Below are 72,089 nucleotides of genomic sequence, written 5' to 3'. Positions count from 1 at the left end.
CTAATTGTGGCACCAGGAAACAAGGTTTCACTCCATACTGATAAGAATATGGGAACTATACTATCATAAGGTAACAAAAACAGGGAACTTAAACTCAATTGGACATGTCCAAAGTTGTACTAGATCTCAAATTTTAAACGGCTTTTTTATTAAAAAATCAGATCTCTATCCACTAGACTAGTATCTTCCCAGTAAAACTTAAATCATTGATTAACATAGAATTTCAGTGGTGTGATTCAAAGAATAAAAGGTATAATTGCAATGTGCTCCTGCTATAGTATCTGTTTAATCAGGGGGCCATTGGCTACTCAAAAAACATAGTATCTACTGTTAGAAGAAAGATGGACCTCTTTTATTACAGTTAAAATATAATTAACTAAATATTTTCAATTGTTTAGAAACCATCAACATTTTGCACCATAATAGAGAAGTTTTTGATTTTCATGTAAAATAATCTGTTTCCATGCAAAATAATGTATACTCTTGGACACCAAACCCTACTTATTGAATCACTTTCTCCTGTTTATGACTGTTTGCTGTAGAAGAGTTACATTATAACTGCTAGCCAGTTTATTTCTTTAGAATAATAGAATTCCTGCAATTGCTTTTAGAATAAACTTGTTTTCAAACTGTGCTCTAAAGAGTTCTAGTGATTCTATGAGGACCATGAGGGACTGGTGAACAAACAGGTAGCTGCCCTGCCCCAGTCTGTACTGAGCTGCTAAATCAGACTGTATTCAAAGAGAGAGCTAAAAAGTCAAAACATTTAAATCCCTTGAATTAGAATAACAAGTAGAAAAAAAGTAAAAAAAGGATAAGAAATAACAAGTCTTGGAGAAAATGTGGAGAAAAGGGAATTGTTGTACACTGGTGATGGAAATGTAAATTGGTGCAGCCGCTGTGGAAAACAGTATGAAGTTTTTAAAAAAAATTAAAGACAGAACTACCATATGATCCAGTAACTCCACTTCTGGGTTTTTACTTGAAGATAACAAAAACATTAACTCAAAAAGATGCATGTACCCCCATGTTCATTGAAGCATTATTTACAATAGTCAAGATATGGAAACAACCTAAGTGTCTATCCATTGATGGATGAATGGATAAAGAAATTTGGTATATATACACAAACACTTGGCAGCCATAAAAAAGAAATCAAATCTTTCTATTTGTGACAATGTAGATGGCCCTAAAGGGCATTATGCTAAGTGAAATAAGTTACACAGAGAAAGACAAATACCATATGACCTCATTTATATGTAGAATCTGAAAACAAAAACAGCAAAGCTCATAAATACAGAGAATAGATTGGTGGTTGCCAGAGGGGGAGATTGAGTGTGTGTGGGTGAAAAAGTAAAAAGGTACAAACTTCTAGTTATAAAATAAGTCATGGAGATATAATGTACACCATAGTGACTGTAGTTAATAATACAGTATTCATATTTGAAAGTTGGTAAGAGTAGATCTTTTTAAAGTTCTTATCACAAGAAAAAAATGTTGCAATTATGTAGGATGATGAATATTAACTACGCTTATTATAGTGCTCATTTAGGAATATACAAGTGTCCAAATCTTTATGTGGTATACCTGAAGTTCATATAATGTTATATGTCAATTATACCTCCATTAAAAAAAAAAAGAAAATTCAGTAGATATCTGTTAAGATGAATCACTTGGGGAAAAACAAGGCATGCTATATGTAACACGTTTATTTTAGTATCCAAAAACATTTATCTTTGAAAGCATTTGTGTGTATTGGACAAGGTTAGAAGACATGAGTGAAACAGCTGATTTTGTATTTATCTCATGTCTGCTAACTTTTGAGTGTAAGGCTCCACATATGTGAAAATAAAAAGGTTGGGTCACTCCAATAACTTCTAGTTTTGTAATAAAATTTTTTTAATGAAATTAACACCAATGATCACAAACAAACAAACTGCCTTTGTTTTTTAAGGAATATATTATAGCTCAATTTTCTTATAGTATTAATACATAATTTACCTGACATGATACTTACTATTAGTCAATATGACATCAAATATCTGTATGCAAAATTAAACTTTCAATCATTCAGATATTTATAAATACCCTCATGTTTGTTTCCAGGGATCAGTATTTGTGATTAGGATTATTTCAATCTAAACTACGATATGTTCAAGCCCAGTGAACCATCAATAATATCTTAAATCGTATTAGCTTCTGTAGAAGCCTGAAAGAATTTAGAGAACTCATAAACCTTTCGAAGGTGTCCAATTATCTTTCCCATATTGCTCTACAATTAAAAAACACATTTGGTTCTTCATAGTTTATAATTTAGCTACGTACCAAATTTGCAATTGTCTCTGACAAAGCTCATTGCACACGTTTTATGCAAAACATGGAGTATGTTTTCTTTTCTCAAAATATATCACTCTCCATATTTGATTTGTGAATTTTTATAATTATAAAACTTAGCATTCTTTAGGTCCTATTTTATCTTTTAGGACTTTAGATAATGAAATTTGGCCATAAGTATGCTAAATCATGAAAACTATAAATTTAGTACATTTTCCTTTTAAAGTCCGACAATGCTAGTTTGCCAAAAATTTCCGGAAACATTCAGCTTTTGCTTCTCTCTCTCTCTCTCTCTCTCTCTCGTTCTCTCTTTTTTCTGAAAATGGCACAAATCATATGTATACACTTTGATAAATCTCACAAAGGAAATGCACCCCTACAACCATATCAGAAAATGGAATATTACTAGGACCCTAGAAAACCCTGTCAGCTTCCCCCTACCCCTCATAACTATCTCCCTCTAAGGGTAATATCCATCTTAACATTTAGTATCATGGAAGCCTGCCTGATTTTAAACTATAAAAATAGAAGCAAGCCCTCTGTTGTATCTGGTTTCTCTTGTTCAACTGTTTGTTTTTAATTTGTCCATAAATTTACAATTAAATGTGAATTGTTATTGTAGATATTTTGATAGTCAATAGTCACAAAATAGTAGTTGAATTGTTGAGGGAAAAAGCTTCTTACAAGTGATGTACAAATGTCTGTTCTTCATAATAACATTATCTTCACCTTATGCAGGGTATTCTATGCTAATATAATAAAGCCTAGCTGAAAGTAAATGATGTGTAATCTGAGAATAATCTAACCGCAACCAAATGTAACAAGCCTTCTCTTCCCACAGCTTTGAGTTTCTCTTCCCACAATTCAAACATTATCTTAGAGACTCCTCAGGACATAGTTCCTCTCTTAGAGTGAATAATAAGACATACTGCATATTGGGGCAAACAATAAAATAATTTCATACAGGTGACTGTTGAATTGTAAGAGAAAGTTAATCAAATAGACTGTGTCATACGGTAATTCCAGGTAAGCATTTACACATTCTCCTCCTTTTCTACCTTGCATTTGAATGTATACCAATTTCATTTCCACTGCTTGACTGTGACTACATTCTTTAAATGGGAAGGCATCTGTGTCTGATTTATTTTTTTTTACTCTCTCAAACCTAGAGTAACTTCGTAAACCAAAGTTAAGTGCTTGCTAAATGTTTGTGGTCTAAATGAATAAAATGCAAACATTTCCATTTTTCCAAATCATGCAATAGTAGTCAGAATTTCTGTTTTTGCATTTAATTTATTAAATTATACCTAATATTGATTTTTGTCTTGATTACATTAAAAACCATTATTTCTGAGGTGTGGGACTATTTTTTGTTCTGTGTACTATAAGTACCTGTGTTATTCCCTTTAGAATAAATAAACATTTTTGAAATATTCTTGAATTTTCAAATAATACCACCAAAGAACATTTCCAAAGCCCATGAATGTTTCTCCTTTGCCAATGGGGTAAAAAAATGTATATATATATGAGGAAATGGTAATTCTACCTTAATCTCTGAATCAAAATATAATCATAGCCCACAATTACTGAATTCTAATGGGTTGATAGGTACTACTCTATAATGCATCAATGGCTGGCAACCTTTGCCATGGAAACAATCACACAACAGGCCACTGGGCTAGAAAACTGTTTTAAAAAAAGAAAAACAAGATAATCAATTGGCTAAGTAATTCCACCTCATGAGAGAAAATGATGAGACATATTAAATTCAATCTTCAGGTATCATATTGCTAATTCTCCGAAAGTCAATATAACAAACTAAATACATTTTCTAAGTTTTCTTTTTCTTCCTTTCTTCTTTTTTTTCTTTCTTTTCTTTTTTTGTTTGTTTGTTTGTTTGTTTGTTTGTTTGGTGTACTTCAGTCTATAAAATAAAAATAAGTTGGAGGAGAAAATAGAAGGAGTTATCTTTCTGTTTCTTCCTGTCACAGTTGGTTTGAAATTGTTCCACGAGGCAGAAAGACATTTCGTCAGTAGAATTGAATCTAAGTGACTCAGGAGTTTTTGTCCTATCAGAAGAATCTTTATTTGAATTTGCAGCCTAGGGTTTTTCTATGCCTGTCAACTTCTTTAGACATATTTAACATATTAAGCATTAGTAATTTAGCAAAGAATACCATGTGCAAATCTTTCCTTTTCTGCTTGGGAAGTTATTATTTAAAATCATCCAGGAAATATGGTAGAGATTAGTCTCCTCATCCAATCTTCCTCCTAAATGGCAGCTATGCTTGAGCTGTGCAGCAAACAGAGGAAGAAGCAAGCAGATGGCTTAATTGTCAAGTCCAACCTATCCATCACGGGTCCATGTGCTATTTTGGCAGTCCAGGAAACATTATTTCTAGGAACAGCATGAACTGCTGCTAAAGCCAGCAGATACACTGTTGCGGTTGCACCCTTGGCCAGTAATATTTAATGCCGCAACTAGAGATAACAAGAATTTTATATCACAGGTAGTGGTAGTAAGTGTTGAATATCACAGGTAATGGTATTAAATACTTAAAACCATATGTATTGATACAGATACCTTTCCTTCTTACTCCATCCTAAAGAAATAGGGAATACCAAGGTAATCCTATGTGCCTCTAAAACAGCTTTCAAAATGTAACACATACTTCTGAGTTTGTTAAACATCACTATAACATTTACACACATGCTTAATTCTATTGGTAATTTTTACTTTTAATTTGAAAGCTTTTACTACCGTCTATTTTTTCCAGGATGATGAAAATTTATAATGCAGGACTATATTTTGTCATAATTTGGTAATGTTTAAAATATTTATGAACAAGACCAGCTCACACAAAATGATGAACGATAATCAGGTTGAAACGAAACTTTTATTTTTGTTAGTAATTGGATTGATAATGAGTAATAGTAAAGAAATATATTGAAAAGAGGAATATTACATCACTCAAAGATTCTATATTTATAGGTTCATGGTGCCTATAAAGAAAGTGAAAGAGAGGGTGGGGGGAGGGAGCTGATATATAATTTCAAAATTCAGCTTTGCAAAGTAATTAATATGAGCACATTTGTTAAAAAAACAAGTAAGGTTTACACATATAATTACTGCTTACAGATATTCAAAACAATTAACATAATAGACAGTCATTTTTTGGCAGACAGGGAGAAAAAAATGTCTGTATTTAGTGTAAAATGGTATACAGACTGTTGTGTCTATTTACTTGGCAAACATCATATTTGCTTTCCTTGAAATAACAACTTCATGTCTAGATGTTCAGATAGTCATCCTACAGAGAAAGGCCATCACGATTAAAAATACAACTAATATAAATACCATGAAAAAGAGAGCCTTTGAAGTTTTAATTTTTTTTTAAATTTTGAAAAACATTCTTCCAATTCCTATTTCTGAAATATTGTCATATCTACTATCTACTTCAATACGATGTAAATATTTGCATCTGTAAATTTCTTTATTTTTAAAAAAGTAGCACATAAAAAGCTTTTGCAGATACAGAGTCTTTTTGTTCCCATAAAACAGTAACTCAGTCCAAAACCTATGACCATTTTACTGAGGGAGAACAAGGAATTGACTTATTTAAGATTCCACACAGGAACTTGAAGTGGAGGATGTATGTGAAAGAAGAGGTGAGTAGCAGTTTTCAACTGAACATTAGGCATCTTTATATGATTAAACCCAAGGTCTATAAGTTCTCTGGGTGATGAGGGTCTAACTCCCTTCACTCTCTGAGTCTGGGAACAAGCTGAGCAGAGCCTGGTCTTCCATTATTCCTCCCAGAAGCAGTCCCTGAAGCAAGGATTCAGGTATAAGTGATTTATTAAGAACATTACTCCAGGAGAAAGCAGGAGAAGCAGAGAGGGCCAAACCACTGTGTGATTTCAGTTGAATCCTGAGGCCTCCAGGAGCTTTGCAGTACAATAACAGCTTGGGATAGTCCAGACTGAGGCAAAGGAAATGAGTTTGTATGTTCTCATCTATTGTTAGGGATCATGGGATGGCTGGGGGCAAAAATTCCTCCAAACTCCTGTCTCTCTAGAAGGATGCCAGTCCTCTGGGAGTGGCAGGTATGAGCTGTCAGCTGCAAAGTGCACTGAAGCTGGGAAGTGGTTGCACAGAGACTGTCCACCATTCCGAGGGGACGCAGAGGGCACCACCAGTGTCAGCTCTGGCACCATCTTGCGTGAGCACAGAAGGTCTGGTTCCCTCTTAGTTATATCTCAGGAATCCCACCCAGCAAGGGTCTGTATTTTCCTGGCTGCTGCTTGTTTTCTGTCCTTTCCCTTAGACTCCTATCATTCTGTCAGTGTGCTCCCCTGACCATCTGGTGACTGCTCCTCCAAGCTGTAACACTGCTTCTCTAGTTAGCTTTGCCCTAAGGGTGAACACAGGCCTTTCTCTTTAACCATAATAACACACAGAGCACAAGGCTGTACAGTGAGTAGACTTAAGCTAGTCTTTAAGATAACATACAATAGAATTACAAAGCAGAAAAGGAAAACGTAATGGTCTCCTAAGTGCCACGCCTCTGTCATTTCTTAGAGCGATCCCCCTCAGCTTTCTCCTTATTCCTCCTCTATGTTCTTGAACTGACCCCTACCCCCAAATAAGATAGGAATTCTCCTCTTACTTGGCACATTTAACAAACTCTATTTAAATCACTAGAAGAAGTTATAAAGAGTTATAATTACCTTTTCAGAGGAAAAGAAACACTGTTATAGCATCTTATTTATTAAATAGAATCCCTCGAGTCCAGTCTCAAGTGTATACCTGTGAGTTACTCTCAGTCTTCATAATTTCTAAAAGAAGGGTGGCTAGGTCCTTGCCTTCCCTCTGCATCACTGAAAATTCACATGGAAGGCTTACTCAAGACAGATTTCAGCTTAGACACTAGAATGCAGAAACTGTTGCTTTTTAAAAAAAAAGCAGCACTGATTTTTTTCCTTCCCTATCTATCCAACACATCTAGTCCACATGTCATTGTAAATCATTTTGTAGAGGAGGAAGTTAAGCCTTAAATATTTAAGTAACTTTTAGAAATCACATGGTTACTACATGGCTGAACTAGGATACTACCTTGGATCATCTGAATTCAAATATACATTTTTTATACCATTTTATAAGAAAGTGGCATGCTTTCTTATAAAATAAAGGTATTACAATGCCAAACTTTGTCTTATGTTCGTGTACCACCTTTTGGGGTTTTAGAGACCAGTTGCCACATAGTGCGGCCTCTCAGAATATTCTGAAAAACTCTCCTCTATTTGGAGACTGTCTGTCATTATGAATCCCACCTTCCTAAGACAGGACCTACACCTGGCTTTTCTGATCTTCCTAATTGATACCTTCGGCACAAGATTACAGTCCATGAACCGGAAGCTCAAATGTGAGACTTTGCTGCAGAAGGAACCAATGTAAAGAAGCAGGCAGTGTCCCACAGGACCCATCTTTAAGAGGGAATGGTGGTAAAGGTGGCTGGCTTTTTGAGGCAGTATTGGTGATTATTGGGCATTAAGTTCCAAGCATCAACTCTGTGAGCAATAGACGCATTTCCAAATAACTAACTTGGGGATAAAATTCAAACTTACACGTGTGGGTGGTTAAAAGGATTACATGAGGTAATGCACAGTGCTTAAAAGTGTGCATGGCACAGAATAAGCCCTTAATATAAATTAGCTTTTATAGAGCTGATGATGATGGTGCTGATGACGTCATTCTTCTGAAATCTTTCAGTTATTCCCCAGATTTTTCAAGGTAGAGGTCAAACACCATAGCACATGCCAGAGGCCTGCATTAACAAGGTTTTGCCTCCTTTATTTCCAAACTCTTCCTTTCTTCACATCAGGTACAGGTATTTGTGTGAGATACATCTACGTACTTCCAGTTTCTAAATATATAATATTTTTTAAAGTCTTGGTGCCTTCATGCATACAATTATCCCCCCCTGAGAATTGCGCTATTCTTGGTTATGAAATTTACTTGTCAAAAAAAACAAACAAACAAACAAAAAGAAATTTACTTGTCTTTCACACAAAAATATCCTAGGACTCTTATGTTGACCCAACTTGAATTGATGTTCCTTCCTTTTTGCTCTCATAGGTGATATCTATTTCTCCATCTCAGCATGTAATACACTATGAAGTCATTTAGACCTACGGATTTTTCTTCCTACTACTTTCCTTAACACTATGGAATATGTTTAATTTGAATGGTCCTGCCTACCCCCTTAATTTCAGACAACGCTATTAAATCAAAACCATGTAACCAGAGACTTTTGGTAGAAAAATAGGGATACACTGAATCAAAATGACTAAATTGATGAGGGCAGAATTCATTCTCTCTCAAAAGTGTAAAAAGAACAACTTATTATTTATTTTTAAATATGTGAAAATCTTCCATGTTTAAACACAACCGCAAAACAAATACACATACATCAACATATCCCCACACAGCCACTGTTCTCTCCTTCCCTTGTGCATGAGTTTTCTATACTCAACATGTCTCCTTGTTCATCTCCTATTACTCCCTAGCACATTTCAATCTGGATTCTCCACCATTTCCATCACATCACCTGACCGTTCTCATCAAAGCCATTGATAATCTCCAGGTCAATAATGCACATTTTCTATTTCTTTACTTGCTAGACTTTTTAACTACATTAAAAACTGTTGAGCGTTCTCTTCCCTTTGTCTCAATGACATACAAATATACTCTTCTGGTATTCCTCTCGCCTCTTTGTACACTCCATTTCAAGTTTAGCCTCTTCCATTGCCTTTAAATCTGAGAATTCTTCATGGCATAATCTGAAACCTATATCTCTTGTTTGATATCTAAAGATATTTCTTCTAAGACTGTGGCATTAATATGCTCTAGGTACTGTTGCCACTCAGAGCCTAGAAAAGTGTCTGAGACACAGTAGGCGGTCAATTTCTGTTTGTCCAAAGTATGATCAAGCAAAGCACCAGAAAGCTAGAGTGAGTACCTTTTTTTATGGTGTACTGGGCCTTAAGATGAATACGAAAGAGCCCAAAAGGCTTTGTACAATAATGAAGGACCACCGAAACAACAGAGGATGCCAAAGAAACGTATACACAATTTAAGAAAGGAAAAAAACTATATTAAAATTGTAATACTCAATATATACCTAACAAAAGATGAATACAAGTCACGTGTATATATATATATTTTTTGGAAACCCTAGTATATTATGTGACAACAATCTCGTATCTGAGCCTATACTTTTTGGTCTTGAAAAATATGTATCTATAGTAGGTATGTTATTTAATAATTCATCCCATCAGGAAGTTCTGCTCATAATTTGAAGCCCATGCTCCACTCTGGGCAGAATCGACAATGCATGCCTGTTCAGCTGAAGCCCTGAGTTCAAATTCAGACCTAAGGAGCAGGAAACAGGAGAGGCTTCCTATTGTTAACAGGAGGTTGAATTTTCCCCCACGGAAGCGGTAGGGTTTGTGGAGCACAGCAACTCATAGAAGGGTATAGCACTTTGTTGAAATGGACAATGTGCAAACCTGTGATGGGAGGATCAGGGGCAAAATGAGTAAAGGCACCTTCTTACCATGTTTTCCCGAAAATAAGACTGGGTCTTACATTAATTTTTACTCCAAAAGACACATTAGGGCATATTTTCAGGGGGTGTCTTATTTTTTCATGTACAACAACTTACATTTATTCAAATACAGTCATGTCATCTTCTGGCACATCGGCATAATATATTAAATGTGTCTGGCTGACGGTCTTAATTGGGGCTTATTTTCGGGGTAGGTCTTATTTTCGAGGAAACACACTATAATGTTTGTTGTTTATTTTAACACATAGATACTATGGTATCTTTTGTGCTAGATAGCTCACACTTCAAAGCTAGGGCAGTGAATTGTCCTAAATGAGAATATACACTTTAGGAAACGTCACTGGCAAGATATGAGAAAGCACACACTCCAAAAGTATAGTATGTGAGGTAAGTTCACGAACTTATCCTAGAAAAAGTGCTATAATACATACCTCATTGCTGAATATCACCACAGTCACCTTTGAAATACTCCCCTTGGGAAGCTATACACCAATGCCAGTACTTAGTCCATCCTTCAAAGCAATTTTGGAGCTCTTTTTCTGAAATGGCCATCAGAGCAGTTGTCGTATTACCCTTAATATCCTGAATGTCATCAAAACATTTTCCTTTCAATATCTCCTTTATCTTCGGGTAAAGAAGTCATTGGGGGCCAGATCAGAAGAGTAAGTAGGGTGTTCCAATACAGTTATTTGTTTACTGGCTAAAAACTCCCTCACAGACAATGCCATGTGAGCTGGTACATTGTCATGATGCAAGAGCCATGAATTGTTGGAGAAAAGTTCAGGCAGTCTAACTTTTTCACACAAACTTTTCAGCACTTCTAAATAGTAAACTTGGTTAACTCTTTGTCCTTGGTACAAATTCATAATGAATAATCCCTCTGATATTTAAAAAAAGTTAGCAACATCATTGCAACAAGTTCACGAACTTAATTGTCAGACCTTGTATGTAAGTACTATATAAATATTATATATACTATGTACAATATAATATAATGCCAGAGACTAGACACATGCAAGAAACCAAATCTTCTGATTTCCCTGGAAATAACCAGAATCTGCCATTTGTTGAGGAAATAGAAGTGGGTATAGAAATACCTAGATTACATGACCCTAACATTTAGAACATGTCTTAGACCTAGAACACAGCTTCTAAGACTTGTGAGTACTCAACAAATGCTTTTGGATGAAGAAATGAATATGTGTAGCCTTTTTTGAAAGGTCGTTATTTCTTTTGTGAACTCCGTCAGAGAAAGAAGTCCTCACCAGAAGTTTGACTCAGTACTCAGGACCTGGCATTCTGGTAAGTGTTTAAATATGTTTACTGGATAAATGAATGTTTACTGGAAGAAAAAAATCAATAAATGAGTAAATAAAAAAGTAGCCACTAGATTCTAAATATTTAAGTGAAACATGATGGGACAAGAAAATTACACTATGCTGAACAGATGAAACATACATTCTTTATAGTATTTAAGAAGCACACTAATAATTTTTTTCTATTGCTAGATAAATAGAATGATAATAAAATAGTGCATCTAAAGACTTTATATATGTTGCACAAGGGTTACATAAATTAAGACTAGGATAAATTTGAAAATGTCGGCAAACAGGTAATAGTATATTGCTAATGTAAAGGTAAGAGAGAAAAGGAATGGTTTCCTCTTGAAAAGTTTCATTTTATTATTAGTGATGTCTTAGCATGGGGACCCATGCAGCAGTTTTTTCAAGCTGTTGGTTTTGATTTTTTACAGTTAAAGGCTGTTACCAATAAGGTGTTTACCAATATCTTGAGCAGTGGAAGAGATAATGAATTTAAAAAGGGAAGATATAGTGATGTCATATAGAGATACTAAGTGAACAGTGTAAATCATTCCTGAACTGTGTATTTCTTGGGCCATCAGTTGGACTTGACATTCTAGACTAGAAGTCTAGAAACATAATTATTGTCCAGTTGTTGGAAGTTCATTCAATGTAATGAAATTAATACAAACTAATCTCACAGAAAATTTATATATAAAACAATACCAATGAGTAGTTTTACATTAGATCACTACACAGACTTGCCCAGTATCAGAGAATTTAGTAAATTTGAATTTGTAACTGTGGAGTTACTTGGTATGGATGAAATCAGAACAAAAAAATGCAGAAATTTCAGGGGAGTTCTTTTTTCTATCTAGAATGAATTACTCAATGCTATATCAGAACATGTATCTCCAACTGACTAGAAAGTTCTTGTCTACCAGGTATGGGGAGGAAGGAGTAGAAGGGTTATTAATGGATGATGCTAAACATATACGTGTATTTTCAGCTTTCATAGATAATTGAAAAAAGAATGATCTCAAATTACATGCATTGGTTATATCCCTGTAATTAATTAAATATTCATATTTTAATTGGCTTAAGTCCCTCCCTAGGAATTTAGGAAACATACCACACTACGCAGAGTTCATAGAAGCATCCCTTACCTTGTAAAACTTAGGGAGCACTCTATAATTCTCATCGTTCTAATGTGAAGACCCATTCTTAGACTTACGTATCGCTTGCCCCTTATGGCTCTGTTGACGTTCTAATCTGCTCTGCCAAACAATGCTAATTACCCTTCTCTACAGAGATAACTCACCTGGAGACTTTGTGTCTAAATGCTTGTATTAACTTGATCCATACATACAGTACACTGGTTCTCTAACTTTAGTGAACATCAACATCATCCAAAATGTGGAGTAAAATTTCCAATGCCTTGAAGAAACTCCACAGCTTCACATTCTAAAGTCCTGGCTGAGACTCGGAAATCTGCACTTTTAACAAGCATCCTTGTTCAGGAACCAGGAGTTGGAAAAACACTCACGTAGTGATTTCATCGTGTTCCGGAGTGTCCATCAATTCCACTTCCCTTTGATGTTGTCTGGGCTGGTGTCTCTTCCCATCCAGATGACTGACTAAGTTATTCTGGAGCTAATGATCTGGCCTGAAGGTCAACTGGTGCCGACTGGTACAGTCACTGGTGTGTTTAGCCAGCACATATTCTGACAAGGAAGGCATCTATACTGATCAGTGCTTGTGATATACTGAGTGTTTAGCATTTAAAATTACCCCTACTAACAGCAGATCTTGGTCCTTTTATTTCCTGAGGGAGAATCCTTTCTGACTTGCCTCTGAAACAATCTTGTTTTTATCTTTCACTGGGGAAATATTTCTACTCAGATTTCCTGAGAAGCAAGGCAATTTTATTTTCCAAGTCACTAACAAAAGTACAGTCTTATGACTTCTTTATAAGAAGGGTTGAACTACCCACACATCTGTGGCCAAAGTTTAGCAATCAAATAACCTAGTTTCTTCCAAAGGTGCCATGGTTATTTTTGGCCCATCATGCAAACCTTGACACAAAAATTTCTCTACAATTAACTGGATTGCATAATAGAAAAAAAAAAATTGAATTTAGTTTTAAGACTCTTCCTCAATACGAGTTGTCAAAAGCCAGGAAATAGGATTAGGAGAGGCAACAGATTGCTGTGTTCACTTTGGTAGCATATCATATAGTTTAAAGGAAAAGTTACCCGTTTACCAGCCTGGTGGGAGTGCAGCTGGGTGAGAGTGAAGCATGGTGGGAGTACCTGGGCTAGGATGACCCCTTCCAGCCCAGTGAATCTATTTATTTGTTTGTTTTCCTGTGTTGAGATGTGGCAGTGATGGATGCTAGTTCCACACAGTACAATGCCTGTAGCTGGCACTGGGACGATGTTTTTTAATGAGCTAGGTGTAGCCCTTCGCTTTTCACACCTTGGCTACTGGTTTATTTAATAGAGAATTTGAAAAAAACACATTTAGTTAATAAGTGTTTAATCATATTTTATAAATACAGTTTTCAGAAAACTGTGCTTGGAAAAGTCTGATTTAGACTATAAATTATGTGTATTTAACCCGATTTCAACAGTCTATAGTGTTTTATAATATCTGTTTCTTAATACATAATGCTCCCATTTTCTTTCCTGGCCTTTTAGACTTTAGCTTTAATTTAAATTATTACTTTAACCTGCTCCATCTGCTAACTTGATGTAATTAATTTTATGTTATACTTAGAAGTAGTTGCATATTTAAACGCTAATGAGGCTTATATTTATCTCTGTATTTTGTTGTTTTAAATTTCATCTAATTAACAAAGGGACACAATGTAGGGCTATATATCAAGCACTCACCTACTAGTGTATTTTTTTCCAGTGGGGGTGTACTCATATAACATTTTGAAGAGAGAGAACTGTTAAAAAGTGAAAAAACAAACAAAAGAAACCTACAGCATTTTTTGTTGAATTTAAAAATAAAACATTTAATAGTGTAAAAGAGCTAAACATAAGAACAAAATTAAACATTGTTTTCTAGAAAAACATTTTTTTCCCCAGAAGCTTCTTCTTTTATCTGCTACTTTAACAATTCCTTGGAGCACTGCATTTAGTCTCTGTTCATTGGTTTGAAGCTGACAGCAATATTTGAACTCTTATTAGTCTGCTACATACTTTTTTCTTTTCCATATATTCATCATCACCATCATCATCATCAATATTTTGAAGTCTAGGTATTGAAACTGTTTTAGGGCATAATTGGATAGGTGTCTTAAAATTTCCCTGTGGTCAATGTTGTTATGATGGGGCCAATTTGAACTAGAGCTGATTGATATAATGCTTTCTGCATTGGGCAGTAACAATGACTTTTTTCAAGATTCTAAATGTTCTTCAGATTAAATTGCTGTCCAGAGCTTTCTGATTTTATAGAGTTGGAATGATTGCTTCTGTTTCTCTTTTGTGGTTTTATTGCCCTAGATGCTGATTTCTGTTAAATTTCAAAGCTGCAAAAGTAACTAAGACAAAAATCTTGCTATTTACCTAGTGATTACTTTTTGTTATGCAATCTGAAGCATATAGATGTAACAGTAGAAATAGAGGAAATAAATGTTCCCTATTTTTTCCTTTTCATGATCATTTCCTTTGAACCTACAGGAGGAATATTGCACAAAAGCCAAGTTATGTTGCTAGTCACGTGAAAACTTATCTAAACAAATTAAGTGTCGGTTGCTTAAATGCTGTCACCTTACAAGGCTATGCTCTCATTTCACTGGTGTTGCAATTACCCTGCAAAGCTTGATCCAAAATGTTAGAATTGGTGTCAGAATCAGAAACAGATTTATTTTTAAGTTTTCTTTTTATGTTTTCCCTTCTGTTCTCTCTTTCCTCTTTACCATCCTTTCTTCCCTTTCTTTTTCTTCCTCCGATCTCTTTCCTCCCTTCCTTCTGTTTTCTTCCTGCTAGGGTTCTTGGAGGCAAAACTCACAAAAGCGTAGTGCTTCCCTAAGATGGCGACCCCTTGGAGTTTTTAACTCGCATACTTGTCCATACTGAGCCTCCAGCAATTTGTCAATTGAAGTTTGTTTCCCTACCCAGGTGTGGGTTTCAGGGGAAGTTTCACTCCTATAAGTTGTAAATTTCTGTATCACTTGTCCCTTTCTCCAATTCTGAGGGCAGCAGTTTGCCCCGTGACCTCAATTCTCTGACAAACCTAAGAAGAGTAGTTGATTTTTTAGTTCAGCTTTTTGCTTGTTGAAAATGGGAGTGACAACATCTCAGTTCCTTCAGACCCAGGAAGTTTCTGAAGCTTGCTTTGAATGAATAAGAAGTTCAGAGCTTTTCAGAGAGTCTTGCGCGTATGTTCTTCTATCATTTTAAACTATCATTATGATTGTATTTACTACCCCGTACCTTATTGATTATGGAGCTGTTCTTTTTTCAGATTTCAACAGCCCTGAAATTGTGATATGGGATCTTACAGTTGGTTTGCATGTGATTTCTGCTGCTTCTGATCCTGATTCCACCGAGGAAGAAGCCTCGCTGCTGTAAAAATCACATCATATCTCAGCAATTGCCCCCCTCACCACAGCATGCCTTCCAGTCAGGCTCTGTCTCTGTGTTCCTATTGTGCCAACTTCTCTATGTCAGTCATGCATGAGCCTTAACATCGCTAGACTGACTTTTACACCTGGCAAGCACACTGCAAAGCAATTTAGATTTCTTTGGGCCAAAACTCAGTTCCAGTATGTCTCTCTGTGTCTCTGTCCCTGTCTCTGTCTCTGTTTCTGTCTCTGTCTGTACCTGTATCTTTCGCTCTCATTTTCTCAAGTTGAATAGAGGATAGGGAACACTTCTGGGGCCAGAGTATCTTTGAAAGAGTTTTTCCAATAAGGACTAAATAAATAAAAAGATAAGAAAACCTCTGTTATAATTTAATTGGCAGCATTACTTTTCTTCTTACTGATATCTAAAATGAGGTACAATTAACAAGTTATAGTTGATCAAATCATCCGGTGATGTGCTGAAACCAGCTCCTCCTGGCTCAAGAAATAGAGTGTATGCATCTCTTCCTAACTCCATGTCCAGTGATGTTAAGTTGGTGGCATCAAATTAACCATGGTATTAATTGCATAAGCCAGCAAACATGAGAAAATCAGCATCCCTCCCCTGGCAGCTTGCCATTAAATATTTACCAGAACACCACGGGTTTTATCTCTGGGTTACAAATTTCATTCTGGAGAAGCATCGTCTATATGTTAGCATAAAACACAAACTTGTAAAAATAAAACATATTCCAGAAATTTACAAAAATCACCATTTATTGGCATGAACTAGTTAATAATGAAGTCAGAAGAGTTTACCATGGATTTTTTTTTAATCTTAATTTTATTTGAGTTGATAATAAAGCCAGAGATAAAACTCTTATTCCTTCCTTCCTTCCTTCCTTCCTTCCTTCCTTCCTTCCTTCCTTCCTTCCTTCCTTCCTTCCTTCCTGTATCTTTCCTTGCTGAACATTAAGCTGAAAGCTTTTTAAAGTATGCTTTTCATAACAAAATACAGTTGAGGTTATCTGTTTGTATAAAGAAGAACTACTATTACTTCTCTGAACTGTCCATATTTATAGTAATTGGACATTCTTAGTCTTTTTTAAAATTGTGTTTCAGATTTAGCTAGTAGTTAAAATATTTTTTTTAAAAAAGAAACTTTGTAAAATGGAAAAACTTTTTACAAAAGCAGCAATTTTTTTAGCTAATATGTTTCTCTTTGACTATTACTAAACCATGACCTTAGAAAGATCAGTTTCTCTTTCCTTTGAGATCTAGCAATAAAGAAGCAATCATCTGTTTATGTTATAAAAGAAACAATGTCCTCTGGTGAACAGTAGGTGAGGGAATATAATTTTCTGTAGAATCCAGGACAAATGAGGCATTAAGATGGAAGATTTTATTACGGTATTTATACCTTTGACTGAAAGAGCAAGTAGAAATTAAATAATAAAAAGTTATATACATAAATCACTCCCTAAGTCTGCATATTGCTTTAAAATTTTTGTCTAGGTCAAGAGGATATCCTTGCAATAGTTATCACTCGTTTCCTCTACACATTTTCAGATTTTTATTGTTCATCTAATTTAATTAGTTATTGATTTCATCTAATATATCTCCAGTCTTAGGACAATGTCTTATGCATGTCTTATGCATAATAGGAGCTCAAAAATATTTGTTAAGAATATGAATATATGTGCATGCCTCTCTCTCTCTCTCTCTCTCTCTCTCTCTCTCTCTCTTTCTCTCTCTCTCTCTTCCTATTTATAGATCCATCTTAACAAATTAATGACAGGATTCAGATGTAGTATATGACAAGAGGAGAGTTTCCAGAAATTAAGTCTTTAATCAGGACTAAATGAACCTCTGCTTCTGCTCAAGTTTAACTTTAACTTTGTTCTCTTTCACTATAGGCATTTTACAATTCTATTTCTTGAATCATTTCATTCTCCCCTTTGCTGTTTTATTCACTAGATTCTGAAATTACTTTTTTTATTCATGCCACCTCTTTTTATAAAAATTGCTGAATCATACAGGCACGTGAAATATTGACTCCGATTCCTTGCCTTCCTTCATATTAAAATGTATTACCACATTACAAGTCACAAAAATGATTGGTGAATAGAAGCTCTGTGCAGTTACATTTCTATGCATCAAAAGGTAAATACAGCACATAGTGCCAGAAAGCAGGAAAATATAATCAAGAATTTCATCCACTGCCATTACTATTCAAGTGGAAAACCATTTTTGAAATATCTAAAATGCTACTCTGGCTCAATCATTGATAAATAAATAATACATGAACTCTTCTTTTCTCCAAATGGTTTATAAATCAATATTTTATTAAGTATAAATAATATTCCCATAATTTACAGACAGATATTTATTGAAATAGCTAACAAACATTTAGTTTCTTATTTTTAAAGGTGTATTTCTTTAACCTATTGATTCAAATGCTACTTATAGAAAGGTTTCATTCATTCTGTTTAGTCTTTTAATGTAAGCTTATTAGTGTTTTACATTTTAGATAACGATTAATTATTACTCATGTGGTATATATTAGGAAAACTTACCTTCAAATGAGTAAGATAAAACATTTAACATTTAACTATGATGAAACTACAATATCAATATTAAGAATATCAACACTAATGAGTAAAAATAATTTGTTTAGAAAGAAAAATATTGATTGTTTAAAAAAATAAATGCTTTTAAATATATAACACATACCAATTGATAACATATTTTGTTTGTAAGCACTCTGGTGTCTGCATAGGAAAGTTAATATATAGAGATTTTTATTAATTTAAAAGGCAAGTAGAACTAAGATTTAAATGTAATTAATCACATATTAACAAATGCATCAGACTCAAACCTCAGAGTTCATATAGCCTTCAGGTAAAAGATTATGGGAGTAATAAACATGGTGAAAAGAGGGGGAAATATCTGCTGTTCATCTTACTTTTTGTTTTCTAGGGCGAAACTCTGAGCTTGGAGCTCCTTATCTAATTAGGAAATTCCACACCTGAGAGGGCACTCACTGTATGGTGGTTTTTAATGTGAGAACTGAACCCATTTACTCCTTTCATTGGTTCTACTTAAATTATACTGACCCAAGAAATATGTGATTTGATTAGGTTGTGATTATTTTTTTAAATATTCATTCTAAAATTATGTGGTTATTCCTTGTGGAAAATATAAAGTGTTTATATCTGTTTTAGTACTTTAGAGATAAGCCTGAAGTTACTGTCTAAAGAAGAGTGCTCAAGAGGCGTTGGAGAATCTTTTTTTTTTTTTTTTAATTTCTAACTCTTCACTCGAAGTCTTGGAAGACAGATTTCTGAAACATTTTTTAATACTCTGAGATGATTAGCAGAAACAAAAATAAATGACTATAAATCAGCAGTGTTTCTGATCTGCTGTGATCAAGGTCATGGTGAACCTTATGAGCATTTCATTTTGGAGGTTGGGAGTGGGAGTTTTGCTACTTATCACTTGATTAAATGAATACAAGAAAAAAATAGAAAAGTTAGTATAACTCAAAGATGTTTGTTTACTCAAAATGCAATACAATACACCAATTTATTTGGAAAGTCATTCTCACTTATATATGATACTGCTTATATTCGAAATTCATATGCTCCTAGAGAGCTTTAAAACTCTCTAACTTGAACGTGTATTTTTCCTCCTTGACAGACAATTCTTCACAGGAATTTGAAGGAGGTCACATTTGCCAAATGAGGCTAATTTTAATTTAGTAGAGGTAAAAACTCATCTTAAAAGGCTCTTCAGAAATAATTGAGGAGTTTTTAAGCAGCAGCAAAAAACACTCACCATTAATGCTGAAGGACCCATCCTTTCTTCGGACCACCTGGAATCAGCAGCCTTATTATAAAAAGAAATAGACCCTGGGTGAATACGCATTGAGAGCTGGGAAAAAAGAAAATAATTTCTCTTGTCTGGCTCAAAATATGAATTCTAAAGATAAAAGTAATCAGAGAGGGATAACTGGTTCCAACATTCTGAACTGACTATAAAATTAGTACAAATAAATTTGTCTTAGATTGTGCTTTGCTTACACACAATTGAGGTGAGGAGTTTGCATTGAATCTGACATATCTGTTCCCAGAGAAAGCAATCTTTCCATTCCTCAGCAGCTTCCATATAATCCTCACCAAACATTGACTTCAGGTTTCCAAAGTTAATTATTTTTATTGAATTAGTTCAGAACTACATGGACTCTATAAAGCTTAAACAATTATGAAATATCACAATATATTGAGTCAAATCAAGTCCAATTAATTCGGTCTAGAATACAATACATATAAAAACCAAATGAGAGTCCTATTATCTGAGCTAATGATTGCTAATTTAGTTCAACCTAGAAGAGAAAAAAAAATGCACCACAAAAACCAGTTAATGTAATGATTATCAAACAAAATATTACAAGATAGTCATAATAGGTAAAGAGCATTTGGTTGGAAATAAAAAAAATCATATTTTAAATTCAAACCATTTCCCTATTCATGATGTAATTTTTGAAATGCTTCTTATTCTTTCAAGTGCTCACTTTCTTCATCTGTGAAATAGGATAAAACCTCTGAACATTCAAGTAGTTGAATCATATAGAAATGGCTTAGTTTATAAGAGTTACTCAGAAAAAGTAGCTCTTATTACAGATTTTATGATGGACTATTTCAAAGAACTAAAGTACCATAGTTACAACTATATGAAGATTTTATCATCTATTTAATTCTATAAGCTAGCAAATGACTCACATTTTTATTTGAGGGATACAGATACTAGTGTTTTTTTTATACTTTTTGGATAAATCTTTCCTTAGAATTGCCACATATACACATAAACCCATGTAGGTGCACAAACACATGTACACACATACACAGTTGTTCTGTAATGTAATTGTTTTTACAATAACTTCAGGAAATGACACATCGTAATTTTTAAATAATTTTATAATGTTGCTTTGATTTATTCAGGAATTATTCCTAATGAGAAAATGTGTTAACATTCAAATCTATGACATATATGCTTTTGGAGCAAATCACAAAATGACTCTTATAAAACATTTTTTATATTTATTTATTTTTCTATATTTTCTTTAACTTTTTTGTGTGTCTGTGAGAAAATGACTGCATTTTTCATTATTATTTTCATATCACAATCTGACAGATCTTATTCCTTCTTCTACTTTTTAATAAGCACATTTTTTAAAAAAGGATTTATGCTTTTAAAATAGATAACACTGTTTTATCTACTTGATTTTCCTGCTTATTTTTGATGCAAATCTATTGACTCTGGCTCACAGATGTATTTTGTTTGGTTATTGCAATTGATGTGTTTTTCTGTGTTCGTGTTTGTGTGTATAAATGTACAAATAAACAATCAAACAAATAAATATCTGCAAATTGTTTTTAGGGAGGGATGCGGTCTGCAGTTCACCACAGGCTCTGCCACTTTTACTGCCTATTTTGAGCTGCTTCACGTTCTTTCTTCCAGAAAGACAGATGAGTTTTGACTGCATATTTAGAGGTCTTCAGATTGATAGAGCCATTTCAAAAATCACTGCCATCACCTAGTCAGGACACAGTGGTTTTGCTATTCAACAATTTTTCTACTTGTTTTTGCTGTTGGACTTATTGCTTAACTATATGACAGTTATTTATTTTTAAAACGATTCAGATTAAATTAATATATTAACAGAGATCTTAGGTTCTATGTAACAGATGGCTAAATCTATGTAAAATATTCAGAAGGCTTTTATTCTTGTGACATTACATTTGTCAAATAGATAGTAAAACAGTAACTTTTGCTATTAAAGCAGTTTCAGAAAATAAACTGTGACATTTCCACATTTTTTAATGTGTATCTAATATAAAGATGAAGAACCAAACTTTACTAATTTTGAACTAACAATTTTACATACGTTTGCTCTTTGTGAAAATGTGCCATTGTCTTGTTGCCTTGCAAACCACATTCAATCAATGCTAGTTATTTTTAAAATGACAGGCAGATAGCATTAGTTATTGCCAAGCCTAGTGTGGGCTTGTACTTGGTTGCTTTCCAAGGATAACTCTCCTAAGGGTCAGCAGATTTTTGTAATACTTATTTTTAAATTTGGGGTTTCTCTTAAATAGTAATTATAATACATTTTATGATATCTTCTGAGTTCTAAGTGTGTAAGGAAAGAAGAAATATATATGCGAATACATAATTACATGCATGTGTGTATGTATAAATATTTTTGTATATATGCATATAAATATATATATGTATATATACATGTGTGTATGAATATATATGTATATATACACACTTAGATTGAATTAGAGGTATTAGATTAAATTAAGGTATTATATCTAATGACTTATTGTAGAAACATGGCAATTTGTCTGAAAAGCCTAGGAGAGTGGGTTGGAGGTATGGCATTAGATCTGCCAAGAGATGGGGGGAATTGAAATAGATGCTGACAATGGAGTTTTAAACAAGTGGACACATGGAACGGCATCTAATTTTTCTGAAGTTTTGTAAATGTGGAAGAAAATAATAACTATGTCGGTCTGATGGGTAAACAAGAATTTTACATAGCAGCAGAACTCTAAGTTGTGTTATCAGTTATTGCCTTATAGGTTAATAGGTCCATGAAATTTGTAACAAGACTAATATCTAGGTTTTGAAGTAAAATTTTTGTCTCTGAAGAGGGTGTTTAGCAGCTAAGCAGGATTTGAGTCCTTATCAGACGATGATATAGAGAATGGAAAGCAAGTTGGCAGTTAAGTGTTTTGTATCCTATGCCGGGCTGGATGCCAATAATCAAGACTGAATTTGAAACAGAGGTTGAGAGAAACTCACAGCGAATGGCAGAGATGAGCTCCTCAGGTCTGGAGAGCCAAAAAGGCAGGATACTGGGACTATCATCCCCTGAAAACCACACAGAAGCTGCCCCTGGCCAGTTGAAGAAAGAGAGTGAGAGAATGTGAAGCCTTCTAAATGAGGTACTCATGTATTTGGGACCCCTTGATTTAGTCAGAAAGAGTTCAGAAATTGAGTCCAAACTTGCCTGCAAATAGAATGTTCAGTAGAGCCTAGTTATTGAGGAGCTGGAAAAAGCAGTGTAATGTGTATGGCTAATATTTAGTAAGTAAAACAATGAAGTTGAAACTAGGACTACGTCTGATTAATGTGCATGTTTTTAAAACTCATGAGTATCATTCTTTTATGTAATTGCAGTCATAAGTCCTACTGTATGAAATAGATGTGTGCCTAAAAATGTATATGTAAACGATTATTGTTTGAATAAATTGACTTGTGTTATAAGTGCATAAAAACTCAGTTTAAAAAATATCAAATGAGGTCATCAGAAATATGAACTTTGTCCTTCAATATACGACCTTGACAGCAGTTCACAAATTACAATAAACATTTTCACTTCTATTGTCTCCTTTGAACCTCATAGCAAACAGATATAATTAGTCATATTTTATGGAAGCAGCAGACTCTGAGAAGGAGAAATATAACCAGTCACACAACTTCTAAAAGTTAGCTCTAGGCCTTGAGCCATCTTTCCTTCCTTGTCTCTTTGTCTTTCTCCATATCTGTCCATCTCTCTACCACACGGCCTCTATGTTTTGTAAAAATATATTCTAACCTCACATGTGTTACAGTCTGGGATTGAGATCTAATTAGTGACAGGAGGCACCGTCTTGGAAACATCAGCAATAGTTTAGTCTATTTTCTTAGCAGGCAGCATGACAGCTTTATGCTTGGAATATGCAGCCCTTGTTTCTCACACTTGACTCCTCCGTATGCATCCTGTATTACTCATATTCTCACTCATTGTTCTGACACTGTGAATTGGGGCCCCAGAAAACCCCCCAACAAGCTGTGTGTGCCTTCTTCATGGAGCTTTAACCATATTTCGGGGAGCAGCCTGTATAATTGCTCATGAATCAGCAGGCTTAGTGAAAATTTTCTTTCTTTTCATTCCAATTCTTTTGCTACCACATATATTTCTTAAATCTCACTGCCTCTATTCTGAAATATCATAACAGACCACCAAGCCTCGGTTCCTACATAGTTGAGGATGGACTGTGCTACACCCTGGTTTTAAGTGGGCCCATATTTCCTCATTGCTAAGCTGCCCTGCTTGACTCAATGATTTCCATATTCAATAAGCATACATCAAGTATAGGGTCTATAGCTTTAATTTTTTTATATTATACAGAATCAAAGGCAAAATGGACCACTTGTCAATCTTTTCCTTCAGTATCAGCCTTTAAGATAAATAAAATAATTACTGTTTCTTTTGGGTTTAATGTATTCACTAAGTTTGTGACTGAACAACTTTTTGAAAAAGAGTTATTATTGCTTATTGGAATTGTACAGTGTTACATTTATAATAAAATAGGTTAAATGCAAATCAGGGGCTGATTGCAGAAATAGCCTGCCACATATGAGAATGGTTGCTGTGGGGAAAATTCATAGCATATTCCAAACAAATAATTCAATTCTAAGTTTAAAATCAACCTAGTTGCAGCTTCAAGGTTGCTTGTATTTAGTTGTTTTGAAATGAAGCACACCTGCTTGACGCCTATTACAGGTACCATACTTAACTTTCTTCTGACTATTACAGCTGAGTTTACAAATACTACTTGTTCCGTGGAAGTAATTTATAACTTTGAGGTCAGTAAAGTGAAATATCATCACCTTAGAAGCGTTTGTTGCTCAATCATGCTGTAGTTGAATTCACACATCGTGTTTCAGAAAACAAGGTTTGACTTGTGAAATATCAGAATTCCCATAAATACCAAGGATCATAACTTACCTAGAAGGAAAACATATTTGAAAAAAAAAAAAAAAAGACGCCATTCAATCAAAAGAGTTTTGCATTGAAATAGGAAGAGAGAAAAGAAATTAGTAAGATTAAATTCAAAACAAGGTATTTTAGAAAACTATGTATATGACTAAAAAAAATAACTAGGGAAAGGCTATAATGGAAAAGAAAATGATTAGTTTTCAGTAGAAAATAATAGAAAGAAGAATGTTAAGGAGTCTGAACATTTTTAAAAAATCCAGATGATACAAGCAAGTAGTGAGGATTTGGCTGAGGGCGAAAGTATGAATGTGGGAGTGAGCTACAAACGAAAAAGCTAGATAAGGAACATGCATGATACTTCCCTAATAAAGGAGCAGAGATGAGATGTGACATTGATTGAGGAAATCCACTCTTCTGATATCTGCAGGAGCCCCATCTTTTTCCAAAGTTGACAATCTGACAAATTTTTGTCTTGTCACTTGTATCTCTCATAAGAAATGAGAAAATATATATGTACTGTCAGTGTTCAGACTGGAGAAGATTCAGAGGTATGATGACTCTCTTTAAATAAAGAAAAAAATTGTCATATGAGAAAGGGATTATTTAACCTAATATACAATTCCAGAGGTTATAATGAAAACTAATGGGCAGAAAGTCAAGGGGAATTAAATTTGAGTCAATAAATGCAAGAGCTGCTGTTAGTTAATTATTAATGAGTAGAGATACACAACAATGGAATGGGCTTTCCAGTGAGTAAGTAAGATGGTAGTCATGGATTTGTGATTTGAAAGTCCAAAGAAGTGAGGTCTCTGAGCCTAAACAACACTAATCTTTATTAAAAGAGAGGGGATGTTGCTACTAGTACTACTACTAGTAGTTAAAATTTATTGAATGCTTATTATAATTCATGCACTGTTTTAAGCCGTTTACTTACTAACTTATTTGGGACCAGTGGCAGTCACCAAAGAGTTGACAATAACCATGAAAAAACCAATATAGGAGGGTAATTTAGAAAATCAAGTAGGAGAACTCTTGATGAGGAAAAAAAAAAGTCTAGTTGTCAATATTGGTTGCTTCAGCTACAAGAAAAAGTGGAATGAATACCTGGAACTTTAGCTAATAAGATACTGGTCATTTGAAGAAGGCACTTCTAATATAATATTGAGAAGAGTCTAAATAAACCTAAAAGTTGGGAAGAACCCTAGCTATAATAATTGTAATTCAGGATTTTAAATGCAATTGTCAAAGATGGTATCTTTGGTTCTCAATTCTCAGTTTGTCCTTTCTTCATCACTGAGAGTTTTGTATTTCTGAATCCCCTCTCTTCCTTCCCCTTTTTCCCCCCTCCCCGCCCTTTTCTCCTTACACTTACTATGTAGAGAGTTCTATATACATTAGTACTGGTAGAAACTTGGGTCTTTAACCACTAATGTTATCACTGATCAATTCCTTTAGTTTCAGACAGATGTCTAAGTATTTAGATACATTGTGGAATTTCTTATGTTAAATATTAAATTTAGTGAGGAGTGTTTGGGTTTGGTAGTGAGAAATAGTTTTGGAACCAGTTTTTCCTCTTTTAGAAACAATCTCTTCTTTAAGTGTGCTTTGGCAGCCCAAAGACAGATAGACTGGCAAACCCCTCTGGCTACCTGGCAGATGTCAGTCTCCCTGCTTTCCCCAGCTCCACCCAACAAGCTGCCTTTGGGAATCTATTCCCTGATTCCTACAGATTAGGCATGACTCGGAGGCTCAAATAGGGTCGCAATTTGTTCTTATGCCCCATTCTCCAATTCTTCTAACCATCAGTCTCCATTTAATAAATAAAATGCTTGTAATTTTATCTCTATGGCAATTAAATTTTTGACTTTTAGATGTCTACTGATTAAAATAATTACATTATAATCTTTTTTAAAATGGCAGACAATTCCATCTATATCTATATGTATTTCTGTCACATTATTTTTGAGACTACGTTGTAGTCTCAAAATGTTTTCCTCAATTTTGGTGTTTAACTTTTATGCATATATTTAAAATAACCTATTCTATTCTATTTATGTATTCTATATTTTCTTAATAATTTTGTGTGTAATTTTTTTTGTGTGTGTAAAAGTCTAGTGTTATTCTTTGTGTGTAATTGTCTAGTGTCATTCTTTGTGTGTAATTAATATATTGACATCATAGCATTTTTTATTTTTGTTAATATAATAATGTCATGCACTATATGTTTAGGGTTATCATAAGAAGCTTATTTTTTTCTCAGCTTTATTAAGATACAAGTACGTATAACGCTGTGTAAGTTTAAAGTGTACAATGTGTTGATCTGATACATTTACATATTGAAAATGATTATTACTATAGCGTTAGTTAACACCTCCATCTCCTGGCATAATTACCATTTCTTTTTTGGGGTAAGAATATTTAAGGTCTACTGTCTTAGCAACTTTCAATGATATAATACAGTATTATTAACTATAGTCATCATGCTGTATATTAGATCCCCAGAATTTATTCATCTTATAACTGGAAGTTTGTACCCCTGACCAACATTGCTCCATTTCCCCCACTCCACAGACCCTGGAAACAACCATTCAACTCTGTTTCTGAGTTCAGCTTTTTTAGATGTCATGGATAAGTATCTGTCTTTCTCTGTCTCATTTATTTTATTTAGTGTAATGCCCTCAAGGTCCAGCCATGTTGTTGCAAATGGTAGGTTTTCCTTCTTTCTCATGGCAGAATAACATCCATTGCATATCTATACCACATCTTTATCCATTCATCCATTGATTGACACATATATTGTTTCCATATCTTGGCTATTGTGAGTAATGCTGCAATGAAGATGGGAATGCAGATGTCCCATCTGTGTCCTGATTTCATTTCCTTTGTATATATATCCAGAAGTGGAATTGCTGGAGCATACTGTAGTTCTATTTGTAATTTTTTGAGGAATCTCCATACTTGTTTCCAAAGTGACTGCACCAATTGACATTCCCTCCAACAGTGAACAAGGGTTTGCTTTTCCCCATATCCTCACCAACACTTGTTATCTCTCTCTCTCTCTCTCTCTCTCTCTCTCTCTCTGTCTGTCTCTCTCTCTGTCTCTCTCTCTGTCTCTCTCTCTCTCTCTCTCAATAATTGTTCTTTTGACAGGTGTGAGGTGGTGTCTCATTGTGGTTTTGATTTGTATTTCCCTGATGATTAGTGATGTTGAGCATCAGTATCTTTTCATGTACCTGTTGGTCATTTGTATGTTTTCTTTGGAAAAATGTCTGTTTAGTTACTCTGCCAAATTTTTAAATCAGGTTGTTTATTTGCTATTGAGTTGAATGAATTCCTTAAATATTTTGGATATTAACCTCTTATCAGATATGTATGATTTGCAAGTATTTTATCTCATTCCATAGGTTACTTTTTCATTTTACTGATTGCTTCTTTTGCTGTGGAAGGCTTTTAGTTCAATGTAGTCCAATTTATAAATTTTTGCTTTTGTTGCTTGTTTTCTAACTTTTTAAAGGTTTCTTTTCATTTATTTAGTTTTTGCCTATTTCCATTTAGGATATTTTGCTAATTATAACTTCTCCATATATTTTCAATTTGTTCTAAATTCTATGAGAAGATCCTTTAAATTATTCAAAACCAATCTTTAATGTACATTTAAGTAATTATAAAATTAGGGAAAAATTGTTAACTCCTACATAAGTCAGGCAAGTAATTTTATAGTCCTTTGTTCTTTTGTCACTATTAATATAATCTGAGATTTTAATATCTTATCTCTGTCACTAATTTTAACAATATTGAACATATTATCCTTCAATAATTTTTGACATTTTTATAGATATAGCTCCTATATCTATGTAAATTAATCATTTTAAGTTGATTCTAAAGTGCTTTTGATATCTACTTCATGACATCCATTTTGAGCTCTGAATCATATTACATTTTTGTATGTCATTAATCATTTTTTTCACAGAGATATATATGTCAATATTTTATTGACTTCTCACACGAAAGGCAACTTGATTGGCTATAGAATTCTAGGGTTTCAATATATTTTGTGTTGTAAAAGATAATCCTATTTCCTTTTATTTATTTTGAATTTTACTGTATTACATAACTTTCAATGATGATTACCTGCTTGGATTTTAGTAGGATTTGTACTTCTTTATTATGTAGTTCAAATTTTTCATTAGCTATTTCTAGGTGTGAACCTTCCTTTGTATGTCTGGTACTCAATAAAGATATTTGAATACCAGCCCGGTGGCTCAGGTGGTTAGAACTCCCTGCTCCTAATGCCAAAGGCTGTCGGTTCAATTCCCGAATGGGCCAGTGGGCTCTCAAACACAAGGTTGCCAGTTCAATTCCTCGAGTCCCATAAGGGATGGTGGGCTCTGCCCCCTGCAACTACGATTGAAAACAGGCACCTTGAGCTGAGCTGCTGCTGAGCTCCTGAGTGGCTCAGTTGGTTGGAGCGCATCCTCTCAACCACAAGGTTGCCAGTTTGACTCCTGCAAGGGATGGTGGGCTGCGCCCCCCTGCAACTAGCAATGGCAACTGGACCTGGAGCTGAGCTGTGCCCTCCACAACTAAGATTGAAAGGACAAAAACTTGACTTGGAAAAAAAGTCCTGGAAGTACACACTGTTCCACAATAAAGTCCTGTTCTCCTTCCCCAATAAAAAAATAAAATAAATAAAAATAAATCTTAAAAAAAAAAAATAAAGATATTTGATGGTTACTGTCAAGATCCATTTTTAAGTCAGAAACTAGTTTTTCTCATGAAATTTTATTATGATTATGACTATTTATTTATTTAAATTAGAATATTTATTCAAGAAGAAGTTGCTGGAGGCAGACAACTGCCAAAATTTTATTATTTTTTACAGCCTATATCCTTTGCATACTTCATCAGAATTTTTATTATCCATATTTTTAATTATTTTTCTTTGTGGTTTCTGTAAAATATCTTCATTATTATGTTATAGTTTGTACTTTTAGATACACTCTGCAGTCAGGAAAAGTCCCTCCTGTTTTTCCAAAGGGGGGGTTGGGAAATGGGAAATGCTGTATTTTTCACTTTCCATTCACTCTTTTAGGGTTTCACATAAAATATATCAGTTAAAGAAACCATACACTTGTCATTGATTAATTTGGTTTAATAAACTTTGTTTTAGAATAGTGTTTACAGAAAATGTGTGAAAATAGAACAGAAGGTTCCCATATAACCCACCTCCAATGTCTTCTATTATTAACATCTTACATTAGTATGGTACATTTGTCACAATTAATAAACCAGTCAATTATTGTCAATTAAAGGCTACATTTTACACAGGTTTCAGTTTTTACCTAATGTTCTTTTTTTTTTATTCCAGTTATGAACCAAGATAAACATTGTTTTGTATAAGATGGTATGCATTTCAGATCACAGATTTCTTGTGAGGTAGATATGAGATCATGAATGTAACTATACAATCCTAATGATGGGTACATTGAACAAGTTCTGGATCCTTCATTGTCCTAACCTGTGGTCAACAAAATGGGGCACATATAGTCTAAGGACAAGGAAACTAATATAGAGGAAAAGACTATAGTAGAACTTTAAAAAATCATATTGTTGTCCCATGTTTTTAAAATTTATTTTTGTATAGTTTATAATTGCGTAATACATATCAATAGATATACCTAACTTACAACTTACTAAATAAATAGAAAGTTCTTGTGCAAACCCTTATGCTGATAAAGATGCATAATAAAAAGAAACAGGGGTCCAAATTCTTTAGCAAAAAGATACCTGATATCTGAGACAAACGAATTTCGTTTGTATAACTGTTCAAATAATTATTAAGTGTATGACTTTGAACAAGTATTTAATTGTTGATGTTTTAGTTTTCAAATCAGTAAGTGGGAGGCTACAAAAGCAAAAGGGATAATTACAAAAGACAATACCTGATGATTTCATAAATTCTGTCATTTTTTTATTAACTTAATAATTTGGTAGACAACAATGAAATCAAGTGTTAGGACATGATATGATCCTCCTGAGTTGCATCTGACATAGCTAACTATCCTGAAATGAAATCTCAGTTACTTAGATCAACAAAGATATTCAAGGTCATACAAACAGTATGATTCAATTATGTTAACAGTAGTCAATTCAAACATAACTGCCTGATATAATGAAATTAAAGTAATCAATATATTGCAAAAATAATTTTAATGTCTGGAAGGTGACTTCTGGTGTTACAAAAGATGTAAATCGGAGGTCTTCCATTTTATTCCAATGCATACTGAATATCATCATTTGTCCTTGAAATTCATCAAATTATATATTTCTTTTTCATATTTTATAAAATTACTATAAGGTTCCTAACATATTCTGATTTTTAAGACTTGGTTATTTGATAATTATAAGAAGTCCTTAATTTGCCTATTATCTTTTCAAACATTCTCTTGATCCTAGCACACTTCACTGTCTTTAAAAGTTGAGGTCAAATTGCAAAATAATTATTAAACTGAATTTGAAATTATTCAAGTATTGGTATAAATATTGATATTCATTGACATTGGTATGAATTTCCATACTTTTTCATTATAATCACACATATAGGAGTATCTTTCTATGGTGTCAATACTGAAAAATGGATCTCATTTATTAATTAAAATTTAATGTAATTTGTGTAATTCATGGATATCTATTAAGTAAATACATTAATGAACTCTGTAAACATGTAAAAACAGCATCATGACACTTATGATGATTAATGAACTCATAAATATGGATTTATTCTCCAAACTCCTGTGCATTCAGTGATATTGGGCATTAAAGTAACATTTTTTAAAGGAGCAACTGCTTTATTCCATGGAATGTTTAATTTGGTGTATTACATGGAATTTTTAGCAAGCTTTTCAGATAGTGAAACATCCACTTCTGACCAAGGTAGAGTAGTAGGGACCAAATTTACACTCATGTCTAAAACAACTAAAACAAAAGAAAACAAAAAAAAAAAAGAAAGAAAAAGAAAGAAAGAAAAATATGAGAAATGATGGTTCTCAAGATATTGGAAATAGGTAACTTAATACAATAATCCCTAAGATATAGGAAACAAAAGAGTTCAGATGCTGCAGGCTATTGACTAAGGAAACATTCAAGGCTGTAACACAAGGAAGGTAAACTCAGGTTAACCTCAGTGGTCTCCCTTAGTTGAGGAGATGTAGTTGGGAGTCTGGAGAGGAGAAAGCAACTTGAATTCACAAGGGAAGACACTTGAGGGGACTGAGTTTTCTAGTCAGAAAGAAAAGTAAAAGAAAAAATACGAGAGACTTTTGCCTGTCAATTTCTCCACGTTTAGAAATGTGATAAAAAGAACTACCGGAAAATGTCTAGTATGGCAAATCAGAATGTTGTGTCCTTTCAGGGTACAAAAATGCATTGGAATTGGCCTCTGCTTTCCAGTTTTTCATCCAGTAGAACAACTGAGAAGTGATCCACATGTAGCTATGGTGCAAGTCATTACATATTATGTGTGTGTGTTCTTCCTTCTTCCTCCTTGCTTCCCTTCCTCCTTCCCTCGCTTCCTCTTTCTGTTTTGGAGAGAAATACAATCAATGGAGGAGAAATTCAAAGAAGGAAAATCTCACTATTCAATGTGATAATCAGAGGGTATTATTTAAGCAAAAACATAGAGGCAAGAGTGGAGAGAAATAAGGGTTGTCATGAACAAAGTATTGCAGACAGAATAAGGACCACATGCTTCTGGTACAGTGAACAGTTTGACTGGAACAGATGTGTCAGGAAGATAATTGCCATTAGAAGAATTGAAAAAGAACCATCATGTTTTTCAGAGTCTTAAGACATAAGGTCAGAGCTCCCTCCTGAATATCTTACCTATTCATCCAACTAACTTCGGGAAATCACTGTGGAATGTTTCACTTCAAATTTAACATGTTCGAAAGACAAAGGGGAACTGAGGAAAGTTTTTGAAAAGGATGTTACCCACTGACTGATTCAATTTGAGGGAAATGAGAAAGGTGGTAGCTTTACTGCTAGAAAGTAGTAAATTTGAAATTGAGAAGTTCCATGTACTCCTCCTTACCTAAACTAAGGAAATGTGAGGCCTGCACTGGAAAGGAGGTTAAAGGTGAGGAACTTCAGGAAACAGCCAATGGCATGACGGATGAACTCAGAAAAAGTTTGAGAAAATTTTAGCTAAAGGCAGTAGGGATGAGAGGTGTGTGGTCAGAGATTCAACTAGTTAACAGGAATGTAAGGAGGGTATTTTATAGGTGGGAGAGAAAGATGCCTGGGATGACATAGTGTAGTGCTATGTGGTGGGGGTCAGAGGATGAAGAGACAGGTTCACTGAGGGGATGGCAAATATACGTAAACATCCAAGTGCAGTAAAACGCAGTATAAGACTCTTCATGTGCTATTTTGATTAGGGGAATATTAAAATGCTTTAATAATTAGCAATAGAAAGGAAACATAGTACAGTTATTACATTGCATTATTTACAACTTTTATGTAGCACAAATGTGACTTTTAAAGTGATACTTATGGAAAAGCTTTTGTTTAAGGAAATAAAGAAAGGAATATGAGTAAGGTAAACTAAAAATCAGCAAAAGTTGGGTTCCTGCTAGTAATTGTAGTTATTGAAATTCAGTATTTGTTTGACCAAGGTGAAGCTTATAGTAATTTTAAATTCATTTTTTTTAAAATAAGGGCATATTTCAAAAGATCTGTACTCTTTCAAATCATATTCATTATCGTAATTTCACATGAACACTTCACATAGCTGTAGTGAGATAATTAAATATATTTACATTTTACTAACAACTCCGTATGTAACTGTATATATTTAATATATTAAATATAAGTAAAAGAATGATCCTATGAATAGTTTGAAAGAAATGCATTTTGACAATTGCTTGAGTTGTTCCTTTGCTCATTAGTTAATTTCCTGTGAGTTACTGTTAGACATACATTATCTCCCTTGCCCTTCAGAATTAAAGATAGACATGTTTCCATCATGCTGGAGTGCCTTTTAGATACAACAAAATCTTTAAAATGTAGATGAGGTCATAATCAATAGTGAACTTCATAATCTGCTGTATTACTGTGCTTCTAGCAAAGCTGTCCCCATTCCCTTTATATTGCCTCATGGCTTTAATATTTTGTGTCCATTGATTCCCTGCAGCCCCCCACTCCCGTGCTGTTTGTTAAGACATTCTTAATTTCACCCCTTAGATTCATATTTTCAATTTATCTACCATTACTACCACCGTCAAGTTAAGCCTTGTCCCATAACTTAGAGTTGCCTTTACTTTTGCGAGACGACAATTATGTACCATTTGTTCTTCTGTGTTTTCCATGAAACAGTACTTTGTTTTCTTTTACCTCCTTCACAGTTTCCTCTTCCTGTAAATACCTGTCAGGTGCTCATATTTGCTTTCTGATCTCAGTCCTCTTCTCATGCCATTGTTTTCCCAATTGACCATTTCATTCCCATACTTCCAGTCCCACCTCTGTTCTTATGGCCCTGAGTTTTACAGGCAGTTGTAGCTCTCTCCTTAGTTACAAAACACATTGCAAACCACAGTACTTACTAGTCAGCACCTTTCTTAGGCTCCAGTGAGCCTTTCTAATTCAACATGCCCATCACGGAACCAAGTATCTTCATTCAGAATGCCTTCTCTGACCGTTCCTTCTCCTTCTTTTCTGCTTATCCCCACAGATATCCAATACAGGGGATACAATAATAAATAAACTAAACATCGCTCACCCCTCTTAGGGGTAGCAGTCAAATGGAATAAAATGATAATTTTTAACAGATTAATCTGGTGGTCAGATGATAAAGGAAACTGAAATAATATACTGGTGAAAAGACAAGTTACTATAATAATAATGTGACAATATTCTCTATCAATTTAGCAGTAGCTTGTGGTTACTGACAACACTTTGATAAAATGCCTTCATAATCAAACTCCCTTCCAGCAGAACACTGGTAGTGCCTCCCTTTTATTAGATTTCCTTCTAACATGCTCTACCAAATTATGAAGGACCTGTAGTTGGTCTAGAACACTCTTTAAACTTAAAAAAAAAAACAAAAAAAAAAAACACAAAAAAAAATCAATTAAAAGTATAAAGCTAGAATGAGCAGAAAAAATCCATTTAATTGTGAAATTTTTACACCAAACTGTACATTAGTAGTAATTAAATGAGAAATCCTTGGTTCTGTGTCTGATTGAGACACAAGCTTGCCAGTGGAGGCTTTTGCAGAGCAAAGGTTGGCAGCACTGTAATGCCACATTATCTTTACTTTTATTTTGTAATTGGGACAAATTTTCGAAACAGTAAGCTTTGAAAGTATCTTGTTAATTCTATCAAACCTTTAGCCCCCAGGCTTTAAAGATGAGGTGAAAATAACTTTACATCTCTAAGAGATGGTCAGGCCAAATTCCTCTTTTGCTAAGGGACACTTATGTTAATTAGAATCTGTAGACTGTGCTGAGGGGAGAATGGTTTAACTGCAAAACCCTTTGGGAACAAACTGGTTGCCTAACAACTAGTGACTGAATCTCTTTTCTCTCTCTCTCTCTCTCTCTCTCTCTCTCTCTCTCTCTCTCTCTCTCTCTCTCTCTCTCTCTTTCTGTTTTTATTTTTTCCTTTCTCATCCTTTGCCAAGGTAATGAAGCCAAACACTAAATGAAAACACATTCACTATTGTTTAAATGTGCTTTAAATTAACCCTTTTACCTTAGATTTGCAAGCAGTTCACTTCTAAGGATTTCATTGTTAATGTGCTTTCAAAGTAAGTGAGATTGTCCTTAAAAGAGTAAATTTGTTATCAATTTGATATCCAGAGAAACTTGATTATAATAATGTAAATCCCGAGGCATTTCACTGACTGCTACTGCCAGAGTCTCAGTCATTGGCTATTTTAGGATATATCCTGGGCAAAAGTAAGATTAAAGAAATTTAGTTCTTGTTTTAACTTGAATTTTCTGGTAAGGTAAGTTTTGCAGTCAATCCTCACCTAATACGGTCGATAGGTTCTGTGACTTTAAGCGAAACAGCGTATAATGAAACCAATTTTGCCATAATCTAATTGATACAAACAAGAGTAAGTTCTTAAGGCATCTCATCAACATTATAACTAAACGACGAGTGGAACAACTTTATTTGAGGATCTGCTGTACTGAGCAGGAAGGCTCATAAAACAGCCCCATACTCTGTTTCAATGTGAGATGTAATAAAAAAGCTCAGCAAGAATGCAGTGGTTTGTCAGTCCTCTCCAATATAGTCTCCTCTCTCTCCAGACATAACAACCATTGTGAAACTGTTGTATATTTTTCCCTTCCATCTCCATCTATGTGTATCCTTGTATAATATACAGTATGTTATATATTTCCAAGTTACAGAGATATCATAACGAACATACTTTTCTTCAACACTGTTATTTAGATTTACTCATATTCACATATAGATCTAATGTTTTATTTTATTTTTTTACCAAAAATGTAATTTTACATTTTATAAATATGCCATCACTTCTTTATCCGTTTTTCCACTTGTAGACAATTAGGTTGTTTCCAGTTCTGTGCAAACACTGTTAATATATAACCTTGAACATGTCTCCTTCTGCTCATACATAATATTTTCTGGAAGATGTGTATTCATTCAGAAGTGGGATCACCATGTGCATATGTCCCTTCACCTTTTTTTTTTTTTGCTCTTTGTTTCAGTGGGTAATATTTTTCAGGCCTCCAGATTCAGAGATTTTTAATGCTTAGTTTCTTTGGTTACCGTAAATAATTCTTTTCTTTTTTTCTTTTTTTAATTAAAGTTTATTGGGATGACAATTGTTAATAAAGTTACATAAGTTTCCGGTGTACAATTCTGTAATACCTCATCTATATATACATCATGTTGTGTATTCATCACCCAGAGTCAGTTCTCCTTCCATCACCACATATTTGATTTTAATAAAGGTGTATTTTGTTTTCATTACTACTCCTGTTCAGTTTTCTGTTCTGTTTTGTTTGCCAGCATATGTCTGATATGTTTTTGCATCCTTTTGGTTTCAATATTTCTGTGTCATTATGTTTAAATCTGAAAAGTCTAAGGATGGATTTTTAAGGGATGTACTTAGCTCACTTACCTTGGTCATGATTACTGATATATTTACAATTAATTTTACTATTTTATTTTCTATCTTCTGTTTATGATGAGTTTTCTTTGCTACTTCTTAGCCTTTACTTTCTCCGATTGAATTTATCATTTTTGAAATTTATTTCCTTTTTTCCTTTCTACTAATTAGGAAGTGATGTAGTCTATTTTTATAGCATAGTGAGCATAATTTTATAAACTACATATCTGAATTCAATCTAAAGTTTTCCAATATTTCTATCCTTTTCAAAGAACATATGGATGGAATTTAGCACATCTTAGCTCCGATTACACCCTCTTGCATGTTCCATGAAATTCTTATCTGGTATTTTAGATCCATGTTTTTAATGCTCCCCAATTCTTATAAATTTCATTCATTCACAATTTTCATAATTGCCTTACTTTTACTTCTTGTATAGTACTCTGTGAATTTGGGTTTACTTTCCTTTTTGCAGAATTTTACATTTAGTCGTTATGTAACTAAATTCATATGAGTGGAAAACACATAGTCTTTCTTTTCCTTTTTCACCTAAAAATACAACGTGTCCTCTGTTTTTATGAAAATTTATAGAATGTTGGATTCTACATTGCAGCACATTAAAGATAGTACTCCACTGGTCTCTTGTGTTTTTTGGGAAGAATCCTCTCAATTCTATTGTTTCTTTGGAGATAATCTGTGTTTTTGTTTTTGTTACTTTCAAATTTTCTTCTTTGCTATACCACTTTGTAGTGCCACTACAAAGCTTTTAGATCTTTACATTTATTTATTAAGTTGAACTCATCATTTTCTAATATTTATGACTTTCAATACTTCTGGAAAATTCTCAGTAATTGTCTTATTAAATAGTTTTCTTCCTATTTCTTTCTTTTCTTCCTACCTGGACCACATATTTAATCTATGTAGTAATTTCTCATTTTAGTTTTCATATCTTAATTGATCTTTCATATTTTTCATTTTTGTTGTTTTGTGCTGATTTATGGGTAATTCTCTCAGCTCCATCTTTCACCCATTGAGTATTAAATTACATTGCCAATTTTCATCACCACAAGTTCATTTTGATTGTCTCCTAAACTTGCTTGCTTATTTTTCCCTTAAAAATTTCTTATTGTTTCAAATCCTTCTTTCATCTCTTCAGTCACTTTAAATATATGTATTTTGTAATATTTTTCAGAATTATTTTTTAATATTTTTCACTCTTACGTGAAATTGCTGGGAATTGAAACCTACTTGTTATTATACTTTTCTTGTGTGATTTTAACATTTTTCTTTTCTTTTTTTTTATTAGTTTCAGGTGTACAATACAATGTAATAGTTAGACATTTACGCCCCTCACAAAGTGATGGACATTTTTCTTTTGAGCTAATTTTTAGTTAGATTTTTTTCTAAGTTATAGAGTGAGTTTGTTTTTTTTCATTTTCTTTTTTTTTTCTTTTATTCTTGTGACTATTCTAGGGGTTTCATAGCCTAGGATAGGGGTGTACAAACTGCGGCCTGCGGGCCAACTGCGGCCCGCATTCCATTTTTAATTGGCCCGCAGCAAATTCCAAAAATATATTTAGTTTACTTAAATAAGCCAGGTGAGGCAATATGTACTTCACCTCGAGTGAGTGGCCCGGCTCTTTGTGTATTTTACCGCATATGGCCCTTGGTAAAAAACGTTGAAAAAAGTTTGGACACCCCTGGCCTAGGACATGATTAAAAATATAAATGACCATTTTAGGATTTTGGTTTCCATGTCCTGTGTACATTTGGAAACTATTCCTATGTCTGCCATAACCTTAGTTGTTTTTGTTTGTTTGTTTGTTTTAATTTCTTTTTCCCACCTGGAGTCTGGGACAGAGACAAATTTCCAGAGACAATGAAAGGAATTTTTAGTGTTGTTGTTGTTTTAGGGATGGGATGTCTTTTCTGGATCTCAGCTTTAAGTTTCTCTACCATGCTCAAATCAAAGTTCACATTACCTCTTCACAGTTGGGAGTCCCAGATTTCCTGATCTTGCTACTACTAATGCCTTCTTCCTGAAGATATCTTTTTTTTATTTTCTTTTTTCAACATCACACTATTCCAGCTATGCTTGACATTTTTAGTTTCTTGAATATAGCATCTTCCTTCTTGCTTCTGGGACTTTAAAGAACTGCTTCTACTTTATAGATCATTCCTTTCCCCTTCCCTTCCTAAGATAACTCTAAGTCCTCTATTTCTAGCATTCTTTCTTTTTTAATTTTTGTTTGTTTCTTTCTTTCTTTAGATCCTCCCTAATTACGTCAGTTCCTCCAGCATGGAGTTTTCATAACACACGTGCATCTTTATCTTAAAATTTACCGTCTATCATTACAGTAACCTATTTAACCATTTGTCTTCCTTGCTAAACTATATTCTCCACAAGGGCAGGAAAAACATTTATCATGTTTACTACTATATACTCAGTGCCTAGAAAACTTTCTATACACACTAAATATTTAATTGGTATTGGTTTTATGAAACAAATAAAATGCACACATTGAGAAAATGAGTGAATAATGACTTTAATTTTTTGGTTTTGATTTTTGGTTGTCACATCATAAATACTGTTGAATTAAGCTTGCTATTAACTAAAACCGTAATCTACTTTTATATACACAATTGTTTGACGTATCCTAAATATGAAACACTTTCAAGAAATTCATGTGGATTGTCATGGTTAGATTCTGTATATGTAGGGATAAATTATCTTAGCTCTCTGGCATTAATTCTTTTCTAAGTAATTTGACCAAAATGATTAGTGAATTAACGGTCAGAACATTTGATGTCATATAGATTCTCAAGGATCTCTTACGCTATGCAATCAACCTTGCTCTTTGAACTAATTCTATGCCCAGATACTCCCAATGCACTTTATTTTGATCATAGCAACCAAGAAGCTAAAACCATGTTAATACTTCATTCTACAAAGTTTAATCGTTAATGATAATTTATAAATATGGGCAAGAGAAGTGGTTCTCCTTACTGTGAAAAACTAAAATAAATTTTTCCTGAGGAGAGTTAAAGCCATTCTAGGTGGAAGATATGAGGAGGCAGATATTGTACACATGATCCCCAGCTGGTACAGGCAAATCACTGCAGGAAAAAATTCTGAAATGAAATAGTAGAAGCAGTCTTCATGCCGCCTTACCAGTGGGGATCTATAGATGAGTTGTCAAGGACACTTGACCTGAAGTTTAGGAGGAAAAAAAGCAAAAAAAACATCAATATACATCTGCTTACATTTATTAGAGTGAGGTAATAGTACTCTTTCTTTTATTTAATCATTCTACAATATATAATAAGATATACAAATTTATACTACAAAGGGAAAATATTAAAATATGTATTTTTGATCTTAGTTCTCAATACAGATAAGGATTCTTTCATACAGAGAGAAGAGATATTCTTTATATTTTCCAGAACGCTCTTGTTTATGTTCGTATTGAAAGAAGTCTTACCTCCATGAATTCATTCTGTATATGTACTATATTCATACTTTCGTTCTTTTACTGTACAAAAAAACACCCAAAACAAACAAACAAACAAAACAAAGCAAAAATCTGTGGTTGAATGTTGTCCTAAAATAACTGGGAATTGAAACAGCAGCAAGTTTGTAAATGGTTTTTTCCCTCAAATCTGTTCAGAGTAAATACGTTCCTAACTAAGCTACAACCTTGTGTTGAGATAGCAATTGATTACAGTTTAATATTGTTCGTTTATCTCCATATGTTACTAGCAAGCTGTACTTAAAATGTATATATTTTTTGGTAATGGACTGATATCCAATTCTTTGATTTTCAATAGTATTAAGCAGAAAGCTAGACCTCTGAATATAAGGACATGTCCATTTAGGAAACTGATATGCTCTTCTTCTAATACTCTTAAAATGCTTGTTAGGATGGTAAAGGTGATTGGTTCTGTGGAAATCCTCTGATCACAAAGTCCAGGCTGATGTATTATGAGAATTTGTTTTTACACAGAATAGTATACATTTTATGTTGTGTTCTTCATTTATTCTGTAGAGAGTACCAGAATACATTTGAAGTGCTTTTTGTATTATATGAATCCATCTGTTTTTTAAACATTGCCTCTGTGAAAACTGCTTTTAATTTAGTAAACAAGTACAATTACATTGTTAGCTACAAAATGAAAGGAGCAGTAATATAATAGTAAATCAATATTAGATTAATTCAAGGAATGGAACTTATGTAACATTGCCAGATCAACACCAGAATTTGGATTTGGGGTGTGTGTATGTGTGTGTGATTGCCAAGGCTGTTAAAATGAAAACAAATTGGTATTTTCTTTCTTTGTTTAAATCTAACTTTCACTGGAATAAATTTTAGTTAGTATAAGGTACCAATGCTTAGAGGAGAATGATTTGGAATATTTCTAGGATTGATGGTAGTGAGTGTTTTATATATAAATGATTTGCTTTAGAGAAAGCTCTCATTAATTTCATTACCACTTGAGCAATTTCAAGGAACTCACAATGGTAACAGATAGTATCATTATGGATACAATAGTATTTTCAAGAGTGATATCCAATGCCGTTAGAAGATCTAGCCATTTTTTAGGTAATTTCCCTAAGACCTTGAGTTTAGACACAAAAGGCTTATAGTTGACTGGGGAGGAAATGATGGCTTCATTTTCATAAGCATGCCACAGTGTTTACAAGCACACACTGGGTTTATTGGGAGTTGGGTTTATTGGGTTTCTATTTTAGCTCAGCTACGTATTAGCTTTGTATCCTTGTGCCATTACTTATTTTTGTTGTCTTTCACTCCTTTTGTAAAATGAAAATATTGAGTGTCAACCTGTAAAAATTAATTTATAATTACACATACAGCATTTGACATTCTCTGGCAAATAAAAAATGTTGACTCTAACGTACATATTGTTAATTTTTGTTATTATTTAACCCAGTTATTACAATGACAGGCTTCTCTCAGAAATCAGAACTTCCCAGACTACATTTATCTTGAACTTCATATAACAGCAATTTGTAGTGGTTAAAATACTTGAAATTCATGAATGTGAAATAACAGCACAATAATATTTTCATTTTTATATAAGTGCTTCATTTATATAAAATACTTTCATTTTATATAAATTTTCAGACCTTTTCCATTTTGGAACCATACACTTTGTTTATCTGTCAGGATTGTTTTATTTATCATTATAAATTTATCTTTATTTCTCTGTAAAAAGATCAGACTGAAATGTTGAGTTTCTCGGCTGAAAACATCCTAGGTTACTTCTTTAATAGTATTTGGGCACTCTTTTTGTTATAGTTCAACTTTATAGAAAAGTCCAACATGTAGTTTTCCTCACTGGATTTAAAGGTAACATTTGCAAAGTAAAAGAGTAAATAAAATTCTCTCTGATTCTTTATCTGGGAGCCTGAAATTCTGTATTGATTTTGCCACAAGTGAGTTTCCTAGGCTGTGATGATAAATTGATTCGGGGGCTTGTCCATATTGCAACATCTTTGCATGTATCCAGTTTTACTGACAACGCTGCTCTAGAGACCCTGAGAACTTCCATATCTGACTTGGGGATTTTTATCCTCTGTCATCTCAAATGTCATTTTAGAAGTATTCATCGTAATTCTCTGTCACTGAACAAATAACGGACCACTGTGATAGTCACTCAAATTCACACAGTTTCACTGCTTGTTTGACAGATCCTGCTGTTGGCTACTTGAGATTATGGGGAGGTACAGACGTATCTAATACAGAATGAGGAAGGCATGAGATTGCAACTGAAATGGCACTGTGCATGCCCACTGAGGCTGCCAGTTAAGTGAAGGGATGACATCAAAACAAGAGAGCTTCTAGGACTGTGATAACATTTTTAGAAATAATAAGCAAAGCATAGCCCACTTTCCTCTAGCAGGTTTCAACTGTTGGAAAAGACTTTCACAGGGTAGCTACTAGAGATTTAATCCTTTTGTTCCTCAGAATCACACATATGTCCAATGAGACAACATTGCCATGAAACAATGAGGGGCTTTTCTTCTCTGCTATACTTCTAGTCTCGAAGGGGAGGGAAACAATCAAGACTTCACATCATTACAAATTGTCTTCCATTGAGCAATACAGGGCTGTTCGTTATTGTTTAAACTGTGTACTAAATATTGGTTGGCTTATATTACTTGAGCTATATAGCTTGAGCCATTTGTACCAGGACCCTCTTTGGCTGGGAATTGTAACCACCCTGGGTAAACAAGGATACATTTTAAGGTTTATTAGGCAACTATATTTGCCACATCTCCTGGCAAATGTAAACAGGGTTGGGGTGCAGCAGAGGCTCCCCTAAATCAGGAGATGTCTTTCAGGGACAATATACCTATTATCTCCTCTACTTATAATGCAACAAAGCTTTTTCCAGTCCCATTTCTATATCCACCACTCCTAGTCTGTCTCATTACATTCGTATGCACGTGACGTGAAACTCCTAATTAATGTTTGAGATAAATATATTGCCCAGGAGAAGAAGGTTATGAGGATATAAATTAATGTGGTTTTTCTTAACTTCATACAATATTTTGTGCCATCCTTTCCTATCTGAGCCTGGTAAAGTTGACATAAGGACAGTTTTCAGCTGCAATAACCATTGGCTCCTCCTTTGATCACTTTCTCTGTGGGTAGGATGACTTTTACTTTGGAACAGGATTCTGTTCCACCAATGTGTGTGTGTGTGTGTGTGTGTGTGTGTGTGTGTGTGTGTTTGTGTGTGGTTTGTTTGTTTGGGTGGGGGGTTGTTTTAACTAACATATTTTCCTTCCTTTAGCAACAAGACATTTAAGTACATTTTGATAGGTTATAACTTAATTCTAAATTAATATCCTGAAAAATACATGTCTCCACTTTCAGAATTTAATCAACCTTCTAATGCCGCTGGTGAGTGGTTGACAAGAAAATATTACTGGAAAGTGAGGATATTCTCTCAGGTTAAATTGTGTCAAAACTAAAGTCCCTTCTTCATTCAGTGATCCCATCCCAGACTAAATGCCTAGTGATTTGTCAGTAAGGAAGCTAAGATATGGCCTTGAGTCATCTTGCAACAAAGACAGACACTGTGGCAGGAAATTAATAAGTGATGTGCTTACAGAAAGAACCCAGGCGTCCTAGTCATGACCTCATAGATAGTCTGCCACTTACTTTATAAAGCACATTCAGCTTTTATAGAGAAAACTTTCCCTGTTCCTGTGAAAAGAGGAGTTTGGGGCTTGAGAAAAATAGAACCTACCTAAATTCTATATCCTCAGCATTCTTTTGAGAATTCAGGAGGTTAGCCAATGCACAGTGTTTAAATCCACTGATCCTTGCCGACAGTTCATTGACTAAATCATGTCTTTAAATTTTACAGCTTTTAAACTGTCTTCAATTTACCATTTTACCATGACATACAATTATTTGTGCATTACTATACTGGAAGCACCTCAAGGGCAGTTTTTTTAAAATTAGTATTATTCATACTTATCTTCTAGCACACTGTATTTTTCAGGCTTATATTTTTGAGTTGAAATAGATTGAAGCTAGAAATTACATTAAAAGAACAAGATTTTATAATGAATTGCTCAAGTGGAAAAAAGATAACCTACCTTTCTTAAATGTTTTCTGTTTTTGTTGCTTGCATTAAATAAAGACATACCTGAATAATCTGAGTTATTTTCCTCTCTTTACTGCAATATGTGTTACCAAAGTAAATCGACTAACAGCTAAGGTAGATACTATTTGTAGCACACTCAGAACTCTGGGGAAGTTCAAGGTTACTCTATCCCCAGGGAAAGGGGAATCTGATTACATTCAAGTGCATGATTTCTATTCTAGGCATGAACAGATTTATATCACTCTGCGAGGGGAGGCTGTTAGATGAGAAACAGGGGCATAAATGGAACAGGTTTGGATAGATGTCTCTTGGATCACTGCCGCATGGCCTTTGATCAACTCACTTCCGTGTAGCCCATGTGACAGTCAGGCTTGGGGAAACCTCTTGTTGGGGATTGAAGACCACTGCCCATAAGGGGCAAAAATGAACCAGGATGAGTCAGGGACAAGCCACTTAAACCTGAATCTAAACAAGACAGGAGAGACTCTAAGACAGTGTCTGAGATAAAAACCTGACATAATAACAAAATACACTAGCCCATTATACGCTTTCTTATACTCAAGTGCTAGCCGCAATCCATGAGGTTAAAAAACAGAGATGCCTAGTCTTAACCTTTTCACTGAGTCAGAGTTCTAACAAATATTTCCCACAGCTTACCTGACTCCTTTCAGAAATACGTGGCAGCTAAGCTGTACTGGTGACCTCAGGACAGAGATGAGATGATGAAATATGCAAGGACATGTGTATCTAGTTTTATATATATTTTTTTCTAAACATATTTTAAATTCCTCTCTTCCTTGACTCTCTCTTCATTAGTCCTCTCCTCTCAAACTTTGGGCCCATTCTTAAAAATTGTTCTATATTGAATTAATCTGAGGTTAAGAGCTTGTGCTTCAGAATGATTACTGCCAACTACACACAGTGCTCAAATGTTTTTCAGACTTTGGGTGGGGGGCTTAAAATTAAGCACATAAAAATATACTTATTGCCTTGGTATGTAAACTTTATGACACACACACACACACACACACACACACACACACGGTGCTGAAAAAAGTATACACATTTTAAGAAAGGAAAAGACTGTATCAAAATTATAATACTCAATATATACCAATAACAAAAGATGAATACAAGTGATGTATATACATTTTTTGGCTTACACACACACACACAAATATATATTATATAGCAATAAAAAAAGAAAGTATGACATCAATTTTGAAATTTCCCATTAAGTTACTTTTGGTGCCTTAAAAAATGCTAAAATAAATCCAACATACCTAGAATCCTAAATATGTAAGCAGATAAACTGGTCACTTTATAATTAGAGCTGATTTTAGCAAGAACCTTATCTTTCCAAGTACTACATTTTGCCTTATAGTACTAGCCCCTCTACTATCTGTCAAGTGGCTCATTGAGAAAGAAACCTGAAAGTAACTGCCTAATTTAAGTAGTGTTGGGGAGATGGAATGAGTAGAGTCAACTCAATTTAGTAATGGCTCTCAATCTTGATTACATATTGGGATTCGTTTAAAAAATCGGTCACACCCTCAGAGAGTCTGATATAATTGAAATGGGGTACAGCTTGAGGTTTGGTACTTAAACTTTCGCCAGGTCATATTACTAGAGCTGAATCTATGATTGCTGAATTAGAGGTTGAGAGTATTGCATTTCATCAATGTAGCTTTCCTTAGTAGCAGTATTTCTACTCAATTGTATGTGGAATATTGAAATAATACAGATTATGTAAAGAAATATTTTTTAAAATATGGCAAATAATTCTTATAGTGTTTGAAGAATGAAGAGATTCTCTGGAAAGAAAGAAACACCAGAGTTCCTTCTTTTTCTGAATGTACCCATTATTTATGTTATTATTTACTCTAAATTATATAATGTTATTTGGAACAAGGGGTGTTCCCCTTTTGCTGTACTATTATATTACATTACGAAGTTAACATTATAAATGGTTTTAAAGATAAAAGTAAAATATTAGTATGAGTAAAAGTTAACTTCAAAGTAAGCATGAGCTCATTAGACATTCTTTTTCTAGAAGACATTCTCAAATCTTTACCTGACCAAATTATTGGAGTACATGTTAGATTGGAAAATTATACAGATGCTCCTTGATTTATGATGGGTTATGCCCTGATAAACCCATTAGAAGTTACAGATATTGTAAGTTGAAAATGCATTTAATACACCTAACCTATCGAACGTCATAGCTGAGCCTCGCCTGTGTTACAAACGTGCTCAGAACACTTACATTAGCTCCAGTTGGGCACAATCATCTCACTGTTGCTGATCAACATCACGAGAGAGTATCCTACCGCACGTCACCAGCTTGGGAAAAGATTAAAATCCAAAATTTGAAGTACAATTTCTACTGAATGTGTATTACTTTCACACCATGGTAAAGTTGAAAAATCGTATGTCAAACCATCATAAGTTGGGGACCATCTATTATTCGATTTTTGAGGGTAAAATGTAATATCAGAGTTCTCTATTTCTTGGAGATTTGGGTTACTTTATTATTTGTAACTCTTAAACTGATCTTTTCTTTTTCATTTGCAAAATAGCTAGGTAGAAGGAGTGCATGGAAAAGTATAAAGCAGGTATTCAATTACATATATGGAGTCAGGGGTCAAACTATCTGGCTTGGATTCCTGTTTCTGAAGTATTCTAGGAGTTATGTTAGTTCTTATTCATCGTATTTTCTTCTGTAATTAGAGTGCAATACCATAGGATCATGAGAGAAGTTAATTAATTTTAAGAATTTAGACTATCACAAGTACTAAGAACTACATGTCATTAAATGGCTTGTTAACTTTAAAGCATTATAAAACAAAAACATGCTTTTAACATTGATATAAAGTACAGACTCTATATCTTGATATAATATAGTATTTCATATATTACAGTATTTCTGCCTCTTTTTTTAGTGAGTATTTAATAAAAGGGGAATTGATAGTTTGATTAATTTTAAAAGTATAAACAATAGTTATTCATGAGAATGATTTTATAAAACCCAGAAAATAAGCACATTTGAATGAAATTAGTTAGGCAAAACATACTGTAATGTTTACATTATATACTGTTTCAGATTTTAAATATAAATCAATGCTAATTTTAGGAGATTAAAAAAAACAAATATTCAAATGGTATATATTTTATATTTGACAATAAGGATTCATGAAAAATTAAAACGTTTGGAATTCTAAAAAATAAAAACAACATTGTATAAATCAATGAATCAATATTTAAGTGCTTATCATATGCCTTTCATGGTATAAATAAACAATGGACTACCCAGAGTTCTTGACCTGAACTTGAACTACTCTGTACCTACACTAATCAGTTTTGATCATTCCTTATTAATAAACTGCTTGATTTGTTCCTTGAAGCAACTAAATAACAAGTCAATAGTTTTATTTTCTTGAATTGTAAAGTGTCTCTTTGAGAAAAGATGTTGAATAAAACTCTTTTGAAATGCCAACAGTTCTTATTTTTTTTATTTCTCCTCTTCTACTTTAAAAGCAGACTAGCAGTGCCATTTTATATGTGTCAAGTAGTTTGTGCTTCCCATTTCCATTTTCTTCAGCTACTAATGCTATCTCGCAGCAATACTGTTCTGTGGCTCAGGGGAGCCAAGTGTCAGTTTTTCCAGATGGCAAGCTGCCAGTCTGCAGACACTGTTGAAAGTCACCAAGGGAATTCATTTCTTTGCAAAACCAAAGAACATCATTTCATGCACACCTTGTGTACATGATCAGCTCACAACAGCTGAAGAAACCACGAAAAAAAGACAGATGGAGAGAGAAAGAGGGGGTGGGAAGGAGAGGAGAGGGAAAGAGAGAGAGAGAGAGAGAGAGAGAGAGAGAGAGAGAGAGAGAGAGAGAGAGAGAGAGAGAGAGAGTCTTTTTTAATGAATTTAGCCAATTTTCTAGGCTATTATACAGTGACATATTTCATTTTGGGAACAGAAAGTTTTTAAACATTATTGCCAATTTACAGGAGCTTCTCTCTTAATAGCTGGAACAAAATTCTCAATTTGCCCTAATTAAAAATACTAGTTTTGGGGAATGAGTTTCTCCTTTTCATATTTAAACTGAACATTAAAAAAAGGTTAAATCACTTTAAATGGACTTTAAATTGCATTCTCTCTATCAGAATTGTTAACTTTTTGCCTGAGGAGAAAAATCTCAATATATGAATATAATATCAGAGTGGCATAGAAAGTGGTTTTTCAGTAATAAATATTTTGGCTAATATAGAGTTTGTATTTAAATGGGAAGTATTATGAGTTCTACCAATGGGGAATACTAATTGAGAAATATGTTACTTTTTAATAGTCATATAAGTGGAAACCTGAAGCATGGGGAACTCTATGATCTGAAATATGATTTCAGGAGTTGAACAGATATATCTACAGGTAGGAAGTTTAAATGCAAAGGGCTATATATCAAGGGAGGCAGAACAATGTAGCATGTGGATTATGAAACTAAGAGATAGAAATTCTGTTTCCAAGTCAACTAGTTACCAGGGGTCTTGGGCAGCCTCTCTGGGTTTAATCTGTAAAACAAACAGTTTCGTTTGGTTCTATAAATTTCTCCATTCTCTCAGGGGACATTATTTGGTTAAACTGTAAGTCAAATACTCTTCTGAGCAAGGATTACTCTCTGGTAGTCTTGTTATAATATTGCCTCTTCATTTTATGATACACAACAATGATTTTTTCTTTTCTTTTATGGAGGAGGAATTTGGAAATGTAATATTTTTCTGATGGGTCAATTTCTAAATTTAAACATTGACAATTCCTAGAGTTTGTGAATATTGAGATAGCACAACATGTGAATACTCACACTATGATTATTGTTATTCTTACATTTCCTCAGCACCTTCAAAATTCTTTAATCAAATAGTTAATGAATTTTATTCATCTAAGAATTAAAGAAATAAATAATTATTATACTAGACAGGAGTTATTTTAATTCACAATTGAGAGTGAAACTGTGTTTGTAATAATGGGTAATGACAGAAACGATATTATTTTTTAAATAGCCCAAAGCTAGACTCTATTTTAAAACATTCTATATACTAAAGCTAATAATATAATTTTTTGTGCTGTATATAGTAACTTCTACTATGATAAAATTTATATTACAGTTTCAATTCTCCTTTAAGTTACTATATCTCAACATTTAATAAGCGATTAGAGCTTTATAGTAAGATAAATAGCAAAAAATTGTTTGAATTTCGAAAACCCTTTTCAATAGTCTGTATTTTGCTAATTTTCTGATTCCTTTATCAAAGACCCCCCAAAATATATGATGCTAGTCCTGGTGCCATGACATTCATAGAAAACAATCATTTACCCTGTGCTTCATAAATTTAAAAGTCTCAAAAAGACAACGTAGTATTTAGCACCCACAGATACACACCATCATCAAACAGAACCAGATATATACATTAAAAACAATGATGGCTAAAAGAATTAATTTTATATTCTAACCATAGAATTTTTAGATGTGGAATCACTGGTATAACAATCAGGGCACAAGTGTTTAAGGAAAAGTTAACTATTTTCCTAATAAGACAATCAGAGGAGACTTGACATTTGTTATGAATTTGAAAGGTGAACGTGGATAGCTTTATATTATATGTGAGGAATCTATGTCTCACAGACACTAAATAGCTTTCTGGAGATTCATGTGTGATGATGCAAGAGGTATGTCGAGGATCCTGGATATAACTGCAGGGCTCCCCACGCTACTTCCCAGGGAGGCCAGGCTTCACACAATTGGGAGGATTTGAAGTAGTCTAATTGTTCATGGTTTTTGTCTTCTGTATTGTGGCTACAATGGCCATCACATAGTAAGAATTTGTTTTAAAAATTTGGTTTGTTGAGGGAAAGAGTCAGTGAAGAAACTCTAAGGCAAGAATTTACAATACAATACAAAACCGAGGAGGAAATACAATATAAAACCGAGGAGGAAATGAGAAGATGTCAGGGTGGGAGGATGAGACCACCAGAGACCACCAGAGACCAAATAGAACAGCTGAACACCTTCTTTCACATTGTCTTGCAGTAGGTGGTCCAGATTCCTCATTACTGTCCATTACAAGTGTAAAAGACAGCATAATTTCCAGAGAGCCAGGCTTCTACCAGACTTACATACTTTTACATTAATATAATATGAAGTACCTCATAAGTTTTTACTATAATTATCAGTGTTCCTTGTAACAGGAACTGAGCTCAGCACCCCTTCCCAACCCAAGGAGGATGCTGTATTTACCCTTCGAAAAGAAAAGGAACAAAGACTTGAGACTTTGGAATTTTCTCAGGTCGAACTGCTAATATATAAGTGCCAGGCCTGGGATCCTAACTGTGTGCTGGCTGTTGGCAAGCCTTTCCTCCTGACATTTACGGGAGTATTGTATATAAGATGTATGCTCTTCCTTAATTAGTTTCATCAGCTATAAAGACAGAAAAAGGGAAAAATTATTCTCCTCTAAGTGTGAAAAATACATTGGATCCAAGAAACCTATTTGGTTTCTTTACTAAGATGTCTTGAGATTTTAAATTGCTATATGCACTAAATTTCCAAAGGATTTGAAGAACAATGAATGTTGTATTTCGTAAACTTATTTGACAATTTAGCACTTTTTCAAAAGAAAAAAGAGTCTAATAATTAATTTGTTTGTTTCTTTTTCTAGGTTACTTTCTATTTGCTTTCTTGTCTTCTCCTCACATCTCAGCCTTACATCATAGATAGCACCAGACCACTCCCTGCTATGGTAAAACATATACAAGGTAATGGAGAGATTTTTCTTCAAAAATAGATACATATAGCACTCTGATATTTTGGTTGCTATTGTCGTATTTTGAATCTACTTTTTCCTCCGACGACTGAAGCAGCCTAAATCTATTTTTTCTACACATTTCCTGACAAGTTTTCATTATCTATTAGACTAAGTCATGTCTTAAGTTGGACTTAAAAAGAATCTTTTGCAATTGAAGTGAATGCTTCTTGATGGCAGGCATGATATTTCATTGATATTGATGTTTCTCTCTACAAATAGTAGAATCTCAATAAGTATTCACTGAATGTGATTTCTTTTTATTTCCTCTCTGATTCAGCATCCCTGTGAACACTTACGTGTAGACTGTGTTTTTATCCATCCCTTCCATAATTTAGGTTATTTATCAGGTCTTCATATATAAGGTTTTACTTTACTAGTGGTCTTCTAGTAAGACTTACCAATGGTGTCAGTTTTCATATTGTTCTTTAGTTGGTAAAGAAAAGGATATGGAATTTATTTTTCTCAGCAAAGCATATTTCATAAACTATATATTTTTTCTGATTGTAACAGATAACAATTTGAGATATCACAGCATCTGCTCACACTAGGAAATCTAAGGGAGAGAAGATTACAGTTATCCAGTTGGATATGACAGGACCTTATGCTGGGAATGAAAAGGAAATATCAACTTCAAACAGCGGCATAAATAGGATGGTTTGGTCACACTGGTTATAAACACATAAGGAGAGAACAGGGCCAAAATTATTTGTTCTGGGGCCTTCTGATAAGTCATTCCATACGTTCTGCAATGACTCTTGCTAGTCTCCTTTGAAAGAGTGGCCCTGCTTCACTTTGACTTTATCTTTTCATCTGTAGACCTCTAATAGCTTTCACATTTTGGTACTGACTGGCCTTGTATTGACACATGTCTAACCTGTCACCTGTACAGAGTCATCTTTCTTCTTTTCCTTGAGAAATTATTTCTATTTCCATTCTGCTCTAACCCCAGTCCAGACTGAATTTCTTTTTAAGATCCCTAGCAAAGATTTAATAGATCTCATCATATTGATTCTAAGAATCAGTTTATGGGCTTCCTGTATATACCGGTTTGTGCTAAACTGACTAAATTTCATTTTCTCTAATTTTTTTTTCTCAATACTGTGCTTAGTTTTTCTATTTGTATAGTGCCTGAATACATTCTAACCACTTCTATCTCTCTATTTATGAGAGCCAAGAGGCGAATAGGTGTTCCTACACTAAAAACCATACAATGATATGTCCAAAATCTATATCTTTTGAAAACAGTTTTGTTGTTGTTATTGTTACTTTTTAATAGCCACATTTTCTTTATCAGCCAAGATAGTCAAATAAGATTGAAAACCATACATGATGATATTCATTAAGGAAAATAAATTAACTGTGATAGTAGAGCAAGGAAACCGATTTTCTTGTATGGTTGATAAAGGATGTGTTTATTCTGCTTTCCTTTTGTGGCTCATAAACTGGTTCTGAAAGTAATTTCAGAAGAGTTTTCCAAAGGTAGCATCATAGGAATAACCAGTGGCGAGGCTTTCAGAGTCATTATTTATGAGTATGAATATATATTTTATATATATATATATATATATATATATATATATATATATATATATATATTTACACATATAAGTCCTGCCCAAAGGTACACAAATTACTAAAGACGAGTCTGGTAACAATAGTATATTATCAGATATCTCACCACATAAGTGGCATCCATTTATTCATATACAACAGAGACATTTCACCAGACTCTGGTGGTAGCTGCAGTTTTAGCCAATCTAACACCTTGGCTAAGATATGTTTGCCTAAGTAAGGAATGAGGTGAAAGAACTCCAGAAGTGGAAGCCTTGCCTCAAAGAAAGCAGTTTTCTTGACTCTCCGGACTGCTCTCATTTTTACTGCTAATTCTACCTGGGTTCCTGCTAATCATTTGCAAAGGGATCTGATACTGTTTTACTTTCAATTTGGGGACTACTTTACAATTTGTCTTGGAGGAGAGAGCTCAAGTTAAAACTGGTTTCATACCAGCAAAATGAGAATTTGTCGATACGCAGTTGTTGAATCGAATAGATTTAAATTGAACACCACTAGACCCAGTGGTATCATGACAGGGAAGAGGAAATTTGTGACAATTACTCAATATTTGTGGATTGCCCACTATATACTAGTGTGCTATGAAAGAAGGAGCAAAGTTAACAACATGTTTGACCTCCAAAAGCTCCCATACTGCAATGGGTGATGAGAGTTAGAAATAATGACTTTGCTCAAAAACATATAGCTGTAATGAAGGACAAATTATCACCATGCCCCAAGTGATGTCACGGAGAAGTTTCAAATCATGTTTCAAACCAAGATTGTAAATACATGTCTTTGGCAAATTATACCAATTATACCTCCCTGGTTGGGTTGTCATGCATATAAATATGTCTGACAATTAAGTTCACGAACTCATCCTAGAAAAAGTGCTACATACCTCATTGCTGAATATCACTATGGTCACCTTCAAAGTATTCCCTTTGGGAAGCTATGCACTGATGCCAGCACCTAGTCCACCCTTCAAAGGAATTTTGGAACACTTTTATTCTGGAATGGCCATCAGAGCTGTCGTCATATTACACTTGATGTCCTGAATGTCATCAAAATGTCTTCCTTTCAATATTTCCTTTATCTTCGGGTAAAGAAAGAAGTCATTGGTGGCCAGATCAGGTAAGTAGGGAGGGTGGTCCAATGAAGCTATTTGTTTACTGGCTAAAAACTCCCTCACAGACAGTGCCATGTGAGCTGTTGTATTGTCATGATGCAAGAGCCATGAATTGTTGGCGAAAAGTTCAGGTCATCTAATTTTTACATTCAGCCTTTTCAGCACTTCCAAATAGTAAACTTGGTTAACTGTTTGTCTAGTTAGTACAAGTTCATAATGAATAATCCCTCTGATATAAAAAACCGTTAGCAACATCGTTGCAACAAATTCACAAATTTAATTGTCCGACCTCATTTAACCTTGTTTTATGTGTATTTCTGTTTAAATATACATTATATAGTATATTCTGTTGATTTGTTAATATTGAATTCACAGCTAACATCACTGTAACTCATGACCAAACAAATCTTGTTTAGTATATGTTTTCTCTATAAGGTACATCACAGACTTCTTGTATTTTTGAACACTAAGTATCACTCCAGCACTAGATTTGTGGGCTATTTTAAACAATAACATTATAAATAAGAAAGCACAAATATGCAAAAAATTGGTACTAAATAGATGGTTACGGTATGAAAGATGAAACAGATTATTGCCTTGTTCAACCTCTGCTAGAATGAGCACGTTGGACAACTCAATTTTTTTGTCCCTCTGCACATGTCCACAAATGACTGCAAAAGTGCCTCAAGTGCCAATTTTTAGGTTACAAATAAATTTTACCAAATAGATAAATTTACAAATATGGACTCCAAGGATAATGAGGATTGACTGTACATTTTGTTCCTCATATATTCTTATTGGTAAACATGGCAGAGCCCTTGTCATAAAGGTACTTGCTATCTGGTTGGGGATATGAAAAACTGAAAGAGTAATATCTGCTCTACCACACTGGCCCCTGAACACTTTCAGTTAACCTGAATACCTACCGCTATACACTATCAAATTGATTTGGATGGTTGGGTTTCACCATTTCGGAATAGATGGATCACTTAACCCAGTGAGGCCAGACAGCTTGGCTGTTCTGTACTTTCACACTCTGCAACTGGATAGTATTACTGATAACCATCTTTACTCAGCCTTAACAGATCTCCAAAAACTATGAGAACTTGGAAAAGAACAAACAAAAACAATAAGATAACTGACTCAAGATTTTCTTTGGACTTTCCATTTGGACTGAGGTTCTTAATTGAAGTGAGCTATCAGAAAGCCTCAGACTTAAATAACTTTCATATAAGCAACAGTTAAAAACATACTAATGGAATTACAATGGATAAGTTAGTTGGAGGTATGGTCCTAGTTGGTGAGTAAGGAGGTGGCAATAATTGTTGTAAAATATTTAATATATTTAAATTTGAGACTCATTGATTCTAAGTGCTTTCTTGATCTTACCCGAAGGCACCAACAGAACATTTTTAGCAACTATGTCAAAGCAGTTACCTAGCTGATAACAATTGTAAGACACAAAGGCACAATTTGTATTAGATGAATTTCCATTGTAGAGGTATGAAAATGTAAAACAACAACAACAAATAACAAAAACATAAAAAGTGACAAATAATTGATGAATTCATGGTTATGTTATTATATTATTACACGGACTTATTTTTACATAAATTATATTTCTCAAATCATATTAAAGACTATTTTCCCAACCAGGAAAAAGTGATCGGAGACAGTCTTGAACACTTAAGAGAATCATTTGAATACATGGATCATTTGCATAGGCTTATATGTTTATTTTTAACTTCTCTCACACACAAAAAAAACTGTTCTATTTTTTACTCACTCATATTATTTACTCATTAACAATATCTATTTTCCTTTAAATCTACTACTTGCCCCTGGTTGCATTTCAATTATTCATTTAAACTCCTATTCAAGATCTTCTTGCTGTGGTTTGAATTTTTACTGCTGCAGTTACTCTTCAGCAACACATGGAAAGGTGCTGTGTTAATAAAGCGCTTGATTTTTACTTAATCTCAGAGCCCAGACTTTCATGGATCACTCTCCTCTAGCTTGTTTGTAATAATTAGTCCAAGTTACTGGTTCTCAAACTTTGGTGAATATTTGAATTTTCTGTGGAGCTTTATAAAACCACAGCTGCTACAGCTGTATCTTAGAGTTTCTGAGTCAGATCTTGAACACGATTCAGGCATGGGAAGCACAGGGTGCATCACATCACCAGGAGAATCCAGGGCGAGCTCTGGCACTCTTAGATTTCTTCATGTCCATAAGAAGGGCATCTGTACACAAGTTCTGCTGCCCTGGCTGCACCAACGTTGACCTTGGCTTCTTAAGAGACCCAACCCTGCTGTCCAGATTTCTATACCTAATAGCTATACATGCACATTGTCATTAATTGATCAAGTTTCTGTGCTCCATTCTGATCATCAATACATCACATAGAATTTCCAGCTAAGAAATTTAATTTATGCTTGCTGGTAAAAGAATGGGTGTGAATTCATTAATATGATATCATTTATAGATTAGATAGATGCATTTTAATTTTTTCTGAGAAAATGCTTTAAATGGAAAACTTGCATTAATAAAGAGAATTCCAGGTTGTGAACTAAAGTGTTAAAGTGATGCTTTTATTTTGATTAGAGTTTTTGAATCCTTCAAATCAGATCCAGAAATTGGTCACCTATTCCACCTCTGTGCATAACCAATCTGTTATCACTTTTAGAGATCACATCCTTTAAAAAGCCTACATCGATTATTTGGTATTATATCATGATTTTCTCCCCTACATGGTCATTTAATCTTTACCTTTCTTTCATAATGTCAAGCGAACATGTATCCAAATGTTAGATATGAGTGAAAATGGTTGTGTAGCTTTCCCATTATAAGAATAGTTTTAAAAAACTGAATGCAAGAAATATATTCACATGTTCTAAAATATTGCATAGCATAGATTGGATGGTTAATGTGATTGCTATTAAAACAAATCAATAATGAAACCCTTCAAACATTGAAGCATTCAAACAGCTGAATACCATTAATTGAAAATCATGATATATTTTATAAATCAAAGATGGCAAATCGATACCAAGGTTAAAGGTGCACCTGTGGTGATCAGTCTTAGTTGCATTTTCCTGACAGATGACCACATAATATTGATTGGGAATAAGATTACAATGAATAGATGGGATAAGCTGCTGTCTGGAAAATTCACTGCTTACATCCACAGAGAAAATTGGGACTTAATTAATTAGGCCTCTTATGTGTAGATAATTACATAAGCAAACAAGAAATACTCATGTGAGAATAGTGGCATGGTTAAATTAAATGGTTAGCATATATTGGATTATAGGAAATTGAAAGTAGGAAGCTGTGTCATATATCATAAAATTTTGGAAGCAAAAGGTACCTTGGAGACCATAATTCAACACTCATTTACAGATGTGGAAACAAAGGGGCAAATCAGATAAATGATCTGATCAAGACAAAACTATAGGTAATACATAGATCTAGAAACCAAGATGAAATTCTTTCTGTTTCTAATGTATATATGTAATATATAGGAATTACACACACATTGTTAGTATTTCTATTGTGAAAGGTATTTCTATTATTAAAGTGTGTGGGCCACATGTTGCCCATCAAATAGCAGACCAGCCAGGGCTTTGTCACTTGGTGGTGTGGTGGCAGGGATCCAAACAGCATAAGTATAAGGAAACCAATGAGTTGGTTTTCTGGAATTTGGATTCTGTTTTACCAGAAATAGAATTTTGCTTAAGAAAGCTGGATCTCCAGAGAAGTCCATAAAAGTTTTCAGGCCAAGCACTCATCTTTTCTTCTGCAAATGGAAAGAGGGCTGGCAACACTTTTTGATTTATGATTTAAGGAGAAATAGTTGAGTTCTAAAATGTGTTATTATAAATTTGAATAGTCACAGAATGAAATTTCTAGTATGTTTTCTAGGGTGACATGCTATAGTATGTATTACTAGCTACAATTTTCACTACCCCTAAATTTCAAATTCAATAAATGAGATAGGGACTGGAATTGTGTTTTAATGAAGTCCACTTGACTAAACAGTATGTTGGCTTTATAAACCACTGGCCCCCAAAATATATATTTCAAGATCCTTAGCATGGCATATAGGACCCTTCATGATCTTAAAAAGGAATGACATTTATTTCTTTCTGCTATAATCAAGATGAGGTATGTCCCTTGACTTTCAAACATGTAATGATTCATTGTCATTTCCTAATGCATATTGTAAATCATTATGGTGTATTCTACACTTCCAGTGTTTCCATTCACAAACTCTAACCAGTGCTTAATCATCTCCAACCCTAATTCTCATTGACTTTATATACCAGTTATCTATTGCTTTATAACAAACAAGCCAAGGTCTAGTGGTTTGAAACAATCATTTATTTAAATAATGATTTTGTGAATTAGCAATTTGGGCTGGCCCCAGCTGGGTTGTTCTTCTGTTGGTGTCAACCAAGATCACTTATGTAAATACAGTCATCTGCCAGTCAGTTGAGAAGGTCTGCTGCTGGAAATTGGCTGGCTGTAGGTTAGATGACAAAAATGAGTGAGCTACATGTTGCCCATCAAAGAGCCAACTAGTCAGGGCTTTGTCACATGGTGGTGTGATGGCAAGGATCCAAAAATCATAAGTATAGGGAAAACCTCATTGTACAAAAACATTTAAGTCTCTGCTTACATCATAGTGCTAATATTCTATTGGCCACAGAAAGTGACATGACCAACCCAGATTTAAGGGTGAATTAACAGGCTTCACTTCTTGATAGAGAGATCTGTGATAATCACATTACAAAAGTATAGATGCAAGGATGAGAATTTGTCATCATTTTTACAATCTATCATACATTGATACTGGTCATGATTGTTCATTTGCCTGAATAGAATGTCAGAAATTAAATTGCTTGATAAAAGTCAGTTTTGGAGAGTCAAGCCAAGATACGTTTGACTCCAAAGATACTGAATTCACCTTATGACAGATCTTAAATGTATCTCACACTTCTTTCTTTCATCCACCCTCTATTATCTTAGTTCAACCCATCATCTTTGACCAGCATATAACTTTGTGTTTCCAACTCCCTTCACACAATATATTTTCCATAAAGTAACATGAATGATATTTTAAAATATAAATGAAATTATGCTATTTCTCTAATTAAAAGCTTCCAATAGCTTGCCATCCTTCTTCTTAAAAAATAAAAACCTAAAGTTATTATCTTGATTTACAATCTCTTAAAAGATCTTCTCTGTTGCTTTGCTCCCCACACACACATTGTTCTATCTGCCCAGGTTTCACTGTGCTTGAGCCACACTGATCTGTTCATTGTTTCTCTAATACACTAAGTTTATTCTCCTTAAATGCCTTTGTTTTGCTGTCTCTGGATACAGGACTTCTGAAATAAAGACTCTTTTTTCTTGGACTACTTGGCTCTCTCTCTGTATGCAGGCTCATGACAACGGCAACTTCATAGAAAGGACTTTTCTGTTTTCTGTAAAGTAGACATGCATTTCCCTGAGTCCTTCCCAATGGCAATTTATAACATTAATTTTTGGGGGATGGTGTAGATATAGCACTCATCAGTATTTGAAATTATCTTGCATATTCATTTAGTTTTATAAAATCTATTTTCTTGCTATACTTTTAAACCAAGTGACAGTAGAGACCTTGTTTATCATAATCACTGCTGTACTCTTAATCAAGGACCATTTCTTGATATGACATTTGTTGAATTAAGAAATGACACGCTTCAGAACTTGGAAAAGCCCATGGAAAATAACACGGTTCTTTCCATACCCTTGACAGCTTTCAGTAACGAGCTGAAGTCCACATAGTATAAAGCTCATCCTCCTAAAGGTTTTTTTGTTTTGTTTTGTTTTTGTCAGAGTCCCTATGATATTTTGGACATGATCTTAAAAGAATTAAAGCATTCATCTTCAGCGTATGTCTTTAATTGAAAGACATACTTTAGGGATGTCTGTATCCCCATGACTTTAGGGATGTCTACATAACCAAAGGGGAAACAATGGTCTGCTTTGAAACTAATTTTCTCTAACATCTAAATGACTGACATTATATTCTTACCAGGTGTGACAGATGGGAATTATAAAGATTGAAGAAAATTGAAGACCTGAATGATGGAGAGGAGAAATATAAAAGAATTGTGGATTTAGTGACACAGAAGATAAAGTTCATTGCATTGCTTTGATTAAAACCTTATTTTGTTTTATCTTGGTAGAGGCAAAACCATAAGCTTTGTCTGGAGTATTTTTGTCGTTCTTGACTTAAAATACAGGGAGCTGTGTTTTATATATTTTATGACAATTTTCAACACAGATTGTGTGAAGGATTTCACTCTCAATGGAATAAAATATACTTGACAGCAGAGTTATAACTAGAAGGACTGGTAAGAATAGAGGTATGGAGATTAAGGAATGTGTCCTAGATTTATATGAGCATACACCAAATAGTTCAGTCTCATAATTACCTTAGAGAGTTGGTAGAGAAAAGAAAATAACTTGTTAAACTGCAAAGTATACTATCTTCTCTCTTAGAGTTGCTCATTGGGGTATTTTTTAAAAATCTTGTATAAGAATTATAGAAAAATTCCTGAGATTGTTTATGTTAGAATATTGACATTTCCAGAAGATATGTGATATATCGAATGTCTAAAAAGAATATTTTAGACACTATTTAGAGAGAGCATATATCTTGCTTATTTGAATTCTCAGTTGGGTATTACAAGACATCAATGTACTTATTATATACTATATGTAAAGGTATGATAAACACACACACACACACACTCACACACATTTTTTATTTTTATTTTTTATTGAAATGGTAATATCATGCACTTAAACTCATTCAAATCTTTGTAGAATTACATTGCTAAACTTGATAAAAGGGGTTTTGTTTTTTAATTGCTATAGCTGTTGTTCTGTTTTTATATATTCAGACCCCTGAATACTGAAGCTACTGGAACAGAAATGTGCACTCAAGTAGACTGAGAATATTTAAGCATCGATATCATTTGCTTACTCAATAGAGCTGTGCTTAGTTAATGCCTACTAAGTGGAGGGACTAGGCAAAAGACTATGGAAAATGCAAAATAAAAGATAGATGTCTTTTTAGAAAAGTAATTTAAATTACTTTTTGGTAAAGATAATGCATATTCACAAATCAATAAAACATAAGGTGGAACTAGGTGCTTAAATTGCACACTTTATTTTATTAAAGTTTTTTATCAAAATATAGTTAACATGCAATATTATATTAGTTTCAGGTGTACATCATAGTTATTTAACATTTATATATCTAAAGACGTGATCACCATGGTAAGTCCAGCAACCATCTGACACCGTACCATGTTATTGCAATATTATTGACTATGTTCCCTATGCTGTACATTACATCCAATGGCTTACTTGTTTTGACCGTGAAATTTAAACCTCTTATTCCCCTTCATCTTTGTTCTCCCTTATTAAATTTTTCAATTAAAGTTCATAGTTAGTATTATTTTACATTAATTTCAGGTATATAGTATAGTGGTTAGACATTTACATAAATTAAAAAGTGATCCCCCTGACAGTCTAGTACCCAGCTGACACAATACATAGCTATTGCCGTATTATTGATGATATTCCCCATGCTTTACTTTACATCCCCAAGACAAGTTTGTAACTACCAGTTTGTACTCCTTAATCCCTTTTCCTTTTTCACCCTGCCACCAACCCTCTCCCATCTATCATCCAGATAAATCTAGGACCCATCTGACTCCATACATAGTTATTACAATATTATTAACTATATTCCTTAGGCTACATCCTACATTCCCATGACTATTTTATAAGAACCAATTTGTACTTCTTAATTTTTTCCCCTTTATCACACACTCCCCACCCCTTCTCATCTGGCAACCATCAAAATGATCTCTGTATGATTTGTTTCTGTTTTGCTTATTTTGTTTTTTAGATTCTATATATAAGTAAAATCACAATGTATCTGTCTTTCCCTACCTGACATATTCCACTCAGCACAATACCCTCCAGGTCCATCCATCCCGCCAGAGATGACTAGAACTAATTCCCTTCCATGGGCGTACAATATTTCATTGTATATATGAGCTATGACAATCAAGTTAGCGCACTAATCCTAGAAAAAGGGCTACATACCTCATTGCTGAATATCACTACAGTCACCTTCGAAGTACTCCCTTTGGGGAGTTATGTACTGATGCCAGTGCCTAGTCACCTTTCAAAGCAATTTTGGTACTCTTTCTGGAATGGCCATCAGAGCTGTTGTCATATTACCCTTGATGTCCTGAATGTCATCAAAATGTCTTCCTTTCAATATTCCCTTTATCTTTGGGTAAAGAAAGAAGTCATTGGGGACCAGATCATGTGGGGAGGGAGGGTGTGCCAATCCAGTTATTTGCTTACTGGCTAAAAACTCCCTCATGGACAGTGCTGTATAAGCTGGTACATTTTTGTGATGCAAGAGCCATGAATTTTTGGTGAAAAGTTCAGGTTGTCTAACTTTTTCACGCAGCCTTTTCAGAACTTCCAAATAGTAAACTTGGTTAACTGTTTGTCCATTTGGTACAAATTCATAATGAATAATCCCTCTGTTATCAAAAAAGGTTAGCAACATCATTTCAACAAGTTTGTGAATTTAATTGTCAGACCTCATATGTACCACCTACTCTTTATCCACTCATTCATTGAGGGACACCCAGGCTGCCTCCACATCTTGGCCATTGTAAACAACACTGAAGTAAACATATAGATGCACATGTCTCCTTGAATTAGCATTTGGGTTTCTTTGGATAAATACCCAGGAGTGGGATTACTGGGTTCTTCGTCTCTTATAGCATTTGATTTAAAGTTTATTTTGTCTGATAAAAGTATTGCTACCTCTGCTTTTTTTGTTTTCATTTCCATTTTTATGAAATATCTTTTTTCCATCCCTTTACTTTTAGTCTGTGTGATCTTTTGCTCTGAAGTGTGTGACTTGTAGGCAGCATATATGAGTCTTGTTTTCTTATGCATTCGGCCACCCTATGTTTGAATGGAGCATTTAATTCATTTAAACTTAAAGTAATTGTTGATAGATATATAGTTATTGCTATTTTAGTATTCATATTTTTATCTTTTTATTTTTTTTCCTTAAAGATGTTCTTCTAAGATTCCTTGTAATACTAGATTGGTGGTGATTAACTACTTCAGCTTTTTCTTGTCTGGAAGCTCTTTATCTGTCCTTCTATTCTAAATGATAGCTTTGCTGTATAGAGTGACCTTGGTTGTAGGTCCTTACTTTTTATCACTTTGAATCCCTTCTGGCCTGCAAAATTTCTGTTGCGAAATCAGCTGACACTCTTATGGGAGCTCTCTTGTAGGTAACTAACTGCTTTTCTCTTACTGCTTTTAGTATTCTCTCTTTGTCTTTAACCTTTGCCATTTTAATTACAATGTGTCTTGGTGTGGGCCTGTTTGGGTTCAACTTGTTTGGGACTCTCTGGGCTTCCTGGGCTTGTATGTCTATTTTCTTCACCAGGTTAGGGAAGTTTTCTGCCATTTTTTTGTTCAGATAGGTTCTCAATCCCTTACTTTCTCTCTTCTCCTTCTGGTACTCCTATGATGCAAATGTTGGTATGCTTAATGCCCCAGAGGCCTCTTAAACTATCCTCACTTTTTTGGATTCTCTTTTCTTTTTGCTGTTCCAAATGGGTGTTTTCTGCTACTTTGTCTTCCAAATAACTGATTAAATCCTGTGCTTCATCTAGTCTGCTAGTGATTCCTTCTAGTTCATACTTCATATCAGTTATTGTATTCTTCACTTCTGGCTGCTTCTTTTTAATGGTGTCTACATCCTTTTTTATGCTTGGCATCTTTCTGCTGAAGTTCTCCCTGAGGTCATTGAGCATCCTTATAACCATTGGATCTCTGAGTCTGGTAGATTGCTTGTCTCCATTTTGTTTAGTTCTTTTCCTGAAACTTTGTTCTGATCTTTCATTTGGAACATGTTTCTTTCTCTCCGCATTTTGGATGTCTCCCTGTTTTTATTTCTATGTATTAGGTGGAACCACTATGCCTCCCAATATTAGTAAAGCTCCCTTATGTAGTAAATGTCCTGTGGGACCAAGTTTTGCAGTCTCTCTGGTCACCTGAACCAGATGCTCTAGGTTTGTCCCTTGTGTGAGTTGTGTGTATCCTCCTGTTGTAGTTTAGCCTTGGCTGCTGTTTGCATGTCAATAGGAGGGCTTGACCCTCTGGCTGATTGGTTGTAAAGACTGGTGTGACTGCATGGGCAATCTCTTGTGAATAGGTTGATCCCATTTCTGGGTATTTAGCTGAAGAAACCCAAATGCTACTTTGACAGGATGTGTACATTCATATGTTCATTGCAGCATTGTTTATAATGGCCAAGATGTGGAGGCAGCCTGGGTGTGCATTGATGGATAAATGGATAAAGAAGAGGTGGTACATATATACAGTGGAATATTGCTTTGCCATGGAAGTGAATGGGTTCTTGCCATCTGCGGCAGCATGGATGGACCTGGAGGGCATTGTGCTGAGTGGAGTGTCAGACAGATGCAATGTGATTTTGTTTATATGTGGAATTTAAAGAACAAAATAAACAAACCAGAAACAAACACATAGATATAGAGAACATTTTTTTTTTTTTTTAAGATTTTATTGGGGAAAGGGAACAGGACTTTATTGGGGAACAGTTTGCACTTCCAGGACTTTTTTCCAAGTCAAGTTGTTGTCCTTTCAATCTTAATTGTGGAGGGTGCCGTTCAGCTTCAAGTTGTTGTCCTTTCAGTCTTAATTGTGGAGGGCTCAGCTCAGCTCCAGGTCCAGTTGTCATTGCTAGTTGCAGGGGGCACAGCCCACCATCCCTTGCGGGACTCGAGGAATTGAACTGGCAACCTTGTGGTTGAGAGCCCACTGGTCCATGTGGGAATCGAACTGGCAGCCTTCTGAGTTAGGAGCATGGAGCTTTAACCACCTGAGCCACTGGGCCAGCCACTAGAGAACATTTTGATGGTTGCTAGATGGGAGGGGTTTAGGGGTAAGTGAAAAGGGGAAGGAATTAAGAAGTACACATTGATTATTGCACAGTAGTCACGGGGATGTAGGGTGTAGCATAAAGAATATAGTCAATAATATTATAATACCTATGTATGCTGTCAGATGGGTAATAGATTTATCAAGGTGACAGATGGGAGGAGGGTATAGTGCAGGGTGAAAAAGAGGAAGAGATTAAGAAGTACAAACTGATAGTTACAAAATAGTCATGGGGATGTAAAATAAAGCATAGGGAATATAGTCAATAATATGGTAATAACTATGTATAGAACCAGGTGGGTACTAGACTAATCAGGGGGATCAGTTCTTAAATTATATAAATTTGTAACCACTATGTTGTACACCTGAAATTAATGTAAAATAATATTCAATGTCAAAACAAACAAACAAATAAATAAATGGCAAATGCTTTTGCCTGTTTAAAAAAAGTTAACGAGAAAAACAAAAATGAGTGAAGTACTGATACATGCTAAAACATTGACAAACCTTGGTAACATTATGGTAAATGAAAGAAGCCAGTCAGAAAACTACTTACTGTATGATTTAGTGTACATGTCCACAAGAGGCAAATTTATAGCGACTGCAAATAAATTAGTGATTGCTTAGGGCTGTGGGATGAGGACAGGGATGAGTGAATGGCTACTAATGGATATGGTAAATATTTTTACAACTATATGAATATACTAAAAACTGAATTGTACAATTTATGTAAGTGAATTTTATGGATGTGAATTATATCTCAATAAAGCTGTTTTTAAAAGTTTAAAAATGATGAAACATACTATTTAAGCTCCAATCTGAAGAGCTGGATAACTGTAAATATCAAATGAAGGAGACTTTAGAAGCAAGGATATTGTCGGGGATAAATGGGATAATTTCATAACGATGAAAAGTTCATTTAATCTAGAGGGTGTAGCAAATACAAATGTGCATGCAACTACAAACAGCTTCAAAATAAGTGAAGCAAAAACTGATAGGACTGAAACAAGTAAGATACATTTCCATGATTATAGTTGGATACTGTAACACTATTCTCTTGGTAATTAACAAAACACGTAGACACAAAATCAGCAAGACATGGGAGACCTGAAAAGCATTATTAACCAATTTGAGCCAATTGACATCTACAGAAAACCCCATGCAACAATAGCAGAACTTCCATTTTTGTTGTTGTTTTGTTGTTGTTGTTTGAAGGAGGGCTCAGCTCACAGTGACCCATTCCGGGATCGAACACGCAAATTTGGTGCTTCCATCACCATGCTATAACCAACTGAGCTAACCGGCCACCCGCACGCTTCTATTGTTTTAGATTGCATATGTAATATAAACTAAAAGAGACCATATTAGAGTCCCTAAAACACAATTTAGAAAATTTAAAACAATTATACAAAGTATATTCTCAGAACATATGGGAATTAAACTCAAAATCCATGACAGGCAGATATCTGTATAACCGCCTTTTGGAAATTAAATGGCACATTTCTAAATAACCCATGGATCAAATAGGGAGTCTGAAGGGAAATTAAAATATATTCTTAGTTATATGAAAAAAAATCAAATACAATACGGAAAATGGAAGGCTTATGATGAATGCATAGCATTTAATGCTTTTATTAGAAAATAAAAAAGTCTAGAATAAGCAACCTGCAACCAAGCTTCTACCTTAAGAAATTAGTGAAAGAAGAACAAATTAAGATCCAAATAAGAATGAGGAAGGAAACAACAAAGAGTAACACTGAAACAAATTGAAGACAGAAAAACAACACAGAAAGTCAAAGAAGACCAAAATCTAGTTCTTCGAAAAAGCGATTAAAATTGATAAACACCTAGCCAAACTGACTAAGGAAATAAACAGAAGACTTAATTTATTAATATTGTGAATGAAACAGTGGCTATCACTACAGAAGCACAAACATTACAAAGATAATACGGGAATACTATGAATAACTCTATGTGCATGCTTAGATGAAAGGGACCAATTCATTGAAAGGCAAAATCTACCAGAATTCACCCAAGAAATAAATATCTAGCATGAATGATACAACATCTATCAAAGAAATTGAAATCATAGTAAAAAATCTTTAAAAAGGAAACAGTTTCACCAGAGAATTTTACTGTATGTGTAAAAAGAAAATTCCAATGGAAAAGAAGTTTTCTCAACTCATCTTATCAGGATGGAATTATCATAATACCAAAATCAGATAATGATAATACAAGACAAGAAAACTATAGATCAATATTCCTCATAAACACAGACACTAAAATCTTCAAGAAAATTAGTGTATCATATTCAACAATGTATCACAATCAAGTAGGTTTTATCCCAGGAATTTAAAGTTGGTTTAATATTCATAATCAATTAATACAATTTACCAAATAAAGTCTAGAGAAGAAAAAAAAATACAACCACCTTAATAAGTGCATAAAATACTTTAATAAAATTTAGCATCCTTTTATGATTTTAAAATGTGTCAATTTTAGAGTTATTTTTGTAGAATACTGCTGTTTTACACCTGGACTGAGTCAGTTCTATGTTTATCTTCGGGCATGCATGGATATCTAACTTTGATTCTTATTTCAGATAAAGGTCATGGTCCACTAGCCAGTTACCTAGTGATACAGTAGGTGCTGTTTAGAGACTGAAACTCCGATGCTATCACCTAGAGCCAATGGGTTTAGTCATGGCTTTTAACTTGTGTAACCCTTCAGACAACCTGATTTGGTTACATGACCAGTGGGCCATTAGATAACCTGTTGGGAACATCTTTCTGAGCACTCCTAAGGCCAAGATTCATTGCAAATATTTTGGTTGTTTGATCTGGAGATGAAATGCATCTATGTGAATAAGAAAGACTCAGCAGCACTGTACCTTGATGTCTCTCAAACTCTTGACACTTTCCTGCACACTCTTACTCTTGCTGTAACATATATTTTGCTTTCATCAAAAGCCTTTTACCTAAATATAGGTATAGTATAGGTATAATCTAGTTTAGTACAGTATAGTAAAGCACAGTATAGAATAGGTGAATATAGCATAGCATTTGTGTAATGTAATGTAGTATAGTATAATATAGTATATTATAGTACAGTATAGTATAGTATTAGTATAAAATAGATCAGGTAAAATATGCTTGTTCTGTGATATCTTGTATGTCATTTAAAATACCAAACATGTAATTTTCATAGACGAGAACTTCTTTAATGGGCATGAATAAAAATTTACAGCTAGCATCATACTTAGTGTGACAGACTGAATTCCCTTAAGATTGGGAATAAGAGAAAAAATGTACTCTCATCAGTCCCATCCAACATTCTACAGGAAGTCCTAATCAGTGCAACTGGGCAAGGAAAAAATAAATGTATACACATTGGGAAGTAAAATGAAAAACTCTCTTTTGGCACACACCATGATGACCATGTAGATAATCCCAAAGTACAGAAAAGGTCCAAGAAATCATTAATGAGTTTAGCAAGTTCATAAAATGTAAAGGCATAGGATACAAAGTCAACACACCAAAATCAATTTTGGAAAATAGCATTTATTTTTAATACAGTTAGATACTGTATTGATAAAGATATCAAGAACTATAACACAGAGATACTATACTTCTTAGTAAATTTGTTTTAGCAACTCTTAAATTACTTGTATGTGTGTGAGGATTGAAGAAATAAGTAAATATATTGTTGATATTAAAAACCAAATTTCTCACTACCAGAGAAAGAAGTTACAAATAAGAAAATCTTAAAGACTAGAATTAACCCTGTGGAGTTCATTGAAAGTCTTAGAGGTGGTAACATTAATTAATGTTTTAAACATACAACTAAATACACATAAAGAATACATATAGATACAGAAGTAAATATGATTGATTTATGCATGGGAAAATATTTTCTATCTCTTTATAGTGAGAAAGTCAGGTAGCAATGATACCTCAGTCACAACAAAATAATACCCAGGTCTTGATTCCTAAATATTATTTTCCAATAGAAGGAACCACAACTCCTTAGAAAAGTCATTATTTCAAGGAATGGGGCAGGAAGAACACACGCGGAGGCTGGGGCATCTTGCATTCTAAGAAATAAGAGAGTGCTTTTAAAAGGATGGGGGGCATTTTGAAAGGGCATAGGAACCAGCCTGAAAGACACTACAAATGGCCAAAGCTCTGATAATTTGAGCATCAAACTACATAACATTATTATTAGATTATAACCTACAGAGCAAAGTGAATATCTACTTCAATAGTAATAAAAGTAAATAATTGAATAAATTAAGCGGGAAAAGGGACAGCTGTTTCTTACAGAAGAATTCCAATTAAAAATGTAAAAGGAATGAGAAAAACAGAAAATCACCATTAGAGCATCACAGTAATAATTGCTGCAGGCCTGATATGTTGATGGATGCTAAGCTAAAATTTGTGGATGAAGATTTAATTAGAAATAGGATATTTGCATAGTCCAAAAGTATCTTCCTCTAAATAATTATTCATTGCAAAGGGGAAAATGTTAACTTTAAGGTAGAGAAAACTGTCACACACAATGTTAAATAGGGGATGAAGATGAACCTCACCACTAATAAGGCATATCTACATTATGTAGCCCTGTTATGATACAGTGAAAAGGGGACAGCATTTCTGTGGTATTCTTGCCTATGCCTGACCTCAACCTAATTATGAAAAGATATCAAAACAACCCTAATTTGGGGACATTTTACTTAAAAATTAATCAGTAATCTTTAAAAGTGTCAAGGTCATTTGAAAGTCAAGGGAAGACCGTGAAACTGTTATGAAATGTAGGAAACATGAAACCAAATGCATTGCAAACTAAAATGATAGGTTGCTGGGAAAAACAAATCAAAGGACATTAGTGGAAACACTGGTGAAACAAAGACTGTAGCTTAGTGAATGGTATTGCACCAGTCTTATTACACATGTGTATACACACATACACTCTCACACTGGTAAGAACATGTAGAAACAAAGATAGCTTTCTGAATCTGTGACTTTTTAAATGATTTTTTTTGCTTATGTTTAGTTTTATGCTTTTATTTATAAAATGATAATTACCACTTTAATATATAATATATGCTTTCAGGGCTGGGTATTGACAAACTGAGTCTAAAACTTATATGGAGCAGCAAAAGACCCAGAATACCCAACACAATATTGAAGGAGAAGAACAAAATTGGAGGACTGACACTACCCGACTTCAAAACTACAATAATCAAAACAGTGGTACTTGTGAAAGAATAGACGAGTCTATCAGTGGAACAAAATGGAGAGTCCCAACATAAATTCATATACATATGGTCAACTTATACTTGACAAGGAGCAAAGACATTACAGTGGAGCAAAAACAGTCTTCAACTAATGGTTCTGGAAATACTGGACATCTACATGCGAAAGAAAGAAAGAGGAAGGAAGGAAGGAAGGAAGGAAGGAAGGAAGGAAGGAAGGAAGGAAGGAAGGAAGGAAGGAAGGAAGGAAGGAAGGAAGGAAGGAAAGAAGAATTACAACACCAAGAGTGAACCAGGTCCATTGCAAACTATGGACTTTGGCATATCATGGTGTATCAATGTAGGTTAACCCATTGTAACAAATGGATCACTCTGGTGGGGGAAGTTGACAACAGGGGAGTCTATGCATATTAAGGGGCAAAAGGTAAGTGGGAAATCTCTGTATCTTCCTCTCAATTTTGCTGAGAGCCTAAAACTGTTTTTTTAAAAATTACCTTTTAAAAAATGAAAGCAACAACAAAAACACCTATCTGCTGAAATAAAATGCAAACATAATATTTTTTCTTTATTATTCTTTATTTGAAAGCAATAATTTGTCCTTTATTCTTAGCTCAAGAATGTAACACTGGAGGAGGCATGATCAAAAAATATGGTGAATATTTAAATTTAAAAATATATTACAGAAAAAGACACATTGACATTAATCCCCCTCAAAACACTCCCCTTGTTTCGAACACACTTATCCCATCATTTTTGCCACTTTGTGAAGCTGTTCTGGAAGTCCTCTTTTGTGAGTGTCTTTAGTTGCACTGTCATGGCTGCTTCAATGTCCTAAATCAATTCAAAACGTTTACCTTTCAGGGTCATTTTGACTTTGGGGAAGAACCAGAAGTCCCACGGAGCCAGATATGGTGAATAAGGTAGATGAGGGCACACCATGATGCTTTTATTTGAGAGAAATTGCCATACTAGAAGCGATGTGTGACACAGAGCCTTTCCTTTGTGATCAAAAGGTACGGCGAATGCTGCTGCCGAGTCCCATCCAATAGAAAGGCAGGGATCTTCAATACAGGAAGTGGCACAATGAACCTTAGTAACAGTGTGTAACAAGTTTCAACTTGTTCAGTGCAGTCAGTCAGGTGTGAGCTATGTTTGGGAGAAGCTGTGTTTTAAAGTGTGCCGTAAATCATCCTCCATCACGACAATGCTCTGTGTCACACATCGCTTCTGGTACAGCAATTTCTGTCAAATAAAAACATTACGGTGTGTCCTCATCTACCTTATTCACTGGATCTGGCACCATGTGACTTTCGGCCCTTTCCCAAAATAAAAAATGATTCAGGATATTGAGGCAGCCACAATAGGACAACTAAAGACACTCACAAAAAGGGACTTCCAGAAGTGCTTCAGACAGTGGCAAGAATGATGAGATAAGTGTGTAAGAATTGAGGGGGATATTTTCAGGGGGATTAATGGCAATGTGTCTTTTACTGTAATATTTATTTATTTATTTAAACATTCACCATGTTGTTTGACCACACCTCTCATATGTGTTATGCCATTTTCTTTTTTATATCCTGGATCTATTTCAATAAGGACATGCTGCTATTCTTATATCAGAAATTATTGTTAAACCCTCCCCCAAATATTTTAACTTTTAGAAATTTTGGATTTCTTTTTCGAACTTGTTTTCCAAAATTTTAAGTCTTGTCGAGATAATCCAATATTATCTTAAAGTGAATAAAACAAAACAACCACAA

The 72,089-nt window shown here is 34.1% G+C and overlaps 1 long non-coding RNA gene across 1 annotated transcript; it reads left to right on the top strand.

The window, feature by feature from the left end:
* The first annotated feature begins 22,730 nt into the window (after nt 1–22,730).
* Nucleotides 22,731–60,618, top strand: LOC109452335 (uncharacterized). The gene is made up of 3 exons (XR_002138125.2): nt 22,731–22,858; nt 51,179–51,275; nt 60,091–60,618. It is a non-coding gene; the product is annotated as an uncharacterized LOC109452335 (long non-coding RNA).
* Nucleotides 60,619–72,089: the final 11,471 nt, after the last annotated feature.

This window comes from Rhinolophus sinicus, linkage group LG09 (assembly GCF_036562045.2).
Source record: "Rhinolophus sinicus isolate RSC01 linkage group LG09, ASM3656204v1, whole genome shotgun sequence".
Classification (NCBI taxonomy): domain Eukaryota; kingdom Metazoa; phylum Chordata; class Mammalia; order Chiroptera; family Rhinolophidae; genus Rhinolophus; species Rhinolophus sinicus.
This window is presented reverse-complemented; position numbering and strand designations above follow the sequence as displayed.